Here is a 72,089-nt window from a genome sequence, read left to right on the forward strand (position 1 = left end):
CTTTCATCGAGACAACGTGAATATGTCTTTTAAATTTTTTGTTTTAAAAAGAGAACGCATTCCTTTACATATAATGCTAAAGTTATAATGAATGTTTTAATAAATCTGTTTCTCCGTTCATATTGCCTGTGCGACTCTATTTATATTGGTAAAGAGATTATGATTGTAATACACAGCTTTGGAGCCTGTGTTACCCTAAATATTTTATAAAGAATTGCTGCACAAAAGCGAGGAAGATATATTTTAATCCCCCTGACAAAAAAGGATAAGCCTAGTTTAAGAAAAAAAAATCTCTTCTGCATCCTTTCAACAAAGAACTCGTCAATTCCTCTCATAGTTTGTGTAGAGAAACCGAGATATAACCTTACTTTTCGATAAACAACAACTCTGGTAAAGATGATGTGGAGATAGGGGTATATGTAATTCCATGTAAGGATTGCCAGGAATGCTATATCGGGCAAAGCGGCCGCTCGTTGGAAGAGAGAAAAGGGGAACATATTGCAGCTTGTGGAACAGGGAACTATTACTGTATAGTGCCATAGGTCCACACACTTGGGAGAAAAGCTATGAAATTGATTTTGAAGAGGCTGAAATCATTTACAGATGTCATGACATGTCAATGAGGATAACAATAGAAAGTGTTTGTGATCTCTTTAAATAAGACATTTGAAGGTAACATGGAAATAACAGACGATAATATCGTTGAGGAAATATGTAGGCGAACCAAAATCCGTAAATTTAACATGTGTCAAGAAAGGAGATGCCTCCTCCCCTGTTCCTCCTTCACAGGTGCAGCCTCAATAAATTGTTCAAGTGACCAACAATCAGAACTACCTGAACATCGAGTTAGATGGTGACCATCGCAACCTACCACCCAGAAGATCTCGAAGAATTTTGGCAAGGACAAGGGCCCAACAACCTGAAACTGTTATAAAATTAGTTTTTAATTTGTTTCTAACTGTGTGGCTATGTATTTGAAGTGTCTATATATTTATATTTTTTTCCTTACATTGGTACTAGATTTGTATTTCTATAAGCATTTTAGTAACCCAGTTCACAGATGATGGCCGAAAGCTTTAAAGTTCGTTGTACACAATGTACAAAAATAAAGTTTTATAAACGCCTTTCAACATTGTAGAACCTTTATATATATATATATATATATATATATATATATATATATATATATATATATATATATATATATATATATATATATATATAATATATATATAATATATATATATATATATATATATATATATATATATATATATATATATATATAATATATATATATATATATATATATATATATATATATATATATATATATATATATTAGATAGATAGATAAATAAAGAGATAAATAGATATCTATTAATGTAGAGTCCATTATATCACTAACTTTTTTCTGTCATTAAACATTTTTCTTTTTGAAACAAACTCATTTTTCAATCGTCAACAAACAAACCAGTGAATCAGCTCAAATAACACTCATTTTATTCCCCTTAATTCAAAGTAAATTAGATCAGGAAAACCTTAACATACTTTTTTTATTATTCATATATGTTAGTTCTATAAATTTGACATATGAGTTTTAGAGAAATAATTCCAGAATGTAAATCAGAATTCTGAATAGAACATGTTTGTGAAACTGCATCAAGTAGAATGGAATTGGGAAATGTAATTGACATTCCATTTTGCTATTTACATCATAACATAGTCGCTATTGGTCGATGGGATTTAGATTATAGCTTACAACGTGGTCACTGGATTTATATCCTGGTTAGAAAAACAAGCTAGGTATATAAAATACCTCCTAATTGAAGCTTTCCTCTACAAATAGATATGTGTATCTGCGACTGAAAGTGCGTCATCACTGGATTAGTATCCTGATTAACAAAAAACAAAAACTGGATATATAATATAGCTCTAAATTGAGACTTTCCTCTACGAATAGTTAGGCGTATCAACGATTGAAATTACGTAAAAAAATCTATGTGGATTCTCTCTCTCTCTCTCTCTCTCTCTCTCTCTCTCTCTCTCTCTCTCTCTCTCTCTCTCTCTCTCTCTCTCTCTCTCTCTCTCTCTCTCTCTCACATGAGATATTGTAAAGTCTTATAAGGGATGAATTTCCATGACGTACCCCATCATTCAGCTTCATAACCCTTCTTTGTCGAATCTTTTTTATTCTTAAATGGTAGCCTACAGTTTCTGTCCAAACATGAAGATTTGTGTGTATATGATTAAATCTATTAACTATTTACTGTGTCTCTTTACTTTTGGTATACCTGTTTGAACGTGTAATTTTGTTTGGCATGATATGTGATTATGAGTATAAGTAGGCTTTATAAAAGGGGCGCAACTTTCGACCTCAGGGCTGGAATTTTCGAAGTTGAAATTATCGTAATTTTGGATAGTAGAAAGTATATATTTTATTCTTCAAATTGTTATTGTAATGCAAAAAAAATTACTAGTTAAAAAGTAATTTTTCTTTATGTTGTACCAACCGTGTGTCACACAATTGTACATAATTCCTTTTGTATATAATATGCTTGTATCTTCACTCTTCCCTCGCACTCAAACGAACAAGAAAATTCATGTCTGCTGTTTTGCTCTGAACATTGTCTGTCTCTCGAACATGTTATGTCCTGTTGCCTTGATGTTTTGTATATAAAGAAGAGTGTTCCTTAATATATAACTCAGTCGTTTCCAACCTGCCTTTGAGTTCACAACTCCTCTCTCGGCCCGTCACATTGGTGACCCCGGAGTGACTCGCTCCTCCCGCCTCCCCATCCCCCCTACACCTCTCACCGTTACTATGACGCCGTCAACGCATACCTTCTGCAGCAGTACTCGCCGTCGCCAGCCGCCCGTATAGCAACGCCTTTTCAGCTCTCTCAACAACCGTTGTGGGACCAAAGGGCTTCGCTCACCCTCGGGAAAATGACCAGTCTCACTCGCCTGCAACCTGCCGCAGACGGCTCTCCTCGTGATGTGAACCCACTTCATGACTTTCAAACCTCCATCAACGCCTCCACTCGTGACGAAGAGGACATCTATTCAACTTCAACCGAAGCTGACGTGAATGCCGTAGGACACGCCTATGAATGCCGTAGGACATACACGCCTATGAACGCCTTAGGCCTATGAATGCCGTAGGACACGCCTATGAATGCCGTAGGACACGCCTATGAATGCCGTAGGACACACTCGCCTACCCCGTGACGAGCCGGAGCGGCAACATCCACCCATCATCCACCACTCGCTCGCACCCAAACCAACGACTTCTACAGCCACTCACTGCTGCTAATCGGCGCAGTTTTTACTACTACCTCTCCAGATTCAGGGCACCTATTTAACATGTTCAGTATGTCATTTTTAGAGGGGGAGCCATGTACCAACCGTGTGTCACACAATTGTACATAATTCCTTTTGTATATAATATGCTTGTATCTTCGCTCTTCCCTCGCACTCAAACGAACAAGAAAATTCATGTCTGCTGTTTTGCTCTGAACATTGTCTGTCTCTCGAACATGTCATGTCCTGTTGCCTTGAGGTTTTGTATATAAAGAAGAGTGTTCCCTAATATATAACTCAGTCGTTTCCAACCTGCCTTTGAGTTCACAACTCCTCTCTCGGCCCGTCACAATGTACTCGAGGGGGTCGGGTTCCGTAAGCGAATTTTTTTTTTTGTCGGATCTAAGTATCTATTTTAGTCAAAGCTACTATATTAATTACCCATATTATTCCAACGTTTTCTCTAACTCCTGAAGTAGGAATTTCCCGTTTTCTTTATTATTATCTTAAAAATACAATCTTTACAAACTTGCAAGGAAGTTCTTCACGTCCGTCTAAGATATTCTCTGCTTACAACCTACACAATACAACCTGCATAGGAAAAGGAGTAGGCCTATGTTACAAGCCCAAGGGCTCCAATAAGAAGAGCAGCCCAGTGCAAAAAAGGAATAGAGAAAGAACGAAAAATATATATGAGCAATGATAGAAAGAGGTCCCTAACTTATCTCCTCTGTTTCCATGCGATGTATGTGTGTGTCTGTGCATTTTGGAATATATATATATATATATATATATATATATATATATATATATATATATATATATATATATATATATATATATATATATATGGGCCAGGTAGTGAGAAAAGTGAAGAAGAGCGGAATGAGTACTGGAATGAATTAACTAGGTGTGTAGAAGGACTGGGTAGAAGGAATCATGTAGTTGTCATGGGTGACTTAAATGCTAGAGTGGGCGCTGGAGAGGTAGAAGGTGTCATTGAGAAGTATGGCATACCAGGTGAAAATGAGAGTGGTGAGAGACTGGTAGATATGTGTGTTGAGCAAGAGATAGTGATAAGTAATAGCTTTTTCAAAAAGAAAGATAAAAATAAGTATACATGGGTAAGAGTGGCAAATGGAAGAGTAGTAGAAAGGGCATTAATGGATTATGTGTTGATAACTAAAAGAATGTTTGGAAGATTGAAAGACGTGCACGTGTTTAGGGGTATGGCTAACGGTATGTCTGATCATTTTTTGGTGGAAGGAAAATTAGTTGTAGCAAAAGAGTGGGGGAATACAGTAGGTGGATGTAAAAGGGAGCTAGTGAGGGTTGAAGAGCTAATAAAACCTGGGGTAAAAAGTAAAGATCAGGAAAGGTTGAAAATGACATATGACGAAGTGAAAGTAAGAGAAACTGGCAATTTAGAGGAGGAGTGGAAGTTAGTAAAAGAAAATTTTGTTGGGACTGCAAGTGATGTGTGTGACAAGAAGGTTGTTGGAGGCAGCATGAGGAAGGGCAGTGAATGGTGGAATGAAGGAGTGAAGGTAAAGGTGGAAGAGAAAAAGAGGGCATTTGAAGAATGGCTGCAGAGTAATAGTATAGAGAAGTGTGAAAAATATAAAGAGAAAAATGTGGAAGTAAAGCGCAAGGTACGTGAGGCAAAGAGGGCAGCTGACCTGAGGTGGGGTCAGGGATTGGGTCATTCATATGAAGAGAATAAGAAGAAGATTTGGAAAGAAGTGAAGAGAGTAAGGAAGGCTGGCTCAAGAATTGAAGAGACAGTGAAAGATGGAAATGGAAGGTTGTTAAAAGGAGAGGAGGCAAGGAAAAGATGGGCGGAATATTTTGAAAGTTTACTGAATGTTGAGGATAATAGGGAGGCAGATATAATTGCTGTTGCAGGTGTTGAGGTGCCAGTGATGGGAGATGAGAATGAGAGAGAGATTACAATAGATGAAGTGAGGAGAGCACTAGATGAAACGAGAGTAGGAAAATCGTCTGGTAAAGATGGTGTGAGGGCTGAGATGTTGAAGGAAGGGGGTGTGACTGTACTTGAATGGTTGGTGAGATTGTTTAATGTGTTTTGCGTTGTCAATGGTACCAGTAGATTGGGTTTGTGCATGTATTGTACCACTATATAAGGGTAAGGGAGATGTGCATGAGTGTTGAAATTCAAGAGTTATTAGTTTGTTAAACGTAGTTGGAAAAGTGTATGGTAGAGTAATGATTAATAGGATCAAGGATAAAACAGAGAATGCAATCTTAGAAGTACAGGGTGGTTTTAGAAAAGGTAGGGGTTGTATGAATCAGATTTTTACAGTAAGGCAGATATGCGAGAAATATTTAGCAAAAGGTAAGGAGGTGTATGTTGCGTTTATGGATCTGGAGAAAGCGTATGATAGAGTTGATAGGGAAGCAATGTGGAATGTGATGAGGTTATATGGAGTTGGTGGAAGGTTGTTGCAAGCAGTGAAAAGTTTCTACAAAGGTAGTAAAGCATGTGTTAGGATAGGAAATGAAGTGAGTGATTGGTTTCCGGTGAGAGTGGGGCTGAGACAGGGATGTGTGATATCACCGTGGTTGTTTAACTTGTATGTTGATGGAGTGGTGGGAGAGGTGAATGCTCGAGTGCTTGGACGAGGATTAAAACTGGTAGACGAGAATGACCATGAATGGGAGGTAAATCAGTTGCTGGTTGCGGATGATACTGTACTGGTTGCAGACACAGAAGAGAAGCTTGGCCGATTAGTGACAGAATTTGGAAGAGTGTGTGAGAGAAGGAAGTTGAGAGTTAATGTGGGTAAGAGTAAGGTTATGAGATGTACGAGAAGGGAAGGTGGTGCAAGGTTGAACGTCATGTTGAATGGAGAGTTACTTGAGGAGGTGGATCAGTTTAAGTACTTGGGGTCAGTTGTTGCAGCAAATGGTGGAGTGGAAGCAGATGTACGTCAGAGAGTGAATGAAGGTTGCAAAGTGTTGGGGGCAGTTAAGGGAGTAGTAAAAAATAGAGGGTTAGGCATGAATGTTAAGAGAGTTCTATAAGAGAAAGTGATTGTACCAACTGTGATGTATGGATCGGAGTTGTGGGGAATGAAAGTGACGGAGAGACAGAAATTTAATGTGTTTGAGATGAAGTGTCTAAGGAGTATGGCTGGTGTATCTCGAGTAGATAGGGTTAGGAACGAAGTGGTGAGAGTGAGAACGGGTGTAAGAAATGAGTTAGCAGCTAGAGTGGATATGAATGTGTTTAGGTGGTTTGGCCATGTTGAGAGAATGGAAAATGGCTGTCTGCTAAAGAAGGTGATGAATGCAAGAGTTGATGGGAGAAGTACAAGAGGAAGGCCAAGGTTTGGGTGGATGGATGGACTGAAGGAAGCTCTGGGTGATACGAGGATAGATGTGAGAGAGGCAAGAGAGCGTGCTAGAAATCGGAATGAATGGCGAGCGATTGTGACACAGTTCCGGTAAGCCCTGCTGCTTCCTCCGATGCGTTGGATGACCGCGGAGGTAGCAGCAGTAGGAGATTCAGCATTATGAAGCTTCATCTGTGGTGGATAACGGGGGAGGGTGGACTGTGGCACCCTAGCAGTACCAGCTGAACTCAGTTGAGTCCCTTGTTAGGCTGGGAGGAACATAGAGTAGAGGTCCCCTTTTTTGTTTTTGTTTCATTTGTTGATGTCGGCTACCCCCCAAAATTGGGGGAAGTGCCTTGGTATATGTATGTATGTATGTATATATATATATGTATATATATATGTATATATATATGTATATATATATATATATATATATATATATATATATATATATATATATACAGTATATATATGTATATATATATATATACTATATATATATATATATATATATATATATATATATATATATATATATATATCTATATATATATATATATATATATATATATATATATATATATATATATATATATATATATATATATATATATATAGCCTATATATATATATGTATATATATATATATATATATATATATATATATATATATATATATATATATATATATATATATATAAAGTATATATATATATATATATATATATATATGTGTGTGTGTGTGTGTGTGTGTGTGTCGAGGAGGGCCATAATTAGATTTCAGGGAAGGGGCTCGCTATTTGTAAATAAACAACACGGAAATATGATGATTACGTCCTTTTGATCTCAATTGGTGAGGTATAATTACCGCTAAAAGCCCAAACCACCTCCCAATAAAATTAATCAGACGATTTCTAAAAAAAAAAAAAAAAAAAAAATGATAAATACATTTTTTAAAAATCCTTTAACCACGCATATCTCAAAACATGAAATATTCACAGAAAAATCAAAACTATATCTTTATAGATCACCATATACCATTCATATTTCATTCTGAAAAAGAAATGTGTAGAAGGGATTTGGGAGATATGGAAACTTATATATGAAAAATGGGAATCTTTACAATAATTACCAATATGTTTGAAAAGAATATATATAAAAAAGAGGATTAGTAAAAAAAAAAAATCTGTTCTCTAAAACTTTAGCTAATAATATTACCTCTAGAATTATTCTTAAATGATGAAAATCGGTTGACAAACGAAAAAGTACATTATGTTTGAAATGTCACCAAAATAACATTGTTTTAATGAAGTTGAGTCCCTCCCCATTTTATGTACAAATGTGGGCTCAGGAGTGCGTATATACAATATATATATATGAGTGTGTGTCTGTTACTTACATATTAAAATTATTGATATCATTGAAATTATTGAAATTTTCATCAAAATTATTATCAAATTATTATTATTGAGGCTGCGCAGTGAGTGCAAGTAGTGTTGAAGCCTGGGATTTTAGCCTTCAGGAAGTGTTGTAAACACTATAGAGGCTGTCTGAGCAAAGATCTGGCAGTGATTTATGCCATAAGCATATAAAACGAATAAGCATATAATAATCTTATGGGTAAAAATTATACTTCAAATCTTTATCGCCGCAGTGTAATTAAAAGTTTATCCTTCAGGTCAGATCATTTTCATTATTTTAACGAACAAAGAAAAGGCAAGGAAATTAAATATCTTACTTATTGTATCTTTGATTAGGAAAACGTTTACAAAACATATCATGCTAAAAATTTCTATCATTCATTATTAGTACTTTAAGCAAAAAAAAAAATGGAAAGCATTGAAATAAGATGCATTTTTACTTGTCCAAAAAAAAAAAAAAAAAAAAAAAAAACCTGTAGGGTCTCCTACTCCTTCCCTCAACTCCCTAGATCAGGGGTTCTCAACTATGGGTAAATTTATCCCTTGGGGGCAAAATATGGCATGGGCGGGGGTAAATTAGTAGACCTCATATCTGAGCAAGGATTCTGTAATAATCAGGTCAATTGGTGATCGTAGTGATACACAAATCCTTTCACCATGTTAAGGTATGTCCACTCACACGCACACACACACACACACACACACACACACACACACACACACACATATATATATATATATATATATATATATATATATATATATATATGTGTGTGTGTGTGTGTGTATTTATATATATACATGTATATATACGTATGTATATATATATATATATATATATATATATATATATATATATATATATATATATATATATATATATATATATATGCACACACACATATATATATATATATATATATATATATATATATATATATATATATATATATATATATACAGTATATGTATGTGTGTAGGTTTCTTTCCTTAAATTGGGTTATCGTTGTCTGAAAATCTTTTAATCATATATTTTAGAATTCGTGCACACTTTGCGCCGAAAATATTCCAGCGAATATTAAATCAACAATATCTGCTAACAAGTTGGCACTGACACATGGCACCGAGCCAGTGTCATACTTGAATGAACGATGTTGCTAAATATGAGTATAAATAACCAGCAGGATCTGATTTTATTTTATGGCGCCATTGCTCGGTAAGAGATGAATAGACAAATATTGAGCTGGTGAAAAACTCAACAGCTGAAATTTATCCATGTTTTGCCCAAATAAAATAAAATAGCAGTATGAACAAAGAAAACGACATGGAAACAGTTTCTGCTAATGATATATAATTTCATTCCTTTCCCCTTCATAACATAAGGATAGGTCAAAGTATCAAATATAATGCAAGACCATAAACGTATGTCGAAATTCCTTAGCGTCCAAGTTTCTTATATCTTAATTTTTCCTTCGGAACATCGTGTCATTAATACGATGGATATCCTGGCTTATGGGGGCACTCATGTAAATTGCAATCATGTTAACAGGATTTCCTTCTTAACAATTTTCCTCTGGGAATTTTACGTTCTTGTTTCCTGGATTTTTCTTTTTTATTTGGCATATTTCTTTGTTCCAGAATATAATTAAGGCAGGAAATATTATTGTAGTGTTGTAGGCGTATCTCATTAAAAAGTGTATCTTACATGACTTCAATATTTCTTTTTATCAAGCTTACGCAGTTTTGATTTCTGTAATGTTCGGTTTCTAGAGAGAGAGAGAGAGAGAGAGAGAGAGAGAGAGAGAGAGAGAGAGGAGAGAGAGAGAGAGAGAGAGAGAGAATTGAGGACTGCTTAAAATTTACTGCGTCCAAGTTTCTTCAAAAGAACCTGGTTGGTTGCTGATTTGTGCTGCTTACGAGAGAGAGAGAGAGAGAGAGAGAGAGAGAGAGAGAGAGAGAGAGAGAGAGAGAGAGAGAGAGAGAGAGAGAGAGAGAGAGGTTCAAAACCTATCACATGCACCTCTTCAAAGGAACGCAATAGCCAAAACGCCAGTTAGAAGAAATCATTAGATACCGCAGCAATTGCCTTCAACACTCGATTCATCCCTTCCAGCCCCCTAATAGCTTAGGTTGAATCATTATTTGTGATAATCGTCGTCTCAATTTGGATAAAAGAGCTTATATTCTATTCAATGTCCATAGATTTCCTGGAGCTTCACTCACAGGACAAAAGACAATAGGTGTTGTTACATGTTATGAAAAGAAAATATTATTCCAGAATTTATTTTCAAGTCTCTGTGCGTATTAAAGACAGGTCACTTTGAACTAAGTTAGTGCCCTTAGTGAACAGTTTCTGATTCCGGAAGATGAGTAAGACAGCTTTAAAGCCTTTAATTAGATTTCCTTGGAATTCGGACAGCTCATGACTCGAGATGGAGGAGCCGGATATGAATACAGGTGGCCTACCTGAAGGTTTGGGTGAAGATAAAGAGGTTAAATGATTAGTTTATATCACAATCTAAGAATTGTTATCCTTTTCATTTAGAATTCTCTTTCTAAAGCTTCATATCTTTGCCATGTATATTATCAACTAGTTTTCATTTGGTAAGGGGATGGGAAATGTCACGGTATTTGAGTTATCCTGGCATATTCTGTTAGATCAGAACATAATATTTTTCTTATTTCTGCAGTTATATTACACGCAAGACAAAAGAATAGAATCAGTAAAACCATGAAAGCTAAACTTACATCTTAATATAAACAAAAAGATAAATCATAAAATCTTTAAAAAGTGGTACTGCAAATATAATGACTGCAAACATCGTTAACAAACAAAAATCAAAACAAATACACCATAATATAAATTATGAAACAAAACCAACAGTATTTTCGTGCGTACTTTTAGAACATCTATCAGAGACTTTATTACAGTTATGAAAAACGGCTTCTCTCCTCAGTCATATGTTTGCTGAATGGTCTTGCGCTGACGTAGGAAACATAGGATTTAAAGATTTATAGGTTTAATACTCAGTTACATTATCAGTATAAAGAGGAGTGATTTAATAAGAAACAGTCCATATTGTCTATATTTCCTTCAAAGAATTTTATATTTGTATTTTTATTTCAGTTTATTATTGATCACAAGGTTGGTCAACTGATCCCATTTCCACGTCAAATATATAATATATAAAGATATATATATATATATATATATATATATATATATATATATATATATATATATATATATATATATATATATATATATATATATCTATATATATCTATCTATATATATATATATATATATATATATATATATATATATATATATATCTATATCTATCTATAATATATATATATATATATATATATATATATATATATATATATATATATATATATATATTATATACATATAAATATATATATAAATGTATATATAAATGTATATATATATATATATATATATATATATATATATATATATATATATATATATATATCCTCTTACGCCTATAGACGCAAAAGGCCTACGTTAGATTTTGCCAGTCGTTGTATCTTGAGCTTTTAATTCAATACGTCTCCATTTATCCTCATCTACTTCACACTTCATAGTCCTCAGCCACTGATATATATATATATATATATATATATATATATATATATATATATATATATATATATATATATATATATATATATATATATATATATTATATGAATATATATATGTATATATATGTGTGTATATATATATATATATATATATATAATATATATATATATATATATATATATATATATATATATATATATATATATATAATTCAAGTTCCATACATTTATTCAAGATTTTCTTTTCCTTTTTTACCACTTATATTTCACTTGTTTCATATAAGTAAGAAATTACATTCTCAAATACATTGATAACAATCTTCTTTCCAATGTCTCCATTTTTAATATCAATTCTGTTGATATTCCATAATCAGTACCTTATAATGATCATTTTTTTTCTCTGGCTATGGTCACATATTTGAAAAAAAATATCGGTAATACTATAAGAGTAAATTAGAATTGACTTTTTAAATAAACAATAAGCTTTTGATCTAAATAAAAATTCTTGAGTGCTTGTTCATTTTACATTTTACGATTAAGTAAGAAAGTTTTTATTCGTGTCTACTTTCGACGGATCAATATAATACAGTTCCTTATCTTAATATTTTATTTTTCAACTAACAAAATAATTAAAAAATATTGCCTTTTAATCAATAGATTACTTCTTTTTATTCAAGTACATACCATTGTATTACTGTGCTCTCTCTCTCTCTCTCTCTCTCTCTCTCTCTCTCTCTCTCTCTCTCATGGTATAAATCAAGGGAAATATCTCTTATAGCTGCATGTGAAGCTTTCTTAAGTACAATAAATAAACTAGACTTTCTTTCTGGACTAATTAGTCCTGTGAAATATTATATTACTTGATCTAAAAACTTCTTCTAATTATGACATAGTATAAAATTAGATAAATAACAGGATTAAGATAATTAATTGCGCATTAGTTGGGAAAAATACCACCGGTGAATATTACCGACTTTCTTAAAATTTGGTGAGTATATAGAGGATATAACTAATTTAAGTTTTCTTTTGTAGTGTATATATATATATATATATATATATATATATATATATATATATATATATATATATATATATATATATATATATATACATACTATATGTGTATATATATATATATATATATATATATATATATATATATATATATATATATATATATATATACATACATATATATTTGCATATACGTACATACACACATACATACATACACATAATTTATCTTATACTGTAAGTTTATATTCATGAATAAATGTGTTTGTATGTGTAGGTGAGTTTTTGGATGTGGTTCTATGTAGGATATATTCTTATTGGCTCGACTATTAAAACTATCAGAACTGTTTTAAGGCCTGGCCAAAATTGTGCCAGAATCCTTTGCAAAAAAATATTTATCACCAGTGCCCTATGAGACGAACTTGATATAGTTTTCATTTATTATCAAAAAATCTATCTTCCTAGTGTATAATATGTAGACTGTCATCATGTATTAACGTATCTCAACTGATTTCCTAAAAGATAACTGTTCCAGTCTTCCCTGTACCTTTAATGGACATGCAAAATCCATGATATATATATATATATATATATATATATATATATATATATATATATATATATATATATATATATATATATATATATATATATATATATATATATGTATGTATGTATATATATACATATATAGATGGCATATGAATGTGTGCATTCTTTATTACGGTGTCTATGGATTTGTTTGCTTGGATAAAAATTCGAAAAAATCCGGGGAAAATGTAAAAAAGTAGTTCTTTATATTTCCTCTGTTTTATCGTAAAGCCGGTGTAGTTAAATAGACAGTCTATGTATCTTTTTTTCTATGTTAGTGCCGTGGTATTCAAGGGAAGAAACGATTAGATAGTTATTCAAAAATAGATTTCCACATTCCAATATTCCTGCCAAATGTATTGTTCCGCATTGGAGTGTGTCATTTCACTACCGGTGGCCGGTCCGGTTGTTGTTAAGGGAAGAAGACAGAAATATTGTACAACGCCTTATTTATATTTTAGAGTATCCAACGCTACGCATTTTTCCATAGGTTGGTACCGTTAATTTAAATACCAGTTCAGGTATATTTTGTTAGTTTCAAATAACAAATGGATAGCAATGTAGATTGTCATGCTGGTAATCCTATTTCGTTTTGTGGTTGAACTTTGTTAGAATCCCACCCAGCGGTTTTGTTGCAATATACATATGTGTTTGGTAAAAGACGTTAAAAAACAATACTTGTGATAACATAATCTGGGCAAAGGCATAATAAGAGAAAGATAGTCAGCTATTTTAAGTAGTGAGGTTTTTTTAAGTTAGGCTTTGTTATTGTTCACCCTGTCAGTCATAGTAATCCCCTTACATCTGTTTAACTTCACCTCTGTATATTGTGGTAATTTTAGCCTGGTTGTGCAGTAGCTCCACCAGGATCAGGTTACTTCGTATCAAAGTCACCCTATACCCAAGTCATTTCGTACCAGTAACTTTGCACCATACAGTAGTCGTCTCGTACCCAAATGAACAGTTATGCCAAGGTGTCGGGTTACCGGTAGGATATAGGTGGTTTGGTCATCGAATTTTTGTCAGGCGAAATATTCCCCCACTTGGCTAACGTGCGGAGTGCAACGCTTAAAGGTCGTTCATGAATGGCAGAGACAAGGAACAGTGACATTGTCCTATCAAGCAAGACAATGTCCTAGAGAATGACCATAGAAACATAGGATCAGCGCCCAAGCCCCCTCTCCACCTAAAGTATGACCAAAGAGGGCCAGGCAGTGGCTGCTAATGACTCGATAGATGGACCTAATGGCTCCCCCAAACCGCCCCCCTCCCATCCTTAACTCATAAGGATAGTGAGGTTGCAGCGACCAAAGGAACTAACAAGTTTCAGTGGGACACAAACCCCAGTCTAGTGATCACCAGTCAGGAAGGTTATCACATCGGCCATCACAACCCTAACAATTATCGTTTGTTCATTAACCATCATCCTCATGGATATAATTATGGTAACGTGTATACTTTAGTGATTTATCTTCTCATTTTATATTTTCATGTTTAAACTCAAAAGCAGGTGTGCATAACCTCGTACCACCGAACGGGAAGTGTCTTGTTTGTCGATATTCAATGTTAATTTGGAAACGTACCCCATATAGATATAATATAGGGTCAGCTCTTTAAGTTCTAATTGATTTGCTTACTAAGATAGTCATTTTCGGTAAGATTCTAGAACACGGAAGTAAATTTCCAAGAGAAAAAACCACTTTTCCTACTGTAAGTAATGTGCTTTCAATGAATTTGACCTTCCTTCCACTGTAAATAAGCTGTTCTCCCTTACCAGCACATAAATATCTTGGAATTGAGAGCAGCCTTTCTAGCTCTCCAGCAGTTCTATCAGTTGGTGGCGGGTCACTCTGTGGTGTAAATGAGCGACAACACCACAGTAGTGGCTTAATAAACAAGGCAGTACCTTTAAGCAGCCCCTATGCCATCTTGCAGTAGAGATTCTACAATGGTCAGAAGATCATTCGATTTCCCTATCAGTTCGCTTCATTCCTGGCAAGAGGATTGTGCTTGCTGACAGGCTGAGCAGAGAGAGACTGATAGTGGTCTCCGTATGGTCTTTGAATCCTCTGATAGCCAGCAAAGTCTGACTGTGGAGTTTCCTGATAGTGGATCTGTTCACAACGTCCCTGTACTTCAGGCTCCTGAAGTACTGCTCCCCAATCCCAGACCCTCACTCTGTGGTAGGATGCATTTCAACAACGGTGAGAGAACATCGACGTGTACAGTGAACCCTCGTTTATCGCGGTAGATAGGTTCCAGACGCGGCCGCGATAGGTGAAATTCCGCGAAGTAGTGACATCATATTTACCTATTTATTTAACATGTATATTCGGACTTTTAAAACCTTCCCTTGTACGTAGTACTGTTAACAAACCACCCTTTAATGTACAGAACACTTAATGCATGTACTACAGCACCCTAAACTAAAACAGGCACAAATATTAAAGGCGATTTTATATCATGCGTTTCCTAAACACCTAAAAAGCACGATAAAAAATGGCAACCAATGTTATGTTTACGTTCATCTCTGATCATAGTGAAGAAACAAACTCATTTAGTGTACACATATATGTATAGGTTAGTTTTTGCATCGATTATATTGATTATACAGTACTGTATGTTGAGTTTTTTATTACCAATGTTTTAGTTTACGTATTTTTCTTAGGACTTCCAAATGAAATGTTTTTCTTTATGACGCCGCCTGAAACGACGGCGTCATAAAGTACTGTACGCTCAGTAAACAACCACGCTCAGAACAAACAAGGCATTTAACGCGCATGATGATAGTGATAAATAATGATACAGTACAGTATTTACAGTAAAAGCATTTACAAAATATGTTACCTTACAAATATAATTTACCGTCTCTATATAAAATCATACAGTACTGTACAGCACATACAGTATTGTACGTAGCAAAGCAGGAAAACAATTTACGAGAGAGAGAGAGAGAGAGAGAGAGAGAGAGAGAGAGAGAGAGAGAGAGAGAGAGAGAGAGAGATTGTTTTACGTACGTACAGTAAATGTAAATTTTAAACATAAAAAATCAATTTACGAGAGAGAGAGAGAGAGAGAGAGAGAGAGAGAGAGAGAGAGAGAGAGAGAGAGAGAGAGAGAGAGAGAGAGAGAGAGAGGTTGTTTTACGTACGTAAATGTAAATTTTAAACAAAAAAAATATGATAGGTTACAACATGTAGACTTTTAAAACCTTCCCTTTAACTTAATGCATACAGTACGTACAGTACTAAACTATAAAACAGGCACAAATACAGTTTTAGAATGTAAGAATATTAAAGTAAAAAATAAAGATTGTTACTGTACTCACCACGAAAGAAGTTGAAGAAAAACTTGAATGATGATGGCGATGAATTTGCTGCACAGTAGAAATGATGATGATGAAGCTGATGATGTGTTCTACTGTGCAGCCAGGTAGTATTTTACGTCTCTTCAGACGGAGGTGTCTTTTCCTGGGACACCTCTTCAACTTCTTCCTGGGAAACTTCTTCAATTTCTTCCGAAGGCGTACTAGCAGGAGGAACTGGCTCTTTTTTGCGAGGCTGGAAGAACATTGTGATCGGAAGTTGTTGCCGCTGCTTCTTTTTTCGATCCAAGAGCATTTTGTAGGGAGTCATGTCTTCATCGATCTTGTTGCAGAATTGCATCGAGCGAACCATATCCTCGTCCCACTCTTGCAACATTTCTTTCAACTCCTTCGCATGGTTGCAGGCCTTGGCAAGCCGTTCTAATGTTAAGCCCGTTTCTTCGACATTTTCTTGGGTCTCTTCCTGGGTTTCACTCTCTTCTTCGCTTGCCGATTTCGTCAGGTCTTCGAGGTCTGCGTCAGTTAGGGGCTGGGAATGGCAGTCCAACAACTCGTTGACGTCTTCAGTCGTCATGTCGCCAAACCCGTCACCTCCAATTATGGCAGCCAACTGCACAGATTTGCGTACTGCAGAGTGTTGGATTTCAGCAGGTGTAAATCCCTCGTCGTCGTAAACAATCTGGGGCCACAACTTCTTCCAGCTCGCATTCACAGTTGCAGGTTTTATCTCTTGAAGTGCCTTCTGAATATTCTGCAGGCACGTGGCTATGGTGTACTGCCGCCAGTACGCCTTCAAGTTAAAATCTTCATCCTCATCATCTTGGGCAGCATCCACACACGCAACGAGGTCCGCCAAGGTATTCTTCGTGTAGAGGGCCTTGAACGCCCTGATAACCCCCTGGTCCATCGGTTGAATTAATGACGTGGTGTTGGGTGGCAGGAACTCAACCTGAATGCCCTCATGCGACAGGTCAGTTGCGTGTCCACCAGCGTTATCCATAAGGAGAAGGATCTTGAATGGCAAGCCCTTCTCTAAGAGATATTTGCTGACTTGCGGGATAAAACACTGATGGAACCAGTTGGAGGTCAGCATCTTCGTAATCCATGATTTTTGATTATGCATCCAGTACACGGGAAGGAGATTCTTATTTTTATTTTTCAAAGCGCGAGGATTTTTCGACTTATAAATAAGCCCTGGCTTTAGCAAAAATCCAGCAGCATTGCCACACATCACGAGGGTAACGCGATCCTTGAATGCTTTAAAGCCAGAGGCTTTGGCTTCCTCTTTGAACAGGAAAGTTCGCGACGGCATTCTCTTCCAAAACAAGCCCGTCTCATCCATATTAAAGACTTGTTCCGGCTTGTATCCACCTTCGGCGATAATATTCTTGAACGTCTGGTTCACGTAAGTTTCAGCAGCGGCAGTGTCAGCCGAACCAGCCTCCCCATGCAGGGAAACGCTTTTCAGGGCGAAGCGTTTCTGAAACTTCGCGAACCATCCTTTGCTGGCGGAAAAACGTTTCTGAGGCTGGGAATCAGTGGATGTCCCTGGTTGAGGATCATCATCATCATCTTCAGCATGGTTGCCATCGTCGTCTTTAGGTTCCTTTGCAGCAAAATTCTCATAAGCTCAAAGCCTTTGTTTGGATGGTGTTCGTATCCAAGGCTATGTTCTTCCGGCAGTCGGCAATCCACACAGCTAAAGCACCTTCCATGCGTACGATCGTTTTATTACGCGTTGTAACGACTCGCTTCGCTGATCTGCTAAAGGTGATTGCAGCTGTCTTTCTAATGTTCGCCTCGTCCTTCTTGATATAGCGAACAGTAGATTCGTTGATGCCAAAATGGCGTCCAGCGGACGCGTAACTACTACCATCTTTTAACATATCGAGGAGCGTAACCTTCTCAGCTATCGTCATCATCCTTCGGTGGCGTTTAGGCTCACTTCCAGCCTTAAGAGAAGCAGAACGCTTGGGAGCCATTACAGTAGGATTTGACAAAAAGTTCAACTTAAAAAAGTCGCACACAGCACAGATTCACAAACTTAAGAACGTCTACTCAGCGATACGCGGGAACAGAGAGTGGACGATCCGGGCCCGCGAGAACCTAGATGCTGCGGGTTGGAGATGATGGCAAAACACCAATCACAGGCTAGATAACAAAACTTGAGTTCTGATTCGTCATCTATCAGCGCTTGAACCAATCACAACCCGTCTTACAGTATATGATGCGTAGGTTACCAACTCATACAAGATGCCCCGCGCATACCGAACGTACGTAGATTAATAATAATAATAATAAATAATGATAATAATACAGTACAGTACTGTAATAATAATAATAATAATAATAATGATAATAATAATAACAATCATAATTTTATTAACAACAACAACAATAATAATAACAATATTTAATAGCTTTACGTATGCTACAGTGTTTTATTCTTTTGTAGGATGTGTGTGTGTGTGTCTCTCTCTCTCTCTCTCTCTCTCTCTCTCTCTCTCTCTCTCTCTCTCTCTCTCTCTCTCTCTCTCTCTCTCGTACGCTTATACGAAATGTGATTTTTGCAACAATATTTTTGGATGCAGTACTACGTACGTATACATACAAAAGATTCATGGAAAAGAAGCACATCCATTACAATTGTAGTACTGTACGTACAGTAGTAGTCAACAGCAGCCTTACACCATTCTAATATGGTATGACTGCATCTGATTTGCGTTTCATGTTCGATTTAATTTTACTAAGTACTGTATACAGTACTGTATTATCGTATGATCACATTCTCTTTTCGTGTTTTATTTCTTTCTGTGCTGAATTATATATATGTAATGCAATGAACAATCAGTAAGAGCAGATATTACTAATTACAGTATTAATGGAATTACAGGTAACAAAATATCGTATTTGGTTGTCTTCAGATTTCGCGGTATTTTCGAATTTTCCGGAAAATCCGCGATATGTATATATATATATATGGGTTATGGAAAAAACCCGCGAAGTGGTGAATCCGCGATTGTCGAACCGCGAAGTAGCGAGGGTTCACTGTACTCCTTTCCCCCATTCTGTCTGATGAGACAAGTGCTCAGCAAAACTAGAGCATCCAACAACTTAATGATGGCCGTAATAGCTCCACTATGGCATCATGCAGAATGGTTTCCGGACCTTCTGCGCCTCAAACCACACACGAACATCTTCTACAATAGCGTCCCATCTTTACGGCTTCCAGCCTGGAGACTGTCCAGCACCTCCTCTATCAGAGAGGTTTTTTGCAACAAGTTGCAAAGAGGATGTCTGGTGACTTGTGGAAGTCCTCTGCCTCTGTATACCAGGCAAAGTGGACAGTCTTCTGTGGCTGGTGTTGTTGAAGGGGTATCTGTCCCCTTGAGGCCACTATTCCAGTAATAGCGGAATTCCTTTTATACCTTTGAGAGGAAAAACTCCTCGCAGTCTCGGGGGTGAAAGTGTATGGCTCAGCCTTAAACCTAGCCTTTAGCCTGAAAGGAGTAGACCTTTCCTCTTCATTGGAGGTTTCCTAGTAATTTTTCGTAATAAACCCACCCACCGCTTTTTTCATGAAAAAATATTTTTTTTTGTTAGTTTTCTTGTTTTGTTGTGTTCTGATGTTATTAACTTCCGCGAATGTATAATTTTCTGAGTATCGCCACCCAACAGTAATTTAGAGAAGAACAGGTTGGGTATTGAAAAATAACGAATTGCGGAAGAGAATAACGGCAAAACACAACAATACAACAAGAAAAATAATGAAAAAAAAATGTTATTTCATGAAAAAATATGAGGAACAGCACTTAACGAAAACTATCGTTGGCCCTTTTTCTTCTGAGTCCCGTTTTCTATTGAATGTTCAACGGATCTGTGTTCAGCCGTATGTTGCGCTACGCGGGAACCACGAATTACTGAAATCCCCTTGAATTTACCAAATTCCCCTACAATATCACTGCAAACCCTTAGAAATCGATAAATAATGTTTTTATTAAATTACATTATTTTTTAGTAAATTAATTAAATAAAATGTGTTTTAAAGCATTTTTCTATATACCCTTAACACAACATATATAAGGTACAAAAGGGTACAGAACCTAACAAACCCACCTAACCTAATCTAGTAGTTCCCAGGTCACAACCTCTAGCCCCTTCCCAAGTCACAACCTCTAGCCCCTTCCCAGGTCACAACCCCTAGCTTGGGGCAAGCCCCAGGACCCCCTTCCCAGGTCACAGTCCTTAGCCAAGGTTCTACCTGCAAATATAAAAAAAATATAAATGCTAAAAACAGATAATTGAATTTACCGTGACACTGCCAACAATGGCGATCAGGTCGCACAGAACACGATTTGTAAACTTCGGGCAAGTTATTTCTAAAGGGAGCCTACTGTGATTACGCAAAAATTTTAAAGTTTCTTCATTATTTGTTAAAAATAGTCTAATAGCCTCATGTGTGGTAAATTCACAACCAGTACACAGTCGCCATCACTGAACTAATGAACGGTCAAGCGGCCAAGGAATGCTTTGTAATTTGAAAATGAGCGGGCTTCACGGATATGCATGAATAACGTTTTTCATCAAGGACCAATGAAATGGTGAGATTATAATGTATCTAGATTTTGATAGGCCAATTCATATTACAGAACCCGCAAAATGGGAGAATTTTTTTTTTTTTTTTTCATGCACGCGCAGTAGGGTCGTGGATAACCACGACTTTGGCACAATCAGGCGAAAATTATCAATGCGCAAAGGGGTGGAGCTTAATAGAATAGGAATGAACATACGAAGTAACAGGAGCTGCTACTCCGTGTCACTGTGAAGATAATAAAGGTACTTAGAAAAAAATCTATTTACCGTAAGTTAATTTAATTTTTTTTCTCGTTACGTATTTACGAGGATAATGTATTGACAAGAATTTCTTTTTTTTCACGTTTTACCTGACAAAAACACATATAACAACTAAAGCGCTGGGTGGGTTTATTATGAAAAATTACCGGTTTCCTTACTCATACAAAGTTATGAGATCACTTGCCCCAAGTCAGAGGTAAGACCTCCTCCTTGGAAGTGTTTCGCGTCTTGCTCCCTGAAGGGATCTTCATACCAACCATTATGCCATGCAATAAACCGTAATCTCACTTTGAAGATGGCTCCCTACTTGCTTTAGCTTCGGCAAAGAGAGTTCGCGAACTTCATGGTCTCATACGCCATCACCCATTCAAGGGTATGGTGGGAGGTGGCACTCTGCTTCATCCCTGAGTTCATTGTTAAGACTCAAAATCCCGGGGTACTGGACCCTTGATTTAGGCCCTTTCATATTAAGAATCTATGTTCTTCAACCAATGATCCAGATTCAATTATTACTATATCCAGTGAGGAGTTTACGATATTATCTTAAACGCACTGCACCAACCCAGCCTCGATTAGCAGCATTATTTGTTAGTTCGTGTTAAAGGAAGAGGAGGTAACCAAATACACCATTTTGGCTTGGATCCCCAGGGTCATTGACCATTCTCTAAATCAGAACCCTCCTCCAGCTCATAGACCTAGGGCTCATGATGTCAGGGGCATCACTATGTCCCTGGCATTCAAATGCAATTATTCCAGGTTGCAAGTTTTAAAAGAGGGCGTGTGGAAGCGTCAGACGACCTTCACCATCCACTATCTACGAGACATGATCCACAGGAGACTCGATACGTTCTCTTATCGGTCTTGTGGTAACTGCACAACAGGTGGTTTAGAATAACTTCTAGCACCTTGTTGGTCAAGTAACAGATGGTTGAGAGTATTGATAACCTGGGTTAAGTCTGGGATGCATGAAAGTGTCTGGCATTTTTCCTTTCTTCATCTTCCCCTCATTTGGGATACAGCTCCATAGGTCCCTATGCAAGCTGGCTTCAACTTCTGCAGGTAATAACCATTTCCCGTGTGTAATCTAGTATAGTTAACATTTATACTTGTACACGTCCCCAATGGTTCCTGCGAGGTAGGCATTGGGAAATGTCTTAATTATGTGTAAGTTTCCTATTTAGACTCCAGGCATCTTACCTAGACATTCATATGCTATATCTCACAACAATAATGTAGCTCAGGCTGCTATCAGTCTCGCTTTGTTTTGATAAGCGAGGTGGCAAGGTTTTCCCAAGACCACAGTCTAACACTGTACTAGGCAAACGTGGGTCAATGACCAAGCCACTAGTTGTACTTACCACCTACCTAAGGGTGAGTCATCCATATAAATAACGTAAGGTTTGTAAGTGTGGGAATAAATGACAAATCCATAGATCATTTGTATTTTTTCCCTAATATAAACCGGGAGTTTTATATTTTGTCTTGCCATCACCTGTTCCCTGATAAGTCCTGCCTGCAATAAAAAAGTGACATGATTCACTGAGCTGTTAGTTATACAGTAGGTCGGTGGGTACCCCCTCCACCCCTACCTACCCTCAGCAAGTGTTTAGGTAGGCTTGCCACTCCACAATTAAAATATTACGGCTACCTTCCAGCTTTGCCGAAAGATTATCCACATAAATAACTACAGGTTTGTATTAGGGAAAATACAAATTATCTTTGAATTTGTCATAAAATTGATACTTTGATAGTAACTTGCAAGTATGACGTTCACAGCACATTTATGTACTGCTTGCCAGAACAGAGGAGCAGTGAGATCGATTATTTGTTAGCGAATAAACATGTGAATCATAGGTAATATGATACTTCAACTTCATGCCATTTATTGTGCATTTCTAACAATTTAATATTGCTGCAAATCACTTGTGTTATACCACCCAATACCACAGTTTTCCCACCCAGTACCCCAGTTTTCCCACCCAGTACCCCAGTTTTCCCACCCAGTACCCCAGTTTTCCCACCCAGTACCCGAGTTTTCCCACCCAGTACCCGAGTTTTCCCACCCAGTACCCCAGTTTCTCACTGGGGTCCCCCATAATTGTTATTATATGGGAGGTAGGAAAACTTATGTACAGGTGTTTGGCCCAATATTCATGGTAGAAATGGAAAATCACAACATAAGTAGGGAGAATATATGGCTCATGTATTTGGCTAGAAAGAAAGTATCATATATTTTCCATTTATTTTTTAACGAAAATAGAATTCACTATAAGAATTAAACAAGTGTTGGCTATTTTGGCATTTTTTTTTATGACTAGGGGGGGCCTGGGGCATAACCCCTGTATCGATTGACTAAAATGTGAACTACTTAATTTTCTAAGCTGATTGTTTACTTTTCAGTGATTATGTTGGTTATTGCGCATGCAATGTTACTTTTTGACAGCTTTTTTTTTATTCGACATAAACATGAGCTGGCTTTTTTAACCAATTAAGAGCTTCCAAATATTCATACACAAGTTCTCTGAAGTTGCTTCACAAGTCATTTTTTTTTCCATCTGCTTCAATTCCAGCATGCTACAGTCACAAGAATAATTCAATATATTTTTAGATTTAGTGTAATACCATGTTTGTTCCGTAACTGGAATACAAACCACGCTATTTAATAGGGGTATTACTTTTGTCATAGCTGAAGTGACGAGCCATTAATTTTTAACGATCGTTTGCTACCCACACCGCTAGTTAGCGGGGTAGGGGAGGGTAGTTAGTGTAGGAAGTGGTCTGCTTCCCAGTGGGAGAGGTTTTCGCGACGACGGAAGAAGTCCAAACGAGATATTTCTCCTTCGAAGGTTGCTTCGAAAGGAGAAAAACCCAAGGCCTCTTCTTTCGTTGCGCAAACCTCCTCCGAACCTCCTACTCGGTCGGTCTCTTTCGAGAGACCATCGAGTGGTAGTGTAGACCCATGTATTAACCAACCTCGGGTCTCGAGAGATAACGTTGCTTCCCCTAGTGAAGCAGCTCCACCTCTCCCCCCGGGGGAGGATATGTCACTAACCTCCTTATTTCAGGTTTGGGGCTTACGGGTTCGCCCTCCAAGGAGGTTTTGCTTAACTACATCCGATCGGGTGCCGCTGTCAAGCATTCGTCGTCGCTGTCAGAGGTTGATCCTCTGTCTCTTGTTGACGTTGTGGTGTCAGAGGTATCCAATGCGGTCTCACCCATCTCTTCTACTCTAAACTCAACGGTAGCTGACGGCTTAGTTTCTCCCGTTCCTGGTCAACCTATGAGGGGGAAACTAAGTCTATCGGCAGTCTCTCCTGCTAGTGTTTCTCTGCCTCGGGGGAGTTCACTTACAGAGACTACTCTTCGGAGGACTGCAGAAGTTCAGCTTGCTGATCCAACGGCCCCCAGAGGGCGCATTCATCGGAAGGCTCGACTTCCTCTTCGCCATAGAGGAGGCGCCTCTTTGGTTCAACATCTTCAATGCAATCCTTCGCAGAGGAGCCTCTAGACCAGTCATCCGTCACTGCACCTGCATTGTTCCTGGACCTTTCTGCAGATCGTTTGCGATCACCTTCAGTGGAAGGTTGTCCTTTTAAAAGACGTCGACCTTCCACCCGACAGACCTGCCGTCGCTGTTTCTGCATGGGCCTAACAAGGCTCCACCCAAGCGTGCTGTTGCGTGCCAACAACATACGCGCGATGCGCCCACAAGACCTGACAAGTGCTCTTTAGTAGCTCGTCAGGCCCCATCACTATGCGCGGACATCCATCATAACACTAACACAGGGCATCGAGCGTACGCACCAACAGGTACATACACTCCAACATGAGCATAGCTCCATGCGCTATGCGCGCCCTCATGCACATAAGCGCCCACGTTCTCCTGCGCGCGGTCTTGCCTGCGCCCCCTGCACAAACTACGCCCATGCGCCAACAGTCTTCTACGCGCCCGCGCCCATGTGCGCGCCATCAATCTACTGCGCAGTGGCGCGCTCCTGCACGCCAGCACTCCCCTAGGCGCCCACGCTCTCCCGCGCACTAACATTCTCCTGCACGTGCGCACACGCACTCAACATCTAACTCATGCGCGTCATGCTGCACACCATCCTACGCACCAGGTAAAACCTGCGCGCCATGCTGCACACCATCCTACGCACCAGGTAAAACCTGCGCGCCATGCTGCGCACCATCCTATGCGCCAGGTTAAACCTGCGCGCCATGCTGCGCACCATCCTACGTGCCAGGTAAAACCTGCATGCAAACTTTCAACTGATAGCAGGCCTTCTGGGAAGTCAGCCATGCTGTCTTCTCCCGCGCCAACCCTTACCAATGCGTCAGCGCTCACCTGCGCGCCAGCCTTCTCCCACGCGTATCCGCAAGGATATGTACGCACGCCTGGCCATCTTCTCCGAGGGATGCGCGCCAACATTCTTCGGCGCGCCGCCCCACATGTATCCATTGCGCGCCCGCGCACTAGGGAACTTTCTCCTGCGCGAGCGTGCCCTACGGCCGGCACAGACATGCGCGAACACTCCTGCGCCCACGTACTCTTCGTAATAATCCTGCGCGCCCGCGCGCCATCAGTCTCCCATGCGCAAGCGCCAATATTCCCCCTCGCGCGAGCGTCATCGCCATCGTCTTCCCTCGCACGAGCGTCATCGCCATCGTCTTCCCTCGCGCGGGCGCCATCGTCCTCCCTCGCGCGGGCGCCATCGTCCTCCGTCGTGCGGGACTACATACCCTAATGAACGATGTACGGCAAGGTCGCCATCGCCTCATTCTCCTCCCTGCAAGCGCATGCCACTGCGCATTGTGGGAGAAGGGAAACTTCCAGAGGGGTCCAGGATCCCAAAGCTACCACAGGCGAACCCACCAATGATTGTAACTCCTCCCAGGGATCCTTTAATCCCTTTCCCTTCAAAGGGTATGTCTGTCAGCCAACAACCATGGTGCGGTGCCCTGATCAGAGCTGTAGCTCAGGCTTTCAAGCCTGTCTTCTCTGAATTGGGACACAGAACCATGGCTTCTTCTACCTCTTTAAAGAGAAAAAGAGGAGTCCCAGACGCAGTCACTTCCACAAGGGCGAAATTGACTCCACGCAGACCTTCGAGGCAGGTTCCTTCTATTCCTCAGACTGCCTCTCCTTCCCTTTTGGATGAAGATTTCCCGTCTCCAAGAGAATCACGCGAGGAGAGACTTTCCCCCCATCGTACCAATGGAGGAAACCTCTCTTCGAGCCAAGGTGTCTACTCAGTCGGGGATTGGAAGGGACACGCCACCCTAGTCAATGTTGGAGTCTTATACCCTTCCCAGGAAGGAATCTAAAGACTCCAAAACATTGCCTATGTCCTCTACTATGACTAGGATGGAGCCAACTAGCCACTCAGGAAATGTCTGTGACTCTCCCCAAGAAGAGCCTTCGGGGATAAAAGGAGACTTCGCTGCAAGTCCTACATCAGCAGTAGACCAGCAAGAGTCATAACATGCGTTTTGGCAAGTTCTGACTAACGAGGGCTCTCAACGGGTTTTCTGACCCAGAGATCCCTCCTCGAGAGGGCAAAGACATTGTCTTAGACCGCGTCTTTGGTACTCTAAAACCCTCTAAGACCAGTGCAGCCCTGACCTGGTCTCAAGGGGTAAAGAATACCAGGAACAAGATCTCACAACAGCTCTCCGAGATGTCCTCCTCCAACCATTCCGGTACCACCAACAAGCTCCTCCCACCTCCTCGCGTACAACAGAGGAGGTACTTCGAGATCCTAGAGGAGCCTTGTCTAGCTCTTCCACTTCACCACTCGCTGGAAGAGCTAACCGGGGGAGTCCCTCTTGAGAGGGACTCCAACCGGCAGGTCTTTCTCGGCAGCCGTGATCCTCAAGCAGGAGAAAGTTGCGAAGTGTGCTATGCAAGCCATTTCGTGGCTCGATATCTGGTTGGGGACTTAAGGTATCCTGATACCTTCGGAGGATTTCTCCAAGGAGCGTACCAGGTACTCGCACGAGAAAGTCTCGAACTTGTGGGCAAATGCCATCCTGAAATGTCGGATTGCAGTAGCTGAGAGATTCCATCAGAAGGTCCCTAGCGCCGAGATCAATAGGCTCAGACATTCCTCCCTAGAGGGATCTGTCCTGTTCGAGCCAAAGGATGTGGAACATGCCGCTGAGAGGTGGAGGAAGTCTCATCAAGATTTCCGCCTTCATAAGCCATTAACATCCAAGCCTTATAAGCCTCCAGCACCACAGCAGTCCCATCCAGTCAAGACCACTACGACGACAACAGCAGCAAAGACTTTGGTGTTTAAGCCCTTTCCTGTCAAAGAAAGGAAAGACAAAAAGTCCCCCAGGGGAGGCAAAAATCCTAGAGGGAGCAGCCGAGGCCGCAAACACTAGGATAGGCAGTTCCACCAGTGGGGGGATGCCTACAAAGTTGCTCAAACAGGTGGAAGCAACTTGGGGCTGATTCCTGGGCATTCTCTGTAATCAGTCTAAGATATCGCGTCCCGTTCATAACATCTCTACCTCCCCTGACAACGAATCCAGTGTCATTGAACTCCCTTGCCATGGGATCGGCAATGGGGCAAGTCCTTTGGGCAGAAGTCCAGACCCTGTTGAAGAAGGGAGCTCTCCAACATGTCCTCGACGGATCCCCAGGCTTCTTCAGTCGACTTTTTTGTAAAGAAGGCGTCTAGAGGCTGGAGACCAGTCATTGACCTCTCGGCTCTGAACAAGTTTGTCAAACAAACTCCGTTCAGCATGGAGACGGCAGACACGGTCAGACTAGTAGTAAGACCGCAAGACTTCATGTGCACACTGGACCTAAAGGATGCGTACTTCCAGATCCCAGTCCATCCGTCTTCAAGGAAGTACTTAAGATTCAGCCTAGACAACAGAATGTACCAGTTCAAGGTGCTGTGCTTTGGTCTTTCCACAGCACCACAAGTCTTCACCAGAGTGTTCACCCTAGTATCATCTTGGGCACACAGGGTTGGCATCCGTCTCCTCCGTTATCTGGACGACTGGTTAATCCTAGCAGACTCGGTGTCAACCCTTTTTCAACACTGGGACAAACTTCTGAGACTTAGCCAAGATCTGGGGGTCATGGTAAATCTCGAGAAGTCTTCACTGCTTCCCACTCAAAGACTGGTATACTTAATCATGATTATAGACACCACTCTCCACAAAGCCTTCCCATCAGGCGACAGGATAGCAAGGCTGAGGAAGGTCGCAAGACCTTTTCTCAGACGAGAAGAACTTCCAGCCCAATCGTGGTTACGTCTCCTCGGTCACCTTTCATCGCTGGCCCATCTAGTTCCCAATGGTCGCCTCAGGATGAGATCCCTCCAGTGGCGACTCGAGTCCCGGTGGAATCAAGCGTACGACTCCCCGGACATCCAGATCCCCATGGGACCTGCGGAACTGACGGATCTTCAGTGGTGGGTGCCAGACGAGAACCTACAAAAAAAAGAGTGGATTTCCTCGTCCTCCCCCCTGGATTTTATGCTGTTTTTGGACGCCTAAAAAAAAATGTTGTGGGGCCCACGTGCTGCACCACAGGACCTCAGGGCTCTGGTCTGAGTCAGAAAGGTATCTCCTAGAGATGAAGGCCGTCTTTCTAGCCCTTTAACAGTTCCAACAGGACCTGGCAAGTCACTCTGTGGTGGTGATGAGCGACAACACCACAATAGTGGCCTACATCAACAAACAAGGAGGTACTTTTTCGCAGCAACTATCCCATCTAGCAGTAGAGATACTGAGATGGGCCAAAATCCACTCGATACCACTATCGGCACGCTTCATTCCGGGCAAGAGGAATGTGCTCGCCGACAACCTTAGCAGAGCATCTCGGGTAGTGAGTACCGAGTGGTCTCTGGATCATCTAGTAGCCAACAAAGTCCTAACTTTGTGGGGTTCGACTGTGGACCTCTTCGCAACGGCCCTGAACTTAAGGCTCCCGCTGTACTGTTCCCCAGTCCCAGACCCCAAGGCTCTCTGGCAAGATGCTTTCCAACAACGGTGGGACAACATCGACGTTTACGCCTTTCCCCCGTTCTGTCTGATGAGGAGGGTACTCAACAAGACCAGAACATCGGTCAATCTTTTAATGACCCTCATAACTCTGCTATGGCATCACGCAGTGTGGTTCCCAGACCTTCTGCAACTCCTAACGGAGCCACCAAGAGAACTCCTTCCACGACACAGTCTACTCAAACAACCACATGCCAACATATTCCGCAAAGCCGTAGGTTCACTACTACTTCACGCCTGGAGACTATCCAGCATCTCTCTGAGAGAGGGTTTTCGCAACAATTTGCAATCAGTATGTCTGGACACCTGCGAAAGTCATCAGTAGCAGTCTACCAGGCAAAGTGGAAAGTCTTCTGTGGTTGGTGTCGTGGAAGGGTTATCTCCCCACTCGATGCCACTATTCCAGTAATAGCGGAGTTCCTTGTGTATTTGCGGGAAGAAATGCGCCTATCAGTCTTGGCAGTGAAAGGCTATCGCTCAGCCTTAAGCCTCTCCTTCAGACTGAAAGGAATGGACATTTCCTCATCGCTAGAACTTCCTCTACTCATACGTAGTTATGAACTTACCTGCCCTCGGTCGGAAGTGAGACCTCCCCCATGGAACGTGGTTCGAGTTCTCAGGTCTCTTTAGGAGACCTCGCTATGAACCATTACGCCAGGCATCAGATCGCCACCTAACCTGGAAGACGGTGATCCTGCTAGCTTTGTCCTTGGCCAAGCAAGTCAGCGAACTTCATGGTCTCTCATATGACATTGCCCTTTCAAGGGGATGGGGGGAGGTAACATTCAGCTTCATCCTTGAGTTTATTGCTAAGACTCGGAATTTAGGAGTAGTGGATCCTTGATTCGACTCCTTCTGGATTTCTAGTCTCCGTACTGTAACAGATGACCCAGACCATCTCTTACTATGCCCAGTAAGGAGCTTGAGGCTATACCTCAAAAGAACAGCCGCAGCTCGTCCTCGTGTGCGTGCACTATTCGTCAGCACAGGAAGGACTAAGAGGAGCAAGTAAATGTCTAGGAGAAGGCCGCACCCGTTTTTCAAGTATTAACGACGAAAAACGGCAAAAAACAACCAGATTATTGTTGCACAGTGCATAGAAACATGAGGAAATGAATAAAAAAGAAACTTAAGACTTAACTCTTACACATAAAATGTAAGCATAAACCTACTACTACAATTATGGGGGACCCCAGTGGGAAGCGGGGTTTTGGGTGGGGGGGAGGAGGAGAAAAGTGATTTTTCGGGGCACTACCGAACCTAATACAACCACCTAACCTACCCTGGGGGCCCTGTACCCCTACCTAGGCCTACCGGGGGGGGGGGGGGGGGGGCTCTGGCGCCCCCCCCCCCCCCTGCGACCCCCCCTTAAGGCCACAGTGATTTTCAGGGCACCACCGAACCTAAGACACCCACCTAACCTAGCCTAGGGGCCCTGTACCCCTACCTAGGCCTACCGGGGGGTGACCCCCCCCTTACGGCCACTACCTAACACATCCATCAAACCAATTCCAAAGTGATGGTACTGCTGTATACATCGTTATAGTATCACCATTATAATATACTCCATAAATTAATGAAGCTTACCTTAAACTGTTGGTTGGTAAAGATGTGCTGCTGCTTTGAGGAAAACGTGAAGCTGTTGCGATGGTTCACTGACATGCAACTTGAAGTAGGAAGTGGCCAGGTACCTGACGAAGTGTTTTTTCCTCCTACCATATTTCGGCACTAAATTCTTCACGTCCCGCCACTTCCTCACCACAGTATTGGTATGAGCCTGTGTCTGGGGATCAATGAAGTGAAGGCTGTGGTTAACAGTCAAATGCTTAAAACCTTCCTCTGCCAGACAGTTATAAGCTCGCCAACAGTCAGAAATTATGCTTGTGCCTGGCTCGATCCTCTCCTTAATCAGCGAGAGCAGGGTGTCACGATCCCGGGTTTCCACGGGGACCAGAAAAAAACACTCTTGATTCGCAGCAAATACCACCAAATACCCACTGGCCGTTTATTACTCTGCCAATGTTATATTTCCGTTTGCTGAATTTTGACACTTCAATTTCCACTGTACAATTGTTGCCGCCAATTTTCTTGCTGCGCCGAAATACCCAATTAATTACAACTTCCCTGCAAAATGAAGACCAATCGCATACAGTACCTTTATTTAATTTTAATTCAGAAATGGCCACTTCATAGCAAAACCAGTTTTGAACCCACAAAACTATAAATTTTAAATTAGTTTCAATGTCCAGTTTTCCTTTTGAAAACCATGTACCCACAAACAAAGACACTTTATAAGAACAACGCTTACGTCTACGTCCTTTCATAATGTAAGATTTATCACACCTAAAACTATGTTTCTTGTAATCAACCCTACACACTTCGTGACAATGTGGACAATTTTTATTTTGTAAAATTAAATTGTCTCTGGCACAAATCCACAAGTTTTTCGATATTCCCCGAATAGGCTAAAACAAATTCACCGTAACTTAAGAAACAGTCAGCACAAGAAACTGGAATTTCAATTTCTTGTGCAATATCAGATGACGTGCTTGCTACGGCCTCCATGTCTAAGAACGAAATAAAATGGCTGGGTAAGATGATGTATTGTCGCACTGTGATGGGTAAGAAAATGTATTGTCACACTGTGATGGGTAAGAAAATGTATTGTCGCACTGTGATTGGCCAAACGTGAAGACGTCATAGTGAACTAGTTTTTCTGCGGGTTATAGTAGTTACAGGGCTCATTTGAGCTAAAAACAAGACACATTCAACAATATAACAGACTTAGAAAAAATCTGGGAGGAAAACAAGAGTAGCGTGAGTTTGATTGTCGATATTTCGACTATTAGTGAATTTCACTAAATTATCTCACTCGTATACCACTATTTACATACATTCCTACACATTCTAGTAAAAATAAATTGAATATCAGTGATATCTTCATGCGGCCCTCTCCTAGACATTAACCGAGGAGCATCACCAAGAACACCATCTCTGCATGGATTCGCAGGGTCACTAACCTGGCACTGAATCCAGACCCTCCTCCGTCACGTTGCCCCAGAGCACATGATGTCAGGGGCGTAGCTACGTCCCTGGCCTTCAAAAGAAATTTTTCAGTGACAGGTTCTTCAAGCTGGGGTGTGGAAACGGCAAACCACGTTTACATCCCACTACCTGCAAGACGTGACCCACAGGAGACTCGATACGTTCTCTATCGGTCCTGTGGTGGCTGCACAACAGCTGGTTTAAAACCTCAAGCTCCTTATTGGACAAGTAGCAGAAGGTTGATGGCGTTGTTACCCGGTTTTAGTCTGCATGAATGAAAAGGTTTGACTGGCCCTTATTCTTTTCTTCATCATCCCCTCTCTTGGGGAAAGCAGCAGCCTGGGCGCTCTGCATAGCTGACCTCAAACCACTGCAGGTAAACCATGCTCCCTTGTGTTCCTAGTATTAATATTAATACAGTTACGTCTCCATACCCTGACGAGGTGGTAATGGGAAAGTCCTAGTCTACAAGTTTCCATCTACAGAACTTCAGAACAACTTTCTAGGATGAGTCACACTTCTTCACACCTTCACATACAGCTTGCGTAGGCCGCAGACCTTGCGTAGCAAGGTTTTAGCGAGGTGCAGGGACTCCTTATTTCTTGGGTGCTTACACACACTAATAAGGAGTCCCCGGGCAAAGCCAAAAGCCAGACTGGCTGGGATGTCCACCCTTCCTAATGTGGGTGAGTCACCCCTATCAAATAGCGTGGTTTGTATTCCAGTTATGGAACGAATGACAAATTCGTAGATAATTTGTATTTTTCCTAACTATACAGACCTTAGCTATTTAAGCAAACTTGCCCGCCAGCCCTATCCCCTTTGAAGTCCTACCTCCAAGCAAAGTGAGCTCAAGCACAGGTGTGTGAGGGGGGGGGGGGGGTGTTAGCAAGCTACCCTCCCCTACCCCCCCCCCCCAACTAGCTGTGTGGGTAGTAAACCCTCGTTAAAAATGAATGGCTCGTCACTTCAGCTATGCCGAAAGTAATACCCCCTATTAAATAGCTAAGGTTTGTATATTTAGGAAATATATAAATTATCTACGAATTTGTCATCTTGAGTTTATTATTAATTTATGATCCTTACTATTGCTGAAAATCACTTGTTTTTTTTGGTGTTGCCCCCTTCTAAAACTCCAGTTTCCTACTGGTATTCGGTGTTGCCAAACCCGCGGTTTACCCGTCCAATCGGGGTACTTTCGAACACCTTGTCGCGGTTTATAAAAGGGTACTGTTACTTTCCTGAAATTGTACTACTCTGGAGGAAATAAAATGCGGTCAATAAATTGTTTAAATGGTCTTTACAAATGCAATTTCTTTTATAATAATTTCAAAGTGGAAATGTAGATCGATTATTCTATTTCAAATTTCTATAGTTCATAGACAGTTTAAACCATAATGAGCAAACTAAGGGCTAAAAACTTTTTCATTCTTTCACGAGTTACTGGTTTCCAGCTTCTATATTTGCTTCGTGGATGTTCTCTAATCCACACTTCCTTACTAGGTAAAAATCTGTTGGCATATATGTTAGTCTCACGAACAAGAATATCTATATCATCATCAGTTATAACTAAAGAAAAGTATTCAATAGGCTTTGAATTACGGTTAGGAATCCCAAAAGGACCTACATTTCTTTGGGTAAAAACAAAATCATTCCCACAGTCAATACCTTCAGGCTGTTAAATACGTGCCCAGGGTGAAGCAACAGGTTCAATGTCAAGATTGTCGTCATAAGCTATGATTAAAGCACTACAATCTAGTTCATTTTATGATCATGTTGAATGAACAACAAATCTCTATTTCTTCTTATTTTGCTCATTTTAATTTTGTTAAATGTCATTCAACTAGTATTTACTTTTTGCAAAAAATATACAGCTTTATTTTCTGTGTTTTTGAATACAAATTATATAAATTTTTCGTTATACTCTTCTATAAAAGCTTAGTTGATTGATTTTGATCCCCGCCCCCCCAAAATTTATTTCTATAGAATATCATATCAATAGTTGTTAGTACCAATTTAATGATGGCCAAGTTACTATAATTGGGCTACTTTTGAAGCAACTGTCACGATTTTTTAGGCTTTGCACCGCGGTTTGGATGTCAAGTTATTTGGCGACCCTGCTGGTATCCCCCAAAACTGTTATTGTGAGGGGGAGGGGGGATTAGGACAACTCATTTACAAGTGGTTTGCCCCAATATTCGAGGTCAGAAACAGATAAGACACAAAACAAGAAGTAGAGAACATTTGGTTCATTTATTTGTCTAGAAAATAAAGTATCATATTTACCAAAGAACAATTGTATCAATCTTTTTGCTGCTTTAGAAGTCAGGGCTGAATAATTGTGCCTATGCTATTGTCATATTTGTTTAGAACTTTTTAATATCTGACACATATACTGGCATTTTGAACCAAATGAAACCTCCAACATTTTTATGTTACAGGTCGCAAAGTTTTATGTAGCAGGTCTCAAAGTTTTATGTAACAACCATTTCAAGGAGCCTATGGAGGTACTTGATGGCTGATGTGTATATTGAAAGTGCTTGTGGGTAAAAATATATAATAAGGTCTTCTTCATTTTCTTACTGGCTGCCACATGTGTAATAACTGCTTTAGGGGCATAAAATCTATTTATACTGGCATTTAAATAAGGTAAATATGATATACATCACATTCACCTGTGTGCGCTCACCTTTTAATGCATTCATCTTTCTCACATTTTCTGGAGGGCCAATTGCCCCCACACTCCTGATCACATGCACCCATCGCCCACTCATACTCTCCTTCACACTGGCTCCCATCCATTGTTATGCAATTTCCAGTACGCAAACGATCTCTTTTAGATGTACCTTTTTGCTCTCGCTAACTGAGACACTCTCCCTAGGACACATGCTCCTGTTTGTCAAAGTGCATTCCCTGTGCCATGTCCTCTTCTATTACATTGTGCTCTAGGAAAATTGAGCAATCGGCGCACTTCCCAGTTGGACACTCACACTGACTACCTGTCCTCTATCATAGGAACAAGTGTGCACACCACTGTTAGGAGTAAGGGCCTTGCCCTTCTCCTCTTTTACTGCACGAGTACCATCTACCCTTTAAGTGAGTGAGGGAAAAGATTCATACTGTACCAATCAGAACAGACATCGGTACACCATTTGTCAACCAGTTAATCAAATACCTAATACTGTGAATGATACTGCTACATTTGAAGAGTAAGACAACGTCTGAATAGGTCTTGTCAACATACCTACGTGTCTTACAATCCTAAAGTACATGAAGGGGTTACATTCAGAGGTCATACCCTGAAGTACATGAAGGGGTTACATTCAGAGGTCATACCCTAAAGTACATGAAGGGGTTACATTCAGAGGTCATACCCAATGCTAAGTAATCTGTACCAAGAGCGTACTCAGTGCTGAGCGGTGTGGGATAAAAGCGATTACAGACCTGTTGGTTATACTACCTCATACAAGATAGAGCTCTCATTTTCTCAATGGGGAAAAGGCCCCTATCCAACCCTTAGAGTTATGTCTTTAGACTGAAGGGCTCATCGTGGGAATTTTCTATACTCATGAAAGGCTTCGAGTAGTCTTGCTCACCAAAAGAACTCTGGCAACCTGCTTGGGATATAACCAGCCCCTTGGTCTAAATGGCACGTTATGAACCATTATGACGCTTGTCGAGTTAGGACTTCACTTAGAAGACCATTTTTCTCTTGGGATTAGTGTCAACAGAGAGTATGCATACTTCACAGAATTTCCAAGGTTGTGAGTTATTCCAAGAGATGGAGTAAGGTCTATTTCGCCTGTTCAGTGTTCATAACAAAAACCTAGAATCCTGCCATTGACGACAGATTTGAGTCTTTCTCCATCTCCTTCCTTAAGGTAGCAACCAACTGTCTGGATTATTTGCCTATTTGTCTTGTGATTGTGCTTAGACACAATTTGAGAAAACCCAATCCTTCAGGCTACATTTTCAAAGTTTTCATTAGTGATGGCAACGACTGAAAAGAAGAATTCTAGGAATACCATTTCCTTCTGGTTTTGTGAAACCATCAAGAAGGCATATCCCCAAGCAGCAGATGACCCAGAAGATTCAGTTCCAGCACGTTTTCATGAAGTTGAAGGAATTGGTATGCTAGCCTTTAAGAAGAAAGAACCTGTCAGTGGCATAAGTACTAAAGGCTGAAGTCTGGAAGTAGTAAACGACCTTTACAGGCCACTATTTGGGGTAGTATACTCACAAGTCTTTAGACACAGTTTTACTTGAACATGTGATAGCTGATCAGCAGGTTGTGTAGTGTATTGTGTCACTGGCATTTTTCACTCCTCCTTTCCCTCTCTTGGAGTGCAGCGGTTGTGGCATTATTTACTGGATCTAATGTTTGACGCATGCAAGTTTTCATACCGAGCTCTGTTCTTTAAAAATGTTATAGAAACTCTTTTATCTAGTCCATCCTCTTCACGAAGGGAGGATGCTTTTTATATAAAAAAAAAAAAAAAAAAAAACTTTCTTTATAAAGACCCCGCATAGCTACATTATAACGGCATCTCCTTACGAGGTTATAAGTTCTCCGTTAACCCTCTATCCAAGGACAGTAGCCTAATCTAACCTTTTAGAATCCATTTCTTGAAAAATGGAACGTAGTAAGAGTCATAATTTCCGCACTTCTTAAGGTCAATGCGTCTTGAAATCTCACGATTTTAAACTAACCAGTAGGAGTATAAAATGTTTCTTCCTCCTAATGGTGAGTTCTACCCAGAATGAAGGTTTATTCGTGTAGGAAAAATTCACAGATTTTAAAAATTTGTATTGTTCTTAGCTATACAAACCAGTCCTCAAAGTTCCACTTCAAGCCTCAACCACCCTGCATGCCTTAGGTGAAGGTTAAATTGGCTTCTTTGTGTTCTGGCGAGGGGGTGGGGGAGCTTCCCTGCCATTCCCATTAACTACCACCTTCTCTTTATGAATTTTAACAGCAAATTTCCTACCAAAATGAAATCATACTCCTATTGAAGGACTTAAGTCTTTATTGTTAAACAAAATATGAAGGACTTGCTACAAAGTTAATTTTACTGGAACATAGAAAGGCGACTGAAATAGGTTTTTAGTTAGGGTGTGCCTACTTGACCAGGGAGTGTCTAACATGCCAATCTAGTTACCAGATAATGAGCAGCAATGATGTTAGAAACTTGAAAACTAAAATCAAGGGTATCATTCTACCAACAAACAAATGCTACAAGGTCTAGCTTGGACCTATGGTCTCCTCATTCATTAACAAACCAAAGACGAAAATCAATGTCTACATGTTAGTACTAAACTCAGTCGTATTTTGTGCCCAGGAGTTTATCTTATAGTTTTCAGGCCAGTTAAGTATAGTATCATAGCCATGGTTAACATCTCTGTAGGAGAGTAGTGCCATCAGTCTACCTCACGTTGGCTATTCTAGGCGTTACTTAAGGGTCTTTGCTGTGTTCTCTTTGCCCCTATCTGTGCTTGCTGCAAATCCTACCTTACCTCCATTATCACTTCTTTCCTTCAAGCATCTTGTGAATAACAAGAAATTCGAGCAATCATTATATATAAATTTCAGAGGGAAAAGCTAGTGACATCATTAACGATAAATAAGGGATTTTGACGAAGGAAAAATCTATTTCTGGGGAGAGACCTGTGACGCCCGGCGAAAAAGTCCTTCTTTGTACTTTTTCTGATATAAATCTTCCAAATATACCAGAGAAAATTAAAAGCATGGAATGCAGAGGTTACAACCCTCGCGCGAGCACCTTGTTGGTGTCGTATATCTAACAAGGGCGTTTGTAAAACACTATTCACAGGCTGTCTTCCATTTAGATAATCCCTTCATCAAAGGGGGAGGGCCGTGACAGGCCCTAGAGAATACAGTTGGGTTACCCTACCGACACCCACCACTCGCGCTCACTAGGTCATCCTTCTGCAAGAACATATGGCTTGGCAAGGAAAGGGTGGGTCCGTACAAAAATCATCGGGAAGGGTTTCGCCGGGCGTCACAGGTCTCTCCCCAGAAATAGATTTTTCCTTCGTCAAAATCCCTTTTCTGGGTCGAACCTGTGACGGCCGGCGAAAAAATACCAGAGAATGCCTTCCAAGCCCCATAAATTAATAACATAATGAGGAGAATACAATCACCATGTACGACAATACTATGATATAATAAAGTAATCGTCCAATTACCAACCAGCCAAATGACATAGGGAACGTAAGGTTAAATAATAATGACGACAAGGAACCAACTGAGTGTCGAATCGCAAAAGGCATCAAACCTTACATGTCTAAGTATATCTAAACATTAAAGGAACGGTAACTACAATAACAGTTAAACCATAGGAATTAAACATGGCAAATATCATAGGGCTAACGAACTACCAAGGAGAGCGGCGACGTGGTGTGAGTGGCGGGTAGGAGGGAGAAGAGAAGAGATGGAAGAAAGGAAGAAGAGGAGATTAATGGGGAGAGATAAGGCTCCCCTCTGCCATCGTTGGGTATTTAAGGGCCTGTAAGATCTTTAGATATTGGCGTTTGACAACCATAGGGGATTTCCAACCCGTATATTTTTTAAAATCACCAAAGTCCCTGTTCTGGAAATCATTGTTGGAGGCATCTGTCCGTATATCATGAGCCTGGGGAAATGATTCCGGATTAGTATGTTTAATGAAGTAGAGGATTTGTTGCCTGATACCGTGAATGGAAATAGTACCTCCTTGTTCCCTGATAACCAAGGAGCCAGACGAGCGGGTGGCAGTTCTAGCTAAAAAGGGGCTTGAGAGTGTGACTGTACACGGAGAAAAATCCTGGGGATGAATAATCTTCCGAGAGGAGCACCTATTTTGCGGATCCTCATTTTTTAGCTAGGGAAGCTTTGTCTGGAAAGGAGTACTTCGGCTGAAGGGAGGAAATCTATGTTTTCCGGGTTTCATGAGAGCTGCTAGTTCTGATGTTCCATCACCTGAAGCTATAGCCGTTAGAAATAAAGTCTTCCTAAGAAGAGTGATATAAGAGCAGGATTCATTGTCCGTGTCCATCGCAAGTTTGAGAACACCGTTCAGAGACCAAGAGTCCTTTTGTGGCCGAACCGAAGGTAGAAGCCTAGCACATGTTTTTGGGGTTGATGAGAAATAGGAATCAGCTAGGTTAATGTTGAACCCAACAAGGTAGATCTTCTTCAAAGCTGACTTGATGGTGGTTAAAGTGCTAACTGTTAGGCCTTTGTCAAATAGGAACCTCAAGAAAGAGATGGCTAAATGCGGGGACATACGAGTATGGTCTGCACTCTTACGGGACCTACTAGTTGTTAACGGCCGAATCATATTGGCGAATTGTCGAGTCCCTTTTTGTCCCATTCGATGAAGAGATCGTTTCCGGTTCAATGTTCGCATCTCTACGAGCTGCCAACTTCCTGTAGTCCACAAAGTTAGAGTTTTGGCTATCCTTGAGTAATCTGACACAGTGAGTTTGGATACTCGGGTCAGTTTGAGGAACGGGATCCGGATGGGACTGAGTTTCAACTCGAGGAGGAGAGGAAACCAACTGTTCTTGGCCAGTGAGGTGGTACTAAAGCCACTGCGCCCGGGAAGGAGCGTAGTTTGTGTAAAAGTTTTTAGAAGATTCCCTGGGGGAGATAGGGAAATCTTCTAATGGTTCCAATCCCGGGGTAATGCGTCCATGGCATAAGCCCGAGGGTCCAGGGTTGGGGTCACATAACAAGGAAGTTAGTGATTCATCTGAGTTGCGAATAGATCTACCTGGAGGCCTGGAACGAGCCTGAGTATCCACCGGAATGAAATTATGTCTAGAGACCATTCTGACTCCAGTGGATCCGTCCTGGATAGTGAGTCCGCTCTCACATTCTGGCCTCCCGCTAGGTGAGGTGCTGACAGGAACCAGTTCTCTTCTGTTGCCCAGGCGAAGAAAGTGACCAGGATCTGATTCAGGTTGGGTGACTTGGATCCTCCCCTGTTGACGTAGTGTACTGCGTCTGTGCTGTCTGACACTACTCTGATGTGGGTCGACCTCGGAGGAGAGTCTCTCTTCAGGGTCAAGAACACTGCCATGGCTTTGAGAACAATGATATGGGACTGTTTCATGGAGAGTGACCAAGAACCTGAAACATCTGATGTTCGGAGTAATCCCCCCCCATCCACTTAGAGACGCGGCTGTATGGAATGTCACTTGTGGAGGTGGGAATTGTAGAGGAACCGATTTGGAGAGGTCCTTCGGTTCGGACCATGGGTGTAGTCACATTTTCAAGACAGAGGGGATCTTCGAGACCATGTCTCTTATAGGTACTGTAGCTCTCTTTCTCCAAACTCGATTGATGTCTTTGAGTTTGGCTTTTATTAGATCTGTTACTGAAGTGAATTGGAAAAGTCCGAGGATACTTTCTAAGGCTCTTCGGACACCTGTTTGTGTTTGAGAAAATTTTTTTTTTTTTTTTTTTTTTTTGATCTTGGAAACTATTCCTCTTACCTTTTGGAAGGGAGAGACAACGTGTGCTTCGAAAGGTCCCACTGAATGGCTAACCATTCTAAGCGGACTGATGGTTGCAGGCGAGATTTTTTGGAGATTGACCCGAAATCACAGGTTGTCGAGAAATTGGAATAATTCCTTCGTAGCTCTGTTGCCTTCTATGACCGGCCGGGCCCAAATGAGCCAACCGGCCAGATAAGCAATGATCTGTATCTCTTGGTTCCTGAGTTGTTCTAACACTCTCTCTCCTAGTTTTGTGAATATCCTGGGATCAATGTTGAGGCCAGAGGGCATGTCTTGAACACAAAGGCTTTCCTGCTTAGGCGGAAACCCAGATAAGAAGAGAAGTTTCGAGCTAAAGGCGCAAGATAATAGTCGTCGGTAAGATCGACAGAGGTGGTGACGGTCCTACGGGGAAGTAAGGTCCGTACCTGAGAGATAGTCAACATCCGGAACTTGTCGCAGAGAATGTAAGAGTTTAGCTTGACAAGTCCAGGTCCACTCTCAATGCCGCCAAGCCTTTCTTCGGAATTGTGAACAGGTGGCTTTGGAACTTCAGTGATCGATCCCGTTTGATTGCTTCTTCTTGAGTAACCCTGTGGTGTACTCTTCCAGGATGGGAGTGGATTTCTGGGAGAAGGTCACTGGTGGAGGAGGAGGACCTTGTGACCATTTTCACCTCAAACCTTTAGAGATTATGCTATGAGCCCACAGACCGAAGGTCCAATGGTCTCGAAAGTGGTAAAGTCTACCCCCTACCGGGACCACCGCGTTGTGAGGGGGTGAATCTAGGTACTTTCCTTCTCCGAGCCCCCTTTTTTCTAGGTCCGTCTCGATGGCGAGACTGTCTTCTACTCCTGTAGCTTCCTCTCTGGTGTCCACGAGAGGAGCCTGAGGGTTCGGATCTGGGGCTGTATGCAGGTAAAACATCCCAACGGGGTTGGGCTGTGTACCTGGGGAATCAGTGAGGTAGACCACCTGATGAGGGGGATTTGGATGCATAGACGTCGAATCGGAGGGAGGCTGTGATGACGAGTGGGTAACCGACTATCGATTCCTGTCTGATAGAGGCCTCAGACAGAACGTATTTCCCACAACTAACCCGATCAGACCATCAAACGTGTAGGTCGAATTGGAAGGGCAGATCTTGGAATTATCGTAACCCCCAGACTGACAACATCCTGGTCCAGACAGATCGGGCCTGCCCTTTAGGAAATAATACTGTTACCTTCGGTACCTTGTCTAACCTAACCAAGGCAATCTCTTTCAATCGAATGAATCCGTTGAACGGGAATTCTAGTACCTGGGAGTAAATTCTAGGTCCCCCAGAGGGAGGATGTCTATGCCATCCAGATTTATGGTACCATCTATATATGGAACATGTAAGGCAAATCTCTATGCGTTGTTTTTATCGAAGGAGGTTACTTCGATATGCCTGGGGCTGTAGGGGGAAACTTCTGAGTTCCTGAACGGATCTGACTCACTACCATACTTTTGAGCTCCGTCATAGCCCCTTGGTTTTCCCTAGAATGTGTTGCTTTTAGCAGTCACGGTTTACGCAGGGTAACATGAACATCAGGATCCATTAAGGGTCCTAGGTCGGTGACGTAGGTAATTGCAAAGCTGAAGGCTCAAAATTCATCCCCACCTACCTGCCCGTCCATGGGGTCGTCGTCCAACCTTAGAGAGGACACTCTGAGGAGATAGGGACCTCTAGATGGAGCATTTCTTCCCAACCTTGATAACCAAGGGCGGAGAGCCTCTCTTGCAGGCCAGAGAGATTCATCATCATCCTGACGGGAACCATGTAGGCGAACCTTCTGTAAAAGAAAGGGGACATAAGTCTGGATGTTCCTTGAACTTTGGTTAGTGATCCTATTCACAGGCTGGGATCAACTGTACAACTCATAAAAATCATTTTTAAAGAAAAATCATTTAATGTACTATCTTTTGGGGTATAGTTCGACACTTGTATTCATGAAATGTGACACTGTTGGCGCATCCGCCACAGGTTGGCCACCCCTGACTCAGACGTTCAGAACCGGGTCTAACATTATTTACTGGCTATTAGTATTCTATTGATTCATCTGTTCACTGACCAGAGTTTCAAGGAACAGTAGATAGCCTCTCATGGCATGGTTAGTCTCGACCCGGCCCTTCATTAGAAGGGGCCAACGTTTGGTTCCCAGTACTGAGTGGAAACTTATTTCTATTTGAACACTATGTTGTATGGATATTTATTCATATTTAGGCATAGTTAGAATTGAATATGTATAAATATAGGCATAATCAATTTATTTCTATTTGAACACGATGTTGTATGGATATTTATTCATATTTAGGTATAGTTAGAATTGAATATGCACAAATATAGGCACAATCAATTTATTTCTATTTGAACACTATGTTGTATGGATATTTATTCATATTTAGGCATAGTTAGAATTGAAAATGCATAAATATAGGCATAATCAATTTATTTCTATTTGAACACGATGTTGTATGAATATTTATTCATATTTAGGTATAGTTAGAATTGAATATGCACAAATATAGGCACAATCAATTTATTTCTATTTGAACACTATGTTGTATGGATATTTATTCATATTTAGGCATAGTTAGAATTGAAAATGCATAAATATAGGCATAATCAATTTATTTCTATTTGAACACGATGTTGTATGGATATTTATCCATATTTATACATAGTTAGAATTAAATATATGCATAAATATAGGCATAGTTATGTTCATATATTTTTATTTGGACTTTCAAGAATAACTAATGAATATTACCAACGCAAATTCAAAGTGTCATTAAAGTAAGTACAGTTTACTTTGTATTCATGTTAAATCCTTTCCTTTACAGCAAAACAAGAGATTGGCCACCCGTGGTCTGAGTGAGCTCTGTCTGTAACGGAGCTCCGGTAACAATCCCCGGTACAAAGGTCCGTCATAGTGACAACGTGAACACCAGAGGAAAACTAATATTAACCTCAATGCTGATCGCCTGTACGATATCCGGTTAAGCCGGAGATTCGATGAAAAGGATCGTAATAACGATATTGTGATTATTTATGAAAAAGGGGTTCATACCCTGATTCTGATCGTCTGATTGATCTCTGTTTGTAACGGAGAACTAGTGACAAAGGTCCGTCATCGTGAAAACGTGATCCTCAGCGGTACGATAACATTCTCTAATACTGAATGTTTGTGCTATCTCCAGTGAAGCCGGAGATTCGATGAAAAAGGGACCGTAATAATGAAACTGTTTAGTCTTCATCGGTATCACATTGTTAACTCCGGTTCTGGCCGTCTGCTTGATCTCTGTTTGTACCGGAGATCCGGTAGCAAAGGCCCATCACCGTGATATCGTGACCGTTCCCGGTACGATAACATTAACCTCAATGAATGATTGTGTTATCTCCCGTGAAGCCGGCCGTAACGGTGTAATTATGATCAAACATGACAAAGGTTCGTGTGTAAAAGGCTTCAGCCGGAGTCCGAGTGCCGGATTACACCGTTGCACTCCAAAATCTGCTCCTGAACGTTAACTAGTTCTCACCCAATGAGTATCCATATAACGGAGCATAACTCAAGGCGGAGCTAAGCATAACTTCGGAGCTAAGGGTGTCGGTATAAAACGACCCCAATTAATGACTCATACACTAACGTACCTATTAATAGTGTTAGCTATATTAACAGTAACCACATCAATAAAAACGTTTATAATATTAAACGTACTATCTTCAACTCTGATACTAAGAGGAGGCTTGAATAACTCGTGATCGTAAAAAAACGGAGAACGGGAAATTCACCTCTCTTACTCGAGCTAACAAAGAAAACGAGAGAAGGAATAACTCATATCTGTAGAACAGGGAACGAGCAGTCTCTGTTTTCGCTCTCAAGGTTACATAATAAAAAACTAACATCACACAATAAAACAAGAACATTAATAAAATTGATTGCTTTTCTTAGTAATAACCAAGAACGAAGAATAACGTAACAAAAAAACAAGGATATAGTCTAAATCGAAGCCTCTGAGGCGAGAACAAACTAACAGACTAAATCGCTAAACTTTAATTCGCTATTCTTTAAATCGCTATTCTTCGTAGGTCCAAATTGGACTTGCAAGCAAATAAATACCATAGTAAAAATTAATGATAACACTAAAAGGCCATAAAACGTAAGTGATATAACCAAGATGACAGAGTACCAGATGGGCAAAATTAACTAGAATATTTACCGAAGCGAACATAACCCAAAATGGCTGCCGATACCTCGGCAAGACAATCGCTTCCAAAACTAAAAACCACCATATTGGAAACAGAACAAATGCCCGGTACTGTCAAAAGCTGCCAAAACAAACTATGGTACTTAACATTGGTAAGGGTGAAGTATCAACGTCAGTCATGTTGAATTAACGACAATCACTTCGAAAAACACTGGGCAAAACACTTATCAACTTTGCTGGCTAGTCCAAAACAGAAGGATGACCTAGTGAGCGCGAGTGGTGGGTGTCGGTAGGGTAACCCAACTGTATTCTCTAGGGCCTGTCACGGCCCTCCCCCTTTGATGAAGGGATTATCTAAATGGAAGACAGCCTGTGAATAGTGTTTTACAAACGCCCTTGTTAGATATACGACACCAACAAGGTGCTCGCGCGAGGGTTGTAACCTCTGCATTCCATGCTTTTAATTTTCTCTGGTATATTTGGAAGATTTATATCAGAAAAAGTACAAAGAAGGACTTTTTCGCCGGCCGTCACAGGTTCGACCCAGAAATATGATTTTTAATTTCAATTTTCATCAATTCTTGGTAATGTTTACAGTTATAAAATAGGAATAAAAAGTAATGCATAAGTTTTTTTTTTTTTTTTTTTTTTTAGATTGTACAAAAGGTGACTAGATTTTACAAAATACCCCCTGTTACTTAAATAACTGTGAAAAATTTCCTTAAATACACTTAGAGGATTTTGGAATGCTAATCTACATCAAATGTGCTTATTTTGATACTGAATTCATTAATGTAATATTTTTTTATGGGTTTCACCATTTTTGACTTATATTTACTATACTATATCTTGTGAAATAAGTTAAAGGATAAGGGTGAGCTCTGTTAGTCGATGGATTATCAGAGGCCTGTCATTCAATTATTGTAGTGTAGTATTTCCTTGCTAGGATTTAGGAAGTAATACTCTTCCACTTTTTGATATACTTTCGGTTGTAATATTTGCCATTATAAATGTCATGAACATGTCTAGCTTGTCATTATTTCCACTATTTTATATTCATTACAGTAGACTATTCTATATTCTTTATAGTTTATCACGCAGAATAGTTTATTGAAACTATAGTCTGAAGTATCTGTACATTAAGCATATTTTATTTATTTTTCAGACAAGAATCTTCAAAAGAAAAGGAAATTTACAGCATCCTGATCAAAATTTATACTTCAAATGCTGTACGCCCTAAGTACACTAAAGGGAGACATTCCTAATGACACCAAGATGATCATCGGCTGAAATAATCTGGTGTTTACAACAACAAAAAACCTAGAAAGTTTTATTATTCAAAAGGGAAAACCTAATCGTCTCAACTGAAGCAGCCACTTCATCATCAAACTTTTCTGGAGTATTGAAGTACTCTGAGAAACATCATTACATGGCTAGAAATACCTTGATTTGCTCAATTGACTGGAGTTCTTGAGATTTTAGGGTGTTGTTTTACAATGGTCACTTCATTTACAGTATATCCAATAGGTATCCATAACAATCAATAGCTGAAGATAGAATACTAGTAAAGTTAAACTAAATAAGTAATATGAATTTTCAAAATATTACCAGATTATTTCAAGTTTATCAGTGTCTATTTCTGGGAGTGGTAAATTTAATTATGAAAGCTATTAATTCATATTCAGTCAAGTAGAAAGTATTTTATGAGACCTTAATCTTAGTCAATGAATATACAGCTAATTTTAGTTAGTCTTTAATTCTTTATATCTTTCTGTTAGAAAATACACGTGCTATTTTTTCTATTAAATTCTAAACACCCAAAATTTAACTTAAATACCATGTCTAGATGTTTTTTTCTACTTTCTAATCGACATTCAGATTGTTCTTTAAATGTTTTTGAAAAAGAAAATTTTAACATCGATAACCAATTAAGAGCAACAAATGTAAATGAAGGACTTCTTCCTTAGAAATTTGCCTCTCATGTTTTCAATTTTCATTAACTAGCTATTAAATCAATGTCATTTTCCTCTGGACCTCTTAACATACTAGTACAGTACTTGAAGATTGTATCATTTTTAGAATAGTTTACAGTACAATAGTTTAAAGTACTGTAAACAAGTTATCTAAATGTGTGACCGAAGAGAAATTAGATTAATAATCTTTTTGGCAGTTGATTCAGATTCATTCTACAATCTGTATATTAAATTATATTGATTGCATGTGAATATAACCTTTAAACTAATTATTTTAACTAAGAAAATTATTTCATCTTTGTATACCAATTCATCTCTGTTTTTCGAGACCATCTAATTATTAGCAACTGTCATTAAATTTTCTTCTACACAATTCCAATTTTATAATAGGCCTTTGTTCTCTTAAAAGTTATTAGTAGATATGCTTAAGATAGCTATTAGACAAAAAAGTATGGCTCTCTAATTAGCCTAATCTTGTCAGTGCTGTTCAGTCACTTTTTCCTTATGGGCAGGAAGAATACAGGAGTCTATCATATTCAAGTAATAAACACTTATATAAGTATGTGTATTATAAATATACTAGAGAAGTGAAAATATTTTAGTTAATGATTTTTGCTTGTACAGCATGTTTTAAAATAAGTTTTATTTCCTACTTTGTAACAATGACATACTGTTGTATTTTGCTTAACTGAGTATTCTATATACAGTCCCAGTACTAGAATTATTTTATTTGACATATGTTTCAGTTGAAGGGAGAACCAAATATGCTCTAAAAATTTCACTTTTAATTTACTAGTTAGGTTTACATGTAATAACAACTAATCCATTTATCTTGTGTAACGGTAAGCAAGGAAAGTCATGAATAGAGTAATTATGAATATTTGGGGAAAAAATCATTGCAAATTATTTGATGTCTTAAATATTAATGCTAAGATTTTGAGGGCTAATGTGACTCGCTCACACTCACTCACTCTCTCTCTCTCTCTATAAAAAAAATATGACCATTGTAAAATAAGTTTTAGATTGTTTTTAAAAGAACATTTCTCCAGGGTTTGTTGTCGTAATTTCAAAACTTCATATCAAATGTTAGTTAATTTAGTTAAATTAATAATTTTCCCAAAAATATCAATATTTTTGTTATTCTGGTTATGTATAACATTCCGAATGCTTGTTTGCAGTAAAAGATCCTAATTATATTTCTTTAATCCAGTGAATTGGAATAGTTTTAAAATATTTAACTGACAAAATGATAAAATCTCATGTCTACTGGTTTTAAGCTTTGCATATTCCTAATACAAAAGATGCAATTAATGATAAAATCTCAGCTGGTTTTAGGCTTTTCATATTCTTTATGCAAATGATGCCATTAACTGCTTTTTTTTTAGTCTAAAATCTAATTTAGAGTTTAAACTCCAGTCTATATAGTTAGTAAGTTGTAGTTTGGAGCATTTTACAAATTGAATTTGTATCAAAAGGTTTTATGAAAGGAATAGTACTGATATTTCATTTCAGTTATTGCAGTTTAAAGATAAGGAAACCATCAGTGAAGTAGTTTTAAATCAACATTCACAGAATATTTCTTTAGGTAGATGTTCTAGGAGTGGTTTTATTGTAGAATTTCAAGATTATTCTTGAAAGACTTAACGAAGAAGGTATAACAAATGAATGGCTTAAGATTAATATTTTTCAAACAATGTTCGGACTCGGTTCTTGTTACATACGCTAATCGGGTTGTAAACGATTTAAGACAAAAGGAGGAATAATTAGAGATAAAGAAGCTCAAAGAAAAATAAATTATTGGTTTAAGATAATCTGTAGAATGCTGGCCAGAGTCCTTTTAATGTAGCATTTTGAACGAGTATTTTAAAAGTTAGTGCATTGAAATAATAAACTTTACGGATGTAGAGGTTAATGATATGGTTAAAAATTTCAGTTAAAACAGAAATGTAGATTGTGTCTTATAATTACCAAAAGAGGTTTTACAGGTAGCATTTATCTGCAAATCTAATAATTAACCATGTAAATAGGATGTGAATTTGAAATTATAATTAAGCATATATATCAAGTGCTTAAAACCAGTTTCATTTTATATACAATAAAATACTGTTTTGTCATTTAAAGTTTTATTAGATACAAATAATCATCAAAACTTAATTTAGAAGCAAATGCTTGTATAATTCAAAACTGTACATTGGTTAGGATTATTATTTCAAATATTCTTTTTTGTAAATAATGGTAAACAATCACTTAAAAGGTATGTTACATATAGCAAATTGATGGAGGAGGCAAAGCAGTAGATATTTTCTTAACGTGTAAAGCCCTGTGGGCAAACTGCTACCAGCTTCCTGAATAAGAAGGATTTATTACAATCAAATGACATGCCATATTGAACAGTATAAATGCTAACAAAATATTTCAAGTTACTGGAGTTGAAAATATTTGAAATACTGTGTTGTAATTATTTGGCACTATTTGATGATGTCTATTGCATAAGAACAATTGGCATAGACAAAAATACTTGAATATACAAGAGCTAGTTTTAATTGATAATTTATGGCAAAGTAGCGACATACTGCTGGTAATATTATAATTAAATATATTGAATAAGTAAAGATATATGGTCCATCAATTTGACATCGATAAAATGGGTATTGCTGACAACTTTGGTCTTATTCTAAGTTCACTATAGTAAGAGAGCTGGAAAGAATTCATTCATGATATTGAGTACAAGATATCTGAATATCTAACTAGAGTGCAATTTTACAAATGAGCTAAAGCTTTACGTACTTAAGTCTCATTTCTGTTATGAATGAAAAAGTACTTGTATTCTAATTAGATATTCAAATATCTTTTAACTCACTATCACAAAAGAATTCTTATTCAGCTCTTGACTAATGAACCTAGAATAGGACTAGAGTAATCAGTAATACTAATATTGCTGACATCAAAATGCTGGACCATCTACATGTACATGTATTTAGTTATATTACCAGTGGTGTGTCACTTCTTTTGCTATAAATTATCTTTCAAGACAAGCTTTTGTATATTCAAGTATAAATATTATTATACCAATTATTCTTATGCAATAGTCCTCCTTATTAAATAGTGCCTATTATTTACAACAAAATATTTCAAATGATTTTTAACTATCTTGAAACACTGCTATATTGGCAATTGTGCGGTTTTAGTATACCTTGAAAAGATATTGAAACAAATTGAATTGCTCAGATATTTATACCATAGCAAATGTAAAATTATAAAAATACTGAAATAAAATACATATGAAAGTATTACTTTTTAATTTAGTTTCCCTGGTACATAAAAAAAGAAAACAATGAAAATAAATAAGCAACAACTTTGAATATTTTCCCTCTATCAAACTTGATGCGACAGAGTGTTCTCCCTAAGCGGCCCCCCTGCCCCTTTAAGTACCAGCAAATGCCTTTTTCCCCACGAAAAATGGGCCAAAAAGCCTCATGAAATGGTCCTCTCTCCTAACTAGACACTTGTCCATTTGGACTGTCATTGATCCCCAACAAACGGAACTTGTTCACCCCCCATTAACACTGCGGGTTGAGAGCAGCAGTACAAGTGTGTTTTTAATATATTCTAAGGTCAAGGTGGCCAAACTTGTATTTCATTTTGGACCCAAGTCCACTTCTTAATCCAGCTGGCTGTCAAATAGGGTTTTTATTAGTCATGATGAATAATGACCTATTTCCATTAGTTAATATTCCTCAAAAGCCTCCTATTCAATGTTGAAGCCATTAAATTAACATTTTAGGTACAAAAGTATACATATGTTCTTAAAAGCTTCCAATTAACAATATGGGTAAGGAAAAAAATTCTAAATTCCTTAAAAAACTTTTATTATAAAAGATTGAATGCAAAATGCAAGACAGGTTTCAGTGTAATCAGTTCAATAATATAAAAATACAAACTATGTAATCAATGACAAATATGCATCAGATCCATGAAATCCCATTTTCTGAAAGCTTTAAACATCCTAGATTCAAAGAAAACTTAACGTTTGTCATGCATTAAGCCAAGAAAAGAGCTTAAGTGAGTCACACTTAACATCCACTATGGTGCAGGGAATGACAAAACGTCCTGTTTTCTTTGTTTTTCTGGTGGTGTCCATTTTTTTTTTTTTTTTTTTTTTTTTTTTTGGAACACCTGTTGGTGTATTTGAAGCTCAGCATTTGAGATTACATATTTCATGATTGTGCAAGTAAGTAGTGCTTTCTCTAATAGAAAGGTAAAATTATTAATAAAAAAAAAAAGAGGAGGAAAAGGAAAGCCCACCAAGGCCATCCCCTATCCCACCTAGTAACCAGAAACTTGATGCAAAGTTTTTATGAGGAAGCAATGTCACTAGGCCCTTGAATGCTTTCCTTTTCCTTCTTTTTTTCAAATTTTTTATTGATAATTTTACAAACATTGATATCAGGATTGCAATTGAAAGACTTCAGGAATAGTTTGGAGCTCTCCTGAAGTTAAATGAAATATTTGTCAATATTTATTTATATTTTGGCTACCCCCCCAAAATTGGGGGAAGTGCCTTGGTATATGGATGGATTACTATAAGGCAGATTCCAAAGATTATCGAGTTACGTTAATTTTTTTTTATTGAAACAGGAAATTATTCACTTAGACAATAAAGAAATTAATATTTCTAGAATGAAAAATAAATTAACAATCTAAAAAAACAATAAGATTCATTTTCAGGCCTTTGTGCAATTTCAGAACAATCCATTACTACAGACACCCAAAGCTCACTGAAAAGCAGACAAGATTTACAAATGCCAAGTTGCCTCCCTGTCTCGTCCCATTTAATGCACATGATTGAGTCGGGTAAAAGAGAAGAGACATGCAAGGCTACTGCCCTGACCATCCTTGCTACTTCTCCCAGCAGACAGTCAGATCGGACCGAAGTACGCATTCACCTTACACATGGACACCCAAATCACTTTAGCTGTGTAATAAGTTCTCAAATACAAACCCTACCAAAAGAAATGCTGGAAAGGGAGCTAAACCTGAAACATTTTATAAAGCTAAGACACTAGAAAAATACCAACTTTATGTAAACGGCTTATTTTTACATGCATACAGACAGTGTTATGAAAGATTTTCACTGAATATTTATCTACAGTTTTAGGTAGAAAAGTTTTAATTCAAAGTTCATGTAAACCCTAATAACAAAATTTTGGTCTATAGCCTATCACCCCCCCAAAATATAGAATACTCCTAGAAATATGAGTACAGTGTCTTATATACCTATAGCCTATGATTAACTAAAGTCAACCCCACTAAATACTATCTTCAGCTTATAATTCCTTACTACAGTATACTGTACTATCCTCTACATATAGGCCCTTAATATACTATCATCATCTCATAATTATTTATACTAATTTCCTTACCTCAAAAAACTCTTCCTATACTACTCTCTGTTCATAACCCCTTACTATACTATCACAAACATATATTGCCTGACTAATGTATCCTCAGACAAAAATCAAAGATATTTCTTCCATATTTATTACGTATTTTACGCAAGTCCTGTGTAACTTAATACATCACAAGTTACGGTCAAAATATTTAAGATCAAACTAATTTTAGTAATCAAAATAAATGATTCTGAATTTTTGTCCTTAAAAGACTTTAGATTAACTCAACCTAAAATTAAGTTTAAAAGTTACCAGAATGAGCTCGGACACAAGAGAGAGACGAGATTACGTTCGCCAAGCATTATACAGTATTCTGCTCCTAAATACTATACCTTTTAATGTAAGGTAGTTGGAAAAAAGTACCAATGAAGGGAAATATATCTTTAGATTAAAAATCAACCAATTATCTATGATACCCAGAAGTTTAACAGAATAATAACATTTAATAATGAATTCATTACACGTTTTGAGTCACAATAAAAGACTAGAATCACGCTTTCGAAATATAGAAACGCAGGACCAGGAATTATAGCTTTTATACAAGTTAATTAGTGTTAGGAATATATATATATATACTAATAAAAAGCAATTCATCAAACTTAAATCTTTTTGTATAGAAAGAAAAATATAATGTATCATTTATTTCTTGGTAACTTTACGAAGACTAAAATTTTCCCCTTAGATAGTTTAGCAAATCACAAAATTAATACCTCAAAACTCTAAAAACAATTAAAGAATTTGCTCTTTATAGCATTTTTATACATGAATTCATATAAAAAAAACTAAACTGTTAAGTTAAATACACAATTATCTCAGAAAATCTATTTTATGCAAATACTACATGATCTTTTTTTCTCTAATAGCTGCACAAGATTATAAAGGGGTATTTTGAAAACTTACAAGAGCAGTTTTTTAAAGTATATGCTCTGCTTACTGAAGCTGAGGATTCTACAGTCTTGGAACGTACTTTATTGAAGAAACTCAAGTTTGAAGCTTGTCAATTGGCTGACTGACTGGGTGTTCTACTAGCTATAAGGATAAGAGGATATTTTTCACCTTTTCACATAGTTAAACAAAATTTCCTCATAAGCTACATTACGGAAATTACACTGCAAAACCCACCCTGTTCTACATGAGACACCTACAATCCTAATTCGTACCCATCAATCTAAAAAAATATTTGTAACCAAAATCCTTTCAGTCCGACTTCCTCATGGAAACGCTGGCAAAAAAAAATTGATATCGCTTGTCCAATTTCGAACACGCCCTATTAAAAGGAACTAGGCAAAAGAACGTCCTAACTTCTCCACATGAATTTCACACCATTCATTCAATACTAGCATAACAGCAATCCCTCATTCCTTACAGTGGAATTTTTAACACTTTTATAGCTGAGTCCCAACATTAAATATTTGCAAATTCTCATCACGACATCAAAGATGAATATTTTCTGGGTTTTAATTCTTTTACTATACCGATGTGCAAGGAATAACCATATTTAAAGAGTAAGAGCGGCTCAAAAACAATTAATCTGGTTAACAATAATTTTTTTTTCTTAAATACTCGATAGGGAATCCTGCGATTAGCATTTTTTAAGAGGGAGATTGAATTTAATTTAGGAATATAACCCAGCGCTTGAACTTGTGAGGCCATTCAGCATCCAAACACAAGTGGGGGAAAACATAGATACAATTTGAAGTGAAGTTATAAGATGGCAAGATGGAAGAATGAAGGCAGGAGGAGGTAAAGTTGAAGATTATAAATCTAGTGCAGCTACAATAGGGCCTGAAGGAACGCTTTCAAGACCATTAAAAAAGAGAGAGAGAGAGAGAGAGAGAGAGAGAGAGAGAGAGAGAGAGAGAGAGAGAGAGAGAGAGAGAGAGAGAGAGAGAGAGAGAGAGAGGTACTTCACTGCGCTGAGGAACAAAAATAAGTAACATTAAGGTAGCTATGTCATGCAATATACAATTTCCCATCACCTATTTAGCAGCCTCATTAATCATTTTTAATCTAACCTTATATTTCTCAATTTAATACTCGAACTACTCTAGCCCGAGTGAACTCTGATGACCACTTATAGGCATAAAACTAAACCAAGGGTATCATTGAAAGGTGTGGTCACAGAAATAATTACTTACAAGGTCTGTAGTAGGTTCTTTGTTTTTCCCAAGATTAAAACCTTAAGTGACATTGAAATACATAACATTTAATACTGTATTGCAATATTTTAAATTTTACCCTCTTTTAATATCACAATCTTTAAATTTCTCTCTACAAGTAATGGGTAAGGTTCACTATTACAGTACTTTAATAACTATCCATGTTCTGAGTGTGGAGTATTTTAACCATTATAATTCTAATCAAAGTTAGCACTAGCTTTTAATGGGATAAATTGATACCAGTTATCTAATGAATTTAAAAAAAAAAACTGTCCTAAAGGCCAGACAATTTAACAAATGAATGGAAGCTAAAATGGCTACACAAAAGATATCAGGTATGAACCTGGCACCAATCTAGAGTATAATCTAATAATCTTACAATGTATGTACATTGTCAAGATATCTAACCATGAAGATAGTTAAGGGATTAAAAAGGAGTAAAACAGATTATGAATTACTGTATCTATATTCAGGCCATTCGCAAACCTTTGAGTATGATATTGCAATTATTGTGAATTGAGCAGGAGTAAAATACCTGATATGCCTCTTACAATGTTATGAATTCTCCTCAAGGAAGGATACTGTTTGAAGACAGGACTATTTCTGCACATCAGTACTGCATTAACCAAAATACCTACCCAGAAATCAATGTATCTTTAAAACAGGTAATGCAATTATGGAAATAAAATTCTCATACCTTGACCAATGTAAGAAAATAAAAAATCTTTCTCATAAACCCAGGAAACTTTGCACTTGAAACACACAAACCTGATGAGATCTTTTGTCAATGATTTACAAACCTATTCTTCATACAAAATCAGTTTTCACACCCTTTAAACAACACAAACTCACATATACACATCTGAACAGCTTTCCAAACAACAAGATATTCAAGAACTCATTACACAATTCATCTAAAAATGAGTAAAGTGTTATTTATCCCTTCTTTATGTCATAGGCACAAATGACGCGAGCCAAGAAACAAACTGGAATTTATGAACCGAGCTGTGCACCTTTTCAGAGAGCCCAGGTATCTTGCCATAATAAAAAGCTCTGAAATGCAAGACCTCAAAATGACCCTGTTACCAAATTCCTTGAAACACTTACGTTAATTATACTTATCATTAATCTTTAACATTTTAATCATACTTTAACTTCAAGTTTTTAGGAAAAATTTGGAAATAATAGTTACCATCAATTGCACATTAACTTCTAAAAAGAGCGTTAACATGTCTGGAGAACATTGAATCACAATCCTTTAACATTAGATAGAGTTTCCACTACTTACAATATACAGTTCATAACAAATTTGATGTTTTCGTCATTGACACAAGTGCATACAACTTGGTTAGGAATGAAAATGACAATACCAAAACCTGTGCATTTGACATTATAACCTCCTATAATGTAATCTTATTAAAAATTGTAAATGTTTGATTTAAATAAAATTATTTATACCAAATTCTAAAATCTGATAAGCCATTACACACACAGAATTTGAGGCTATTGAGGAAGTTACTAATGGAATAACACAGCCATAATTTTTCATGACTTTAGCTGTCAGGATAAAACCTTCACTGACAAGACAGCTGGGTCAAGAAGCAGACTAAAGTCCAACATGTTTAACAGTACAGGCTGCCGGCCTTTGACAAGTACAATATATTCAAGTTAACACATTGAGCTACAGCTCTCAAGACACCAGTAAAAGAGTGAACAAGTTATGTACATGGGGAATAAAATAACAGTCTAAAAAACAAGTGATTACTCTAGTTAAGATCAGGATCTACCTCATGGACTCTTTAGTCCCTTTTTGTGGTGAGGAATAAAATGCAAATGCCGATGCTCAAAGGGGAGGGGGGCAGTGGGAGACTCATCAGCCATATGGGGCAAGTCTCTTTGGTTTTTTATATAACATTTCCAAATTTGGGATAAGGAAGGATCAAGGATGGGGAGTGAGAGATCTGAAATTGGAGGTGAGCATCAAGTTGACATAAAAGAGAATTTCTTCATACAGTATTTAAACCTTATTGGAAAATTTTACAAAATCTCCCTTTACTTTTAAAAATAATCATGTTATTCTTCAAGGCATATTTATGTAGTACAGAGAGAGAGAGAGAGAGAGAGAGAGAGAGAGAGAGAGAGAGAGAGAGAGAGAGAGAGAGAGAGAGAGAGATTACTTAAAGTACCTGGTAATTAAATGAGTTTCTTTAGATTGGAGTGGCTATTAAAATGCATCTTCTCTATATCCCATCTATTCTATACATATCACAAACCAACTTTTATCTACACAACCATATGATTCAAAACTCTTCTCCCTCCCCTTATCTAAACAGGAACACTCAACACGAAGGTTTTATTGACCAATTAAAATTTTCATCATATATACAATCTACTGCAAAAGTTTTTCAGTAATCAGCAACTAGCCGAGGTCGCCCTCTAAAACTCCTAATTAATGGTCGATCCTTTCCAATATCAGTGTACAATCACACCATTAACATTCTTTTATTTCATGCAATAGGTCAACAGTTAGTGATTCATAAATAAAAGAATCAAACTTTTAGGAGTAGAATCTAATACCTGCCATAGCTTATTTCTGTATAACAAAACATTATGAAATACTTGTCCCTCTTAAATCCATAAGATCAACCTGAGTTTATAGCCTTAATATCATTAATCTTTACTCCGGGTACATTTTCATTCACAAATATCTAAAGACCAATATTTCATCACATGTTCTTTATTCCTCTTAAAATTATATATATTTTATACTTTCATTAACCAATATATCATGGGTTATTCTTTCAGTCACCAATATTCTTTTAAACTGGCAATCATCCTTAGTCTATAATATATTCAGGATTGGACTCAAATGAGAAACTTTGGTGTTAAAACTCAGCCCTGGGGCCTGTGAAGCCATTCTGTGCTCAATTGTATCTGGGGAATACTCTTGCAGTTACACTGTAGTAAGAGATGAAAGAATGAACAGAAATACGGAAGAAAGGATGTGGGAAGGGAGTTGAAGTAGAATGATATAGAGCAAGTGCAGGTTGGATCTGAAGGGTTACATAAGGTGAGAAGTAATGTCTAAGTACACCTAGGGTTAGAAGGAACATGCAAGTGCAGGTAGAGTCATAATGACAGTGTAATTGCAGACAAGGTCAGAAAGAATGAGTAATTGCAGACAGGGTCAGAAAGAAAGTGTAATTGCAGATACTGTCAGAAGGAATCTGCAAGTATAGGTAGGGACAGAAGGAATGTGCAAGTACAGGTAGAACCAGAAGGAACCTGCAAGTGAAGATAGGGTCAGAGGGAAACTGCAAGTGCAGATAGGGTCACAAGGAGCCTGCAAGTGCAGGTAGGATGAGAAGGAACTTGCAAGTCTTAAGTAGGGTCAGAGTAACATACAAGTACAGCTATGGTCAGAAGGAACATGCAAGCGGAGGTAGGGTCAGAAGGAACCTGCAAGTACAGGTAGGGTCAGAAGGAACTTAAAAGTACAGGTAGGGTCAGCAGGAACTTAAAAGTACAGGTAGGGTCAGCCGGAACCTGGAAGTACATGTAGTGTCAGAAGGAAGGTTGAGATGGCCTTTAAGCAATACCTCCAATGGACTGCCAGAGGTACAATGATGGCACTAAGCCCATACAGAGATAATATACTTAATTTCATATCTAGCCTTTCAATAACTTTAATCTTATGATCTTTAGTCTTCGCAATTAATAGTTCATAATCTTGTTCGATGGACGTTCATTGACCTAAATTTCATTACTTTCTTTACCCTTTGATCTAGTTTTATTAGCTAGCCTCTCCATTATTTCCCTCACTTTAAGTTCCTCAATTCCTCATAAAAGATATGAAGAGAGAGAGAGAGAGAGAGAGAGAGAGAGAGAGAGAGAGAGAGAGAGAGAGAGAGAGAGAGAGAGAGAGAGAGACTGTTGCAAAGTAATACAAGAAGCCAAAGCGAGGATAGGTATTAAGACAAAATTTGCATAATATCTGAAAATTATTCACACGTGGTATTGGGACAAAATTTGATTAATAATCAAGAATTATTCATGTCTTAAAGAACAAGATGTACAAGATGCCATACTATTCTTTATCTTATCATACAAATCAAAAGGAGGATTGTAGTTTGTTTTCATCCTTATAAAACAGAATGGTAAAAGGGGGATACGTTACTTTTAATAAAAGGAAAGCAAAGGTTAATTATTGTACATAATTTTTCCTTGGCAATGTACAAGAAATTTACAGAATACAATGTTTTAATATTAAAAATATTTTAAGAAACGAAAGAGGATAAAGCAAATTTCTCGCCAGTTTTATGATTATGTGGCAGATAGCATAGGAAGAAAAACTTGAGGTGCTACATGTGGGCAACATACCTTGAAATAAATTGATACAGAAGTTCTCTTTTAAATATCCCCCAAAATATAAAAGCAAAATCATTAGAAATATGTAGAAATCTTGAATCCACCAATTACTGTACAAAGATTTTGTCAATTTGATCTTAATTCACAGAGCAATGCCACATAACTCTGGAGCCTAAAAATTGGCAAGAACACTGGATCTCTTGAAAACAAGATTGAAAAAAATGAAAGAAGGAATTACTTGAAACAGAAACCAGGAAACAATGAGACATGAAATAATCCAATGTCCACAAAATAGCTCCTTAGGCCAAGGTGTGTGCAGATAACTCCATATACAAAAGATTGCTCTCAATAATTCCATTGGCAATACAGGCTCCAAATAACTTACAGATAACTTCATTATCCAATGAGTGACTAGGACATCCCCTAAAATTGCTCTAAATGACACTAAAGACAATTGTCCAGAATTACTTCCAAGACCAAAAATGGTCATGAATAACTGAATTGTCAAAGGAATAGGACCCAAATAGTTCCATAGACAATGTGGTGTCCTGAATAAACCAGACAGTTTTACAAAAAAAAAAAAAAAAAAAAAATACAAATGAGGGAATACTCAAAGACTGGCAAATCATTTAAGAGCCCTGGATAGCTTATTGAATAAGGAAACCCCTCAAATAACTCCATAGAAAAAGAATTTCAACATAACTGCATAGACTACTTAATATGCCAAATAATCTAAATACAAAACATGTAAAGCCTGAATTTCTCCCCAATCCATGGCTAGGGAGTTCCTCAGATAAATCCATAGACAAAAGGAAGTTTACAAAAGATGTTTTAAGCAAATCAAAACTAAGGAATATAACCACCTAAGCTAGGAAAATCAAGGCATTACCCAATAGCCAATCATTGCTCAGAGAAAAATCATAAAACAAAGGGAACTCTGCAAGACATTTCTAAACACAAATTGTACAAAACACCGTAATACTAAAGAAAGCCCTTTATACCATAGAGTGACCGAAAAATATATCTTTAAAAAAGAATTATCTGAAAAATCTGTAAACAACTCTATGGAGCAAGGAATGCCCAAAGTAACTCAACAGACTAAATAACAAACACACAGGATATCAGATTTTACTCTCAGAAGAGATACTTTAAACCAGGCCGGATCACCCCCTCACAAAAAACAAGTCAAGGAAAAATCCAAAATCTCTTAAAACCAAAATGGCTCTTTCAAAACTCAGCTAGAGTGGCCTAAAAATTTTCTTAAGGTAGGCATAATTCTAAAGGTAGGCATAATTCTAAAACTTCGGGGGAAATAAATAGCACAACTTTGGAAACCTAAGTACTGTATGAAGGAAAATATTTTGAACTGAGGTGGGGAGATCATAATACTTTACATAATTTTCTTAAATATGTTTACAACTGATAATAAGAGTCCCAAAGAAGAAAAGCATAGACATACTTATGTCCTTAGGGTGAATATCCTTGGAAACCCACATGAGAAATTATTACCATTAATAAAAACTACCGGTAGTTATCAGTTGCTATTGATTTTATCAAACTATTTAATTCTCCAGATATCTAAAAATAATCATAATCAAAATTCAATTTCCTCCAGTAACCATTGGAGCAAAATTATCTTAACTATTCCTTAAAGAGGGGACATGCCGGAAGCCTTCAGAAACACTAATATCTAAAGGAAACTAAGCTGTGAAATCAACTTTGAAATCATCCTTATATCTCTTATTTATATCAATATTTTCCATATAAAAACACAATAAACCTATTATGAAAAGAAATATAAATTTCAAGTGTCTAAATGATCCTATTTCAGTACCAGATTAGGAATAAATTTTGTAGAAGCCTTAATTACTTAAACACACAAGCATTTCCAATACATCAACCCATTAACAATTAGCCAATGATAAAACACCAGCCTTCAGCAAGATCCATGAAAAGCAACTTCAGAAGATGTTTGTTGAAGTATCAGACTATAGATTCTCAAAGAGAATAGCTTTCTGGAGAGAAACTTCTTACTAATCAGTTACTAACAACATAAACTTGATAGCTTAGTGAAGTTTACCACTGTACTGCCAAGGTGGTCTATTAACATAAGGTAAGAATTTTCATCTAACCAAACAATGTATATCATGTGCAATTCTCTAGATTATTTAACATCATGAGCAAACTTCACATACAACAGAGCAGGAAAGTGGGAAGAAATTACTATTCCTGAATCTTGGTTATTCACAAAAAGAGCAACATCCAAGTAGAGAACTCAAAAAAACCCTAAACAATCCTCATAGGTTTTATGGCATGAAGGTACATAAGATGTGTTCGAATTAAAAACAAACCTTAGTGACCAACAAATATTTAAAGAATAGGAAAGCCTACTGGAAACTAAGATTAGTAAAAAAAAAACTTATACCATAAGCTAAAACATATAGTATAAAAACAGGAATTGTTGAGTAGCTTTCCAATCTATCAGCCTTAGTCCAATATCCACAGGTGCCACCAAGAGCATGCTATCAGAGAAATACAACGAAGAATATATCATTGTATAAAAAATATCTTCAGACAGTAGTACCTTACCTAATTGAGAAACTTGTCATAAGTTAAACTTGATATATTAAATAAAGTTAAGATCAAATATCTGGGCATGTGAAAACATAGTTTTAAAAAACATGCACTGTTACACATGATCGCATTGAAGATTTTTTATGTAATATTCATAAAAAGAAGAAAAGCTTACCTGAAGATACAATACAATAATATTTATTTGCAAAACAATTAGTCATTTAATACTACTGTATTACCAAAAGATTTAGCCGACAGGTTTTCTGATTTATAATAGTACTATGATCAAGAGATTGTGTCACTTCAAATGCTATAAGGAAATTATGACAAACACAGTACAAGCATCTTGGTCCGATCAATTTTGAATTAAGTGGCACACAACTGAAAATTATATGACCTTTTTCTAGTCTTGATAAAGAAAAAATATTGATAACATTCTTATACCTCGTACATAAATAAAAAGAAATATAAGTAAAATAAATAAAATTTTCAATTGATGACAATGCATTAGTAAGAGTAAGATTTAATATTGAGGCATCTAGTAAATTTAGTATGACACAAAATAGCAAAAGACTGACATGATGATCAAAGTTGTGAAAGTGGTGATTCAGTGAGATTTCAAGTTGCAAAGAAAGTGCTGTATAACTTAATTTTACGCTTTGTTCTTTGTTGAAATTTTCAAATAAAAAATTGGAGAGTAGCGATTACAATTGTTAAGACTTAATCAGTATGATGTAGAATTAAAAATATTTGGCACAGACAGCAACAGATTTTAGGAATTATAAAAAATATCAGTTATGCAGTTGAACTCTAGCAGCTAACTTTCAACAGATTAATTAGGCGATATTAGGGTACTTAGACCCTCGCTTTAAATAGTTCTACACGAGAATTTTCAAAAATGATATTTTAATTATAAAATAAATTTTTGAATATACTTACCCGATGAATATATAGCTGCAACTCTGTTGCTCGACAGACAAACTGTACAGAAAAAACTCGCCAGCGATCGCTATACAGGTTGCGGGTGTGCCCAACAGCGCCATCTGTCGGCCAGATACCAAGCTCTATGTAAACAAAGACTCAATTTTCTCCTCGTCCCACTGCGTCTCTATTGGGGAGGAAGGGAGGGTCATTTGATTTATATATTCACCGGGTAAGTATATTCAAAAATTTATTTTATAATTAAAATATCATTTTTAAATATTTAACTTAGCCGGTGAATATATAGCTGATTCACACCCAGGATGGTGGGTAGAGACCAGTAATATATGTTTACATTTTATGAGCTAAGAGTTTTTATTTCATTTTAGAAGTTATCAAAATAACAAAAACAAAATAAATAGGTACCTGGTAAGGAAGTCGACTTGAACGATTACTCTGCCTTATAAGTACGTCTTCCTTACGGAGCCTCGCGATCCTCTTAGGATGCTGATCGACCCCTAGGAGCTGAAGTATCAAGGGTTGCAACCCATACAACAGGACCTCATCAAACCCCTAATCTAGGCGCTCTCAAGAAATGACTTTGACCACCCGCCAAATCAACCAGGATGCGAAAGGCTTCTTAGCCTTCCGGACAACCCATAAAAACAACATTAAAAAACATTTCAAGAGAAAGATTAAAAGGATCTGGAATTAGGGAATTGTAGTGGTTGAGCCCTCACCCACTACTGCACTCGCTGCTATGAATGGTCCCAGTGTGTAGCAGTCCTCGTAAAGAGACTGGACATCCTTTAGATAAAAAGACGCGAACACTGACTTGCTTCTCCAATAGGTTGCGTCCATTATACTTCGCAGAGATCTATTTTGCTTAAAGGCCACGGAAGTTGCAACAGCTCTAACTTCGTGCGTCTTTACCTTAAGCAAAGCTCGGTCTTCCTCACTCAGATGTGAATGAGCTTCTCGTATTAACAGTCTGATAAAGTATGATAAAGCATTCTTTGACATAGGCAAAGATGGTTTCTTAACTGAACACCATAAAGCTTCAGATTGGCCTCGTAAAGGTTTGGTACGCTTTAAATAGAACTTAAGAGCTCTCACAGGGCATAAGACTCTTTCTAGTTCATTGCCTACAATCTCCGATAAGCTGGGAATATCGAAAGATTTAGGCCAAGGCCGAGAAGGCAGCACATTTTTGGCTAGAAAACCAAGTTGTAGCGAACAAGTGGCTTTTTCTGATGAAAATCCGATGTTCTTGCTGAAGGCATGAATCTCACTGACTCTTTTAGCTGAGGCTAAGCATACGAGGAAAAGAGTCATTAGAGTGAGATCTTTCAGGGAGGCTGATTGTAGCGGCTCAAACCTGTCTGACATGAGGAATCTTAGTACCACGTCTAAATTCCAACCAGGGGTAGCCAAACGACGCTCCTTGGTGGTCTCAAAAGACTTAAGAAGGTCTTGAAGATCTTTATTGTTGGAAAGATCTAAGCCTCTATGCCGGAAGACCGATGCCAACATGCTTCTGTAGCCCTTGATAGTGGGAGCTGAAAGGGATCGTCCTTTTCTCTGGTATAAGAGAAAATCAGCTATTTGAGCTACAGAGGTACTGGTCGAGGATACAGAAACTGACTTGCACCAGTCTCGGAAGACTTCCCACTTCGATTGGTAGACTCTAATGGTGGATGCTCTCCTTGCTCTAGCAATCGCACTGGCTGCCTCCTTCGAAAAGCCTCTAGCTCTCGAGAGTCTTTCGATAGTCTGAAGGCAGTCAGACGAAGAGCGAGGAGGCTTTGGTGTACCTTCTTTACGTGAGGCTGACGTAGAAGGTCCACCCTTAGAGTAAGACTTCTGGGAACGTCTACTAGCCATCGAAGTACCTCGGTGAACCATTCTCTCGCGGGCCAGAGGGGAGCAACTAACGTCAACCTTGTCCCTTCGTGAGAGGCGAACTTCTGCAGTACCTTGTTGACAATCTTGAACGGTGGGAATGCGTAGAGATCCAGATGTGACCAATCTAGGAGGAAGGCATCTATATGTATTGCTGCTGGGTCCGGGACTGGGGAGCAATAGATTGGAAGCCTCTTGGTCAGCGAGGTTGCAAAGAGATCTATGGTTGGTTGGCCCCAAGTGGCCCAAAGTCTCTTGCACACATCCTTGTGGAGGGTCCATTCTGTTGGAATTACTTGCCCTTTCCGACTGAGACAATCTGCTATGACATTCAAGTTGCCTAGGATGAACCTCATTACTAGGGAGATGTCTTGACCTTTTGACCAGATGAGCAGGTCCCTTGCGATCTCGTACAACGTCAGTGAGTGGGTACCTCCTTGTTTGGAGATGTACGCCAAGGCCGTGGTGTTGTCTGAGTTTACTTCCACCACTTTGCCTCGAAGGAGAGACTTGAAGCTTTTCAAGGCCAGATGTACTGCCAACAGCTCCTTGCAGTTGATATGCATGCTCCCCTGACTCGAGTTCCACAGTCCTGAGCATTCCCGACCGTCTAGTGTCGCGCCCCAGCCCACGTCCGATGCGTCCGAGAAGAGAACGTGGTTGGGAGTCTGAACAGCCAGGGGAAGACCCTCTCTTAGGTTGATATTGTCCTTCCACCAAGTCAGACAAGACTTTATCTTTTCGGAAATCGGGATCGAGACCGCTTCTAGCGTCTTGTCCTTTTTCCAGTGAAAAGCTAGATGGTATTGAAGAGGACGGAGGTGTAGTCTTCCTAGTGACACAAATTGTTCCACGGATGACAGCGTCCCTACCAGACTCATCCACAGCCTGACTGAGCAGCGTTCCTTCTTCAGCATCTTCTGGATGGATAGCAGGGCTTGATCTATTCTGGGGGCTGATCGTCTTGTTGTTCAACAACGTCCTCATCAGATAGTTCCTCATCCGAAAACTGATGAGGAAACGGCAACGGAGTGGGCAACGTCTGGCTCGCTGAGTCCGGTCGCACTGGTGCATGAGTGACGGAGCCGGACGCAACATCATGGAACTGCTGCACAGTCTGTGAACTGTCAACAACCATGGGTGCGCGAGGAAGCACAGCGTCCACCCGAGACTGTATAGACCGTCTGGGTTGTGCAGTCAACACCATACCGGGTTGCTGAGGTTGACGCACTGCGTCAAAACAAGTCACCTCTGCTGGTTGTTGAACGTCCTGAACGTCAACAACCACCTCCGAGCGTCGCTTAACGTCAACGTGCGGCTGGCAACCCACACTGGGTCGCATCGGTGGAGGAACCACCTCAACTGGCAGACGCGAGAAGGTTACCTCAGCGTCAACAGGACGCACAACCGACCGGTTGGAAGGTTGTTGGCCAGAAGGTTCGGCAGCAAACTTCTTCGCATTAAAGTCCTCTATCAAGGACGCAAGCTTGGACTGCATGTCTTGCAGCAAAGCCCATTTAGGGTCTACGGGAGCAGGTGCGGCAACAGACGGGGTTAGCGACTGAGGCGGTACCGCTTTCCATCCCTGAAAGCCTTGTTTATGCATGACATAATTGTACAGCAAAACTTCAAAGGCTCGAAAACAGCTGTGAAGTTGACCTGTAAAAAACTTGGAGCGTCTCCTGGCCAGGCGCCAGGGAGAGTCTACGAGATTTGAGAAGTCTATCTGGGCAGAGGCATGAACTCCCAAGCCGAGAACTTCTCTCGTGTCATATCAGACTCTCGCTCTATAAGCCAGTTTAAAAGAAGGGAAAGCAAAGGCTGTATCCCCCAAACTCCTCCTGGTGATAAACCAGTCGCCTAGCAAACGTAAAGCTCTCTAGGAGAGCGAGAGAGCACTAGCTTAAAAACAACGGCTTCGAAGTAGCTAGGCCTAGTGTAAGCTCTGACGTTTAGGCGAACGAGGAGCAGCAGTTACAAAAAGATCCGGACAAAGATCCTTAAAAAAAAAATCATCATGATTTAATTAAAGTCCATAGAGGGCTAAGCAGCTTTAGGCTCCTCTCCATCTGACAGAGTCCTCAAGGTAATATCAGTAGGAGGGGGAACAGCAACTTCCTCATCTACAGGAACCTTGTCCGATAAAAGCTGAGTCTCAAGCAAGGGAGAGACCTACCGTGGTGGCAATGCTTTACAAGCAGAGTCCACACTCACTGGTGCATTAGTAGCGGACCAGGACGCAACGTCATGTAACTGCTTGACAGTCTGTGAACTGTCAACAACTGAACTGTCAACCACAACAGGTGCGTGAGGACGCACAGCGTCCACTCGAGACTGCTTTGACTGCCTAGACTGAGCAGTCAAAACAACTCTAGAATGCGGAGGTTGACGCACAGCGTCAAAACAAGTCAACTCCGATTGTTAGCGAACGTCTTGAACGTCAACAGGAGCATCAACAAGTGGCCTAACGTCCAAATGCGGCTGAAAATCCACACGAGACCGCATCGAGTGTGGTTCTAAACAACCTGACTGACGTGACTTAGCTACGCCAACGTCAACAGGAAGCACAAAGGAACGTTAGGTTGGCTGAAAGCCAGGATATCGATGAGATAAACGGCTAGACTCAACGGACTAATCGGCAGAATAGTCTTCCATAAGGGAGGCAAGCATAATCTGCATGTCTTGCCGTACAACCCATTAAGGATCAACGGAAATGGTTGTGGTAAGAGACGAGGGTAACGTCTGTGACCGCAACACTTTGCCAACAAAAAAGACTCTCGGAGTCTGTGTTACGCTTTTGTTAGGCGGCGAGCAGTTATCCGATGACTGCATAGGGTCAGAGCTGTCCTAATGGCTGTAACCAGGACGCTGGACCTGTCCTGAAAGGACTGACTTTCGCTTAAGGGCTTCGAAACCTTGTGACAGGTTTCTTATGCGAAAAGCCTTCGGATGACGAGTAGAAAAAAAACGTCTCTCTCGTCTTATGGTAGGGGAGATCTTGGTAAGATACACCCGATACCATAGAGGGAAACGTCTGTTCGTTGATCAAGGCCTATCGAACCCATAAGTCGTTCGACATTACTTCTCCCCTGTTTGGGAGCTTGCAAGAGGTCCCGGACTAGGTGAACGACAGGCACGAACAGACGAACCCTCGGACGCAACACTGTAACACTTTGCGCAATATCACTTTATCACTTCGATTTTCTGTTTTGCACTTATTTCACTGAAATCGAAACTTTTACTGATTTCTACCTGAAACACGCAATTCTACCCTTCATTAAAAGGTAGTAATTGCGAAATCAGTCGTATAATGCAAGCTCATTAATACCAGCAAAAAACAGAAAACATATTTTAAGATAAAAAATTCAGTGGCTGGGAAAGAGACTAAACACTAGTTCATGTAAACTACGTTTTCAATCTCTCACCGCACATAGCCTGGGGACGAGAATAAAAAACTAAAAACGTTTTATCCTTTCTCCCCGTACAGAGACTAGGGACGAGAGTAACTCGAGAACAACGTTACCCGCTTGAACGGAACGTTTTCTCTCCTCTCTCTCCCTCCGTCTCTATCTCTCTCTCTCTTTCTCTCTTGATTTCGCACCTAAGAGAAGAGCCCAATTACATTTCGTCAAAAAAACATGTTATTTGACCAAAGGAAAAAACTGAAAGGTTTTTCAATTAAAAAGTTCCTTTAAAAAAGAATTTAAAACATTTAAGCTTTGAAAGAATAATGAACAAAACGTCAGAATCGATTTACTCTTTCTGCAAAGTGAAACCGTGATACTCTCTCTCTCTATCGTAACGATAGAGCGCAAACTGCGTAGTATAAATAAACTAAACGTTAGTTCATCTTTGAAAACAGTACGAAGACTATTCAAAGAAATTCTTTCATAAAATATTTATTAAAAATATTCATTTAAAAGGTTTTAAATCATTAGCTCTTTAAAAGCTATTTACGATGCAAAGGGCTCAACGTTGTTTAACTACGGTTTCCAAGTTAGGACCGCCTACTCTCAGGAAAGGTCGCATATAAACAAAACATTAAAATTTATTTTTATATGTTTATAATAAATGGAAAGTTAATCGAAGAGGCCTAATAAAGGCGGAGAGATATAAAATATATAGAGGAAAATCTATAATTAATTTATAACGTGATAATTACTAAAAGCCTAAACACACTTCCGTCTAAGGGAAGGGTCGGCCATTTAAAAGTGAAAGAAAGTCCATACTCTCTTTGTCACCATAATTAAATCTATCCAAAACGAGTTCAAGATTTAAGATGAAGATAAAACACCTGCACTGCGAAAGCTCAAACAAGAATATAGTACTTCACCAAAGATGATGGGAAAAACTCCAGGTTTCAACAGCGAGTAAAGTACGTCTTGTCGACACGTCGACAGAGAGAAAATTGAGTCTTTGTTTACATAGAGCTTGGTATCTGGCCGACAGATGGCGCTGTTGGGCACACCCGCAACCTGTATAGCGATCACTGGCGAGTTTTTTCTGTACAGTTTGTCTGTCGAGCAACAGAGTTGCAGCTATATATTCACCGGCTAAGTTGAATATTTAAAAATTATTAATTCTCCCTACACCTAAAACTATGACGCATATTTTTTTTTTTATAGAATTCATGAATCCTATATTTCACTTACACAATAAAACTTTAGTTTTCTTGTAATTAATGGACATCACCATTATATCTGCTTTCAGTCATTTGTTATTCTCTAGCAAGCGACGAACTGTATCCTGAAAATAATATTTTATGAATTACTCATCTTACAATTTAGTACAAATATAAGCTTTGATAGGTAAACTGACACATAACAAAAGATCATATAAAAATTGTTACTGGATGAGAATATAGCAAAAAATAATTTTTCTTTGAAGAGCTATTCTTTCATGAAAATGAATGGAAACAAGGATGCACATTCATTGGATTCAGTTTATAAAAATCTGTATCAGGTGATCTAAATGAATAATTTATATTTTACAAAAACAAAATAATTTTTATTCCTGAGTTTGCTCAAAAATAGTGTTCTTAGATGGAAACTAGCTTTAACAAATGTAAATTAGGGTATCAATCATCATGCACAAAATTGTCAAGAAATTATAATGACTGTTTCAAGTAACTGGATGATTAACATTTAGAATATTAGATATAAACTCGTTAATTATCATATCCTCTATTATTATTTCTTTAAACTGACAAATACAAATGAGTAAAATGTTCTATTTACAAAAGATCTAATTGGTAGCCTACAAATGTTACATTTCAGTATTGAATTGATTTGTTTATATAACCTTTGTGTACTGTACATAAAAACTTCCCATTTAAAAATTGCAATATAAATCATACAAACCCTCTTATAGTAATCAAGCAGCTAAACTTGCCTCAAACATCAAACGAGGGGTCCCAGGTCAAATCAGTTTAAGCATAACTATTGGTCATATGGGAAGTGAAATAATAGACTTAAAAATAATCTATATTACTATTTTTTGCTAAATATTTTATGAATTTCAAGGCAACATTACAATTATTAATTATTTGACAAGAATCATACTACAGGTTTAAGAAATATGATAAATTTGGAAGTAATGTGTATTTTTCCTAGCAAAACAAACCTGTAGTTCTTTACATAGGAGAAAAAATCCGTGCAAGGTGGCATACAGCTATAAAAACCTTTAACGAGGTGTCAATAACCATGCTGGTTGTTACCAGTGGTACCTGGGAGAAGCAGTGCCCTCTGCTCAATCATACCTTCTTCACTTTGATCACACACAGTACTTTCGTTGGAGGTAAGGGATGACACATAATACATGTCAAGAACTACATTTAACTGCTAGGAAAAACCCAAATTATTTCAAAATTTGCTATTTGTTCCTGCTAATACCAGTGGGTTGACGGTACAAGCAAAGGTGACTGTGAATGTAAGAATGAAACTGTGATTGTCAATGGGTCTGTGAATATACACACTAAGAACCAGACATCCCAACTCTCCCTTTTAAGGAGATTGGAGACATAACAGGGAAAATATAAACATGTATTCTAGCTACAAGTGACATGGGACTTGCCTGCAGTTGAAGAGTTCCAGCTGACAGGGTCTTCAGATGCTATGTCCCTAGAGAGAGAAAGAGGGAGATAGGAAAAGGCCTGGCATTCTTTTTTCATATATCTCAGACTACCACCATAACCTCTGCTTTCAAAAGACTGCTAATATTCCTATGAGGAGCTAAGGTAGCTATACCAGTTGCTGAGCAGCTCCCACAGAGTTATTAAATATGTGTCTAGCAACCTGTACGTTACGCCTTACACATAGTAGGCAGTGATGGGCAGAGAGAGTCATTTGCCTCCTACATACACCCACTTGGTAGTACCTGCATCACAAAAAGTCTTCTTAAATGCCAAGGATGTACTTATGATCCTGATATTGTGAGCTCTGGGTCATACCCTTTTGCTGTTGAAGAGGGGAAGGATTAATAGTACTGTTGATGACCTGTCTAATTCATGAGGAGATGGTATTCCTCGTCACCCTCTTATTAACCATGCCCTAACTGACAAAGAGATGTTTGATCTGTGGGCGAGTTCCTGAAGTTCATGTTAAGTAGCACCCTAGCGCCCTCACAGGACACGAAAGTAGTTGATCAGGACCATCAGTCACCTCCTGAAGAGTCTAAATCTGGAAGGAACCCAACAAAAGATTGGAAAAGGGTTGATTTTTAGTCTTAGCAATGAACTCAGGAATAAAGCTAAACGTAACTTGCCACTACCCCCTTAAAAGGGCGACATCATAGGAGAGACCATGCAACTCACTCACCATCTTAGCAGAGGCTAAGGCAACAAGAAAGACCTTTTTCAAAATAAGATCACAGTCCAAAACCCAATGTAAGAACTCATAAGGTGCTCCTTTTAGGGAACGAAGAAATCGGACAATGTTCCATGAAGCTGATCTCACTTTTAACCGAGGGCTAGCCTCTTCAAAACTGTACGAGCATGGACATCTCTACCAAAGAGGAAATATCAACCCCTTTCAGTTTAAGACTTGGCTTAAAGCCGAATGATAGTCTTTTACTGCCGAGACTGAGTACAGTTTTTCTTCTCACAGATAACGTAAAAATTCAGCAATTAGGGGTATAGTGGATCCGAGTGGAGATACTCCTTCTATGACACAAACCACAAAAGATCACCCACTTTGTGTGGTATGCTAGACTGAAGTTGAGGACCTCCTGAGGTAATCAGACTTCTGTTTCGCCACAGGTCACGAAAACCTTCTCTCAGTGAAGAGATGCTGGATAACCACCAAGTGTGAAGTCATAGTCCTGCTGCTTGATGGTGAATTTGAGCATGTGGTTGGAGTAATAAGTCATGTAGAGGAGGAAGCTCCCTCGGAAACTCCGCCAGTAGCAGGAGGTCCAGATACCATTTTGCACATTGCCAAACGGAGCTACAAATGTCAT

The 72,089-nt window shown here is 38.7% G+C and overlaps 1 long non-coding RNA gene across 1 annotated transcript; it reads left to right on the forward strand.

Moving 5' to 3' along the window:
* Positions 1–13,535: 13,535 nt before the first annotated feature.
* Positions 13,536–46,644, forward strand: LOC137643690 (uncharacterized). The gene is made up of 2 exons (XR_011045050.1): positions 13,536–13,796; positions 46,453–46,644. It is a non-coding gene; the product is annotated as an uncharacterized lncRNA (long non-coding RNA).
* Positions 46,645–72,089: the final 25,445 nt, after the last annotated feature.

This window comes from Palaemon carinicauda, chromosome 7 (assembly GCF_036898095.1).
Source record: "Palaemon carinicauda isolate YSFRI2023 chromosome 7, ASM3689809v2, whole genome shotgun sequence".
In the NCBI taxonomy this organism is placed as follows: Eukaryota; Metazoa; Arthropoda; class Malacostraca; order Decapoda; family Palaemonidae; genus Palaemon; species Palaemon carinicauda.